The 72089-nt window shown below is 43.7% G+C and overlaps 2 protein-coding genes across 2 annotated transcripts; both read left to right on the top strand.

Moving 5' to 3' along the window:
* The first annotated feature begins 26337 nt into the window (after nt 1–26337).
* Nucleotides 26338–28732, top strand: LOC124555855. The gene is made up of 4 exons (XM_047129920.1): nt 26338–26910; nt 26998–27279; nt 27354–28283; nt 28385–28732. Exons 1-4 carry the CDS (start codon nt 26338–26340, stop codon nt 28730–28732), a joined length of 2133 nt encoding a protein of 710 aa, XP_046985876.1.
* Nucleotides 28733–29865: 1133 nt separating this feature from the next.
* LOC124555854 (flocculation protein FLO11-like) lies at nt 29866–67742 on the top strand. Its single transcript, XM_047129919.1, has 5 exons — nt 29866–30131; nt 30415–30660; nt 54673–55369; nt 55472–56884; nt 67548–67742. Exons 1-5 carry the CDS (start codon nt 29866–29868, stop codon nt 67740–67742), a joined length of 2817 nt encoding a protein of 938 aa, XP_046985875.1.
* The last annotated feature ends 4347 nt before the right edge of the window (nt 67743–72089 follow it).

The raw sequence follows: 72089 nt of genomic DNA, 5'->3' as shown, positions 1-72089 counted from the left end.
TTGAACCAAATATAGAAATTAAAATTTTACAGTTTAGGTGAGTTTTTAACTCACGACCCTCCATGCAACAGTCTAGTATCATAACCACTACACTACAGTGACTGTGCTACTCAGGTTTTTCTGTGACAATATATTCATTCATCTGATTTCACACACACAATACAATCATTACATCATTCCCTACATGAATAATAATATCACAGTAAAACGTTCTTTTTCATTGCCACAGCTTGATGTGAGGGTATACTGTTCATGTGGTTTAACAATGTCCATCTGTTTATACTTTGTATGATTGACTGAGAGCATTGTAGAACCCAAGCTTGTACTTACTCTGCATCTTTAATCATTTACACTTAGAATCCTGTGAAATGGGGAACATCATTACAAGTCTCTATGCTTTAAGAGAAAGGACATCTGTTTTTACTTTCATGGTTATTTGTCGAGTGTGATATGATTTTGAAAGTCTAATCACAAACCAGTTTTCAGAGTATCAAATGTTTTACAGAAATGGTGTTTGTAAATCAGGTGATTCCATTTCATCATCATAATGAGGCTCATTTATCAATATCTTAATAAAAGTTTTAATAAATAGAGAGGAGGATTCATTTCAGATGTCTGTGAACTCATGTATAGGAGGAGGATATTGAGGTGGAGCAGGTGGGGCAATTAACAAAGAAGAGTTGTTTAAAAAACATGCTTCCTGATGTAAAAAGTCAAGCATGCAGAAGGGGAGGAGGAAATGGAATGAAACTTTAAGGGTTGAGAGGGCACAGGCTGTTATTTCACTTATTACGATATTAAGTCAAATTTATGAATGACTTGGCAGTATGAGCCCACTTAGAAGTACAATGTTACACCCACTCTGGCCTAGATATGTGCACTGATGTTGTTGAGAAGGGTGTCATAAAGCCATCATATCATATCCTGAGGCAAGCTGGCCCACAATTACTGTAACTGCTCCTTGATATCCTGGGAAGTGGCACTAATGCGGGAATGGATGTTCAAGTTGGTCCCACACATGGTGTATGATGGAGAAATCTGTGGATCTTGTTGACCATCATGAGAGAACCTCAACATCATGTAGACAGTTCTAAAACACATCTGCCATGTGTGGATGAGCACTGACTTGCTGAAAAATGGCACCAATGATACTGTCGCATGAGGTAACGTGAGGATGCAAGATATCTGTGGCATACTGTTGTGCCATCATAATTCCCTCGGTCACTTCCATCTGTGGCCTGAAGTCATAATACATGATGTCTCCACACACCAGGATCCCAGAAGTAACATTTCCGTGCATCTCCAAAAACATCGGTACAATAAGACCTCTCCCCTTGTTCCCATTGTACCCACCAGCGGCGATCATCCAGGCTAGTGCACAACCATGATTCAACACTGAACACAATGCAAAGCTGCTCCCAGTAGTCCATACTTACTGGTCAAAGCTTCACTCCAAATGCAGCTCTCAGTATTGTGTTACCACCAGCCTACATATGGGAAAGTAATTTATTTGTTTGGCTGCTGCTAGTATCCAACCAATAGTATGAAATGACACAGAATGTTGCCAGTAGTCCATTACTACTTCTCAGATGGGAAGCACAGTTCTGAAGAGGTTATGATGATGCTGTTGCACAATATAGTGAAGCTTCATTGTCGTAGTGAGAACCATGATGATTAGTATGCTTAACATGATGTTCCCATGCAGTCCAACAAGTGACCATTGTCACATCTGAATGCCCCACAAATATGACAAATCTGGATATTGCACAATTTGAACTGCCAGATAAATATAGACCCACATTGAGGCCCCTTTCAAACTCTGTTAGGCGCAGAGAACACTGTTTCATACGACTACACAACATCTCCATATTCTTCAGTGATCTCTCAGTATCTGATGTTATTCATACTCCTTATATTCCCTACCAGACATGGTAACAGTGGTAAACATGAACAAGGCTAATTCACTGCAGTGGTCATTGTACCTGTCACAGAGAGTTGCAATTCTAATCAGTTACAGAGCCACCACATGTATGCACCTGTATGAAGTTACACTATCAACCAACCATATATCCTGGGTGCTTAACTTTTTTGTCAGGCAATATATTTTACATCTGATTTAATGCACACAAAACGTTTATTACTTTCACTTACACCGCACACTGTGCAAAAGGTGCAAAGTTATCAGAAGTGGAACACTTCTGTATTAAACATTGTGAAGACTCAAATTCATTAGAAAATTTAACATTAGTGAAAATACATTCTTATTCCTCTGGATAAAATTAGTAAATACATAGTAATGCAGAATATAGTATTGTTGGAAATCAATTTGATTTTGCTAATTAGGTAAATATATAATCATTTAAGTACCTTTTTTCTGTCTGAAGAAGATAATGTATGCAACTCTTCAATTTCATATGGTAAATAAGTACTTTCTGGTAAGCCTAGTACTCTCCTTTTCCTTTTCTTCACACACAAATCACTTAAACCAACATCTTGAAAAGTGTGTAGCATCCCCACAACTCAGTGATACCTCAAATGTGATACAGCATAGTGTATATGCCACACTGAGAACAGGGGCTTTGACTTAATTCATAGCGGGACAATAGGCTGGAACATAAAACCATGTTTGATCTTCTTTCACAGTTAATAGTACACATGTACGCAGGTAGATGTTAACATCACCATATAATACACAAGGAAGAAACATCTTTGGTGTTATTTGACAGATATAAACAGAAAGTATCTGTACCAAGTATAAAATATACTTTCATAGGTCACTGCTTAGGACTGTTACTTTTTGGTGTGAAGGGCAGAGATTCAGCTCCTCATTACAACCACACAGTATTCCACTGTAGGAAAAGTTTCAAATGAAGTCTGTCCAGCTGCAGGACAAAATAAGAAGTTTGCTGAGAAAATAAGAAGCTATGTTTTCAGGTAAACTACTGTTGTGCCACAAAGTAAAAGGTATGCACGGGCTGGCAGCCACACAACACACTGTTATTTTTATTAAATAGAATAATTTTAGTGAATACTGTCAGCAACCCAGAGGAAATCAGGAACTATGGGTCATAGAAAAGAAATTGCAGTTACATCATGTTTCAGATGAATGATTCATTTGAAACACAAATGAGGTCAGCCATAGGTGATACACACATAAAAAAGATAGCAAATAGCATTTACTTCCATTCCATAGTTTTGTCATTATTTTGTGATAACTCATCAAGCCAAGCTAAAGTTTTCTGAGTACAAAAGTGACAAATACAAATTATTTGTGGTGTTCACTCAATAATGTTCTGAAGAGTCATGTTCAAGTAATGGGGGCACTAATTAATGGTTCTCAAAATATCTTTCCTTAGTTAATTTTGTCATAAATAATGTATATCTTTTTGAAATTGACAGTTCACAGAATCACTACTAAAAATAAGAATAACCTCCATAAAGATATGCAGTAGTTGACTTTGGTTCATAAAATGATTGTTATCCTAGAGCACACATTTTTAATAACTTTTCAGCAGCCATAAAAACTTTAGCTACTGATAATGTTCCCTTTGAGAAGTCTAAAAGATTTTCTTGTCTCCACCTCTTCACACTGCACTGATGAATTTCTTAGTATGAACAATTGATTTACGTATTATTAATAAATATCAAATAACCTGAGCATTAAATAAAAATTGACTCCTAAATGTCTTCAGTGTAGGAATGAAATAAATTTAAGTAAGTGTAGCAAACTATTTTTTTTCTTAATGATGTGTGGCTAGGAATTATCAATTGGACCTTGGTGTATTATACATTTCCATGTTTTTTAAAGAGTGTGTAATTAGCTATTGAAAGTAAACATGCCTTCGCTGTTTTGATTTATTCTGCACTCGTGGGGACCATTTCACTTATGGTCTACATCAGGAACAATAGCATTTTTTTAAAACATGTAATATGTTTTTTTGGTTATGTAACATGTTCGACATACTTTAGGAATTCATCACAGTGTAGCTATGGAAAAAAGTATAGCCAATCAAATCGGACCTAAAGCAGATATTCTACATGTCACGGCAATCAATGGAAAGCACAAGTGTTTAAAACAATCTGATTATTATACTTACACAGAGCATTTCTAACTCCAATAATTTAATATGGGTTTTTTATGTGGTCAAGAGATGTAACACTGTAATCACTTTCCCTGAAGAGGTTTTGAGATTCTCAAGAATTTGGTTACTTCTGTCTTCAGACACTCTTGTCAGAGGTCTAGCGTCTGTTAATTAAAATCCATCACTTAATTTGACCCATAATGTTTTACAGATTTTGACAGGAAAATTCTGTGTAAAAGCTGTAGGAAGATTCTATGGTACAGTTATTTCAAACTCTGGTTACTGATGCAGAAGTCTTACTTTGATTCATGGTACTTACACTTGATTTTTGTTTGTTTATGGTAAAGTTTCAAAAAGAATTAACTCAGCCACAAGATCCAATATAGGAATCCTTTGGAGAAAATATGAATGAAAATATGCTTGATAGCCACAGAAGTGACATAAAATCAAAATATTTCCACCACTCAGGATGCTGACAGTAATTCATTTTTTGTAGGATTTCATAATTCATTTTTGTAGGATTTCTCTGCCTTAAAGTTTGTTGTATTTTTGTTGGTTCAAATTTTACCTCCATGTAATACCTATGGTGTCTATAAATGCTGCTATCTGTGGTTTTGAAGTCAACTATTTGTAATTCTGTGTTCTCCAAGCAGTGAATAATGAATCAAGTTGTTCTGTAATTATGTATAGTGCCTGTATTATCAAACCACATCCCAACAGTTTATAGGCCCAAGTTACATGATTGGCAAAATGACAGTTCTCGAATACATGAAAAATTAACAGTAGAAACATGCCACTACATAGAATGGGTAGTGGCAGACAGAGAAACAAGACATAGTCAATTTTATGTGTCAGTCCCACCAAGCTGAAGGAAGTAAAGAACTGCGCTACATCACATCGGGCATGGCTTAAACTTGAATCAGTCTATGCATCCAAAGGACCTACTTTCATAGAAATACTGCTCAAATGGCTCATTCTTCATGAAATGTAGCCTAGATATTATGTATGACAACATTTTACTGATTTCTTGGACACTGTTGAAAAGTTAGGAGTGGATGTTAACATAAATGGTGCTTTATTGTTGATAATGCAACTGTATACCTTGCAGACAGCTGACAATTTTAGATGTGCTGTTGAATCCTGTTACAATAGATGTCAGCCCTCTAAAAGTAAAAATCTTTGGAAGTACATGAGGATTCAGAAATGCAGTGAAATGTGACTGCCACAATGTTTGTTAAACTGGATAAAAGTTTTTTGAACAAGCTAAGTAGGTTTAAAGCTTCCATCCAGTCACTTGTTGACAAGTCTGTTATGGCAGTTGAAGGTAGCAAAATAAAAGCTGAAATATTGAATTTCACGTCCAAGAAATTGTTCACACATCAGAATCATTTATGCAAGAGAATGATACAAACATACTGTTGCTTGAGCACAGAACAGACTCCTGTATGGATGACATAGTAATAAGCATTCCTGTCAGAGAGAAACAACTGAAGGAGTTAAAAACAAATATGTTGCCAGAGCCTGATGGAATCCGAATTCAGTTTTATAAAGAGTACTTACAGCATTGGCCCCTTACTTAGCTTACATTTATGACTAATCTCTCCCCCAGTATGCAGTCTCAAGTGACTGGAAAAAAGTGTAGGTTACTTCTGTGTATAACAAGGGCAAAAGAACAGACTCACAGAATTATCCCTAACATCAGTTTGCTGCAGAATCCTTGAACACATCCTCCGTTTGAATATAATAAATCTTGTTGAGACTCAGAAGCTTATGTCCATGTTTTAGAGAGCATCACCTGTGCAAAACTCAGCTTGCCCATTTCTCACATGATGTACTGTGAACTATGTATGAAAGGCACCATGCAAATCCCATAGTTCTAGATTTAAGAAAATGTTTGAGATGGTGCCCCACTGCAGGATATTAGAGAAGCTACGAGCATATGGAATAGGTTCACAGATATGTGAGTGGCTCAAAGACTTCTTAAGAAACTGAACCCAGTTTGTTGTCCTTGATAGCAAATGTTCATCACAGACAAGGGTACCATCAGGAGTGCCCCAAGGACATGTGATAGGACCACTGTTATTCTCTACAAAAATAAATGGTTTGGCAGATTTGCAGACAGAGCAGGCAGCAGTTTGCTGTGGTGTACTGGAAGGTGTCATCACTGAGTGACCGAAGAGGGTTCCAAGATGCCTTAGGCAAAACTTCTAGTTTGAGTGATGAATGTGGGAAGGAAAGATGCAAGTATGGGGTGCAGGGTCTCAGGGGGGGGGGGGGGGGGGGGGGAAGGAGGAAAATCCGCTCTGGGAGAAGGAGGGGAGAGGAAAAGGGGGTCCTGGGGGGGGGGGGGGGGGGGGAACAAGGCCAGGTTATAGTTGGAAGGAAGAATAGATGTCACTGCGAAGTTCGTCATCTGGGAGGGGGAGGCGTTGGAAATTGCCCTGATGAAGGAGATGCAGGGTGTGGCAGTGGAGAGAGGGAGGGATACAGCGATAGAGGCGCGGCAATGGGCGGGGGGTGGAGAGGAAGGAGGAAACCAGAGGGTAGGGGGGATCAAGCCTGCGGACAATGTAAAGGATGTGGAGATGTTGGAGGAACAGGAGGAGGTGGGGGAAGGGGATCAGTTCATACAGGAGCCGTGTGGGGGAAGGAAGGCAGATACGGAAGGCAAGGCGGAGCACATGGTGTTCAAGGATTTGGAAGGCCTTGTAAAAACGGGTGGGGGCGGAGATCCAGGCAACGCTGGCGTAACAGATGATAGGACGAATGAGGGATTTGTAGATGTGGAGGATGGTAGAAGGATGCAATCCCCATGTCCAGCCCGACAGGAGTTTCAGAAGGCGGAGGCGGGAATGGGCTTTCTGCTGGACGGTCTGGAGATGAGGGGTCCAGGTAAGGTGTCAGTCGAGGGTGAGGTCAAGGTATTTCAGTGTGAGGGTGAGCTGGATGGGACGACCATAAAGGGTGAGGTAGAACTAATGGAGGTGAAAGGAGCGAGTGATGCGGCCTATGATGATTACGTGGGTTTTGGAGGGGTTGAGACGGAGGAACCACTGGTTACACCAAGTGGTGAACTAGTTAAGGTGGGTTTGGAGGGTACATTGGGACCGTTGAAGGGTAGGATAGAGAGCCAGGAAGGCGGTGTCATCAGCATACTGGAGAAGGTGGACTGGTGGGCTTGGGCATATCAGCCATATACAAGAGATACAGGAGAGGGGAGAGGACAGAACTCTGGGGGACGCCAGCCGTGGGATAAAAGATACGGCAGTTGGTGTTGTGGAGGGTGACATAGGAAGGACGGTGCGAGAGGAAGGAAGCGACCAGACGGACAAAATTGATAGGCAGGGCGTAGGTTTGGAGTTTAAAGAGGAGACCGGCATGCCATACACGGTCATAGGCATTTTGGAGGTCAAGGGAAACTAAAATGGCGGAGCGACGGGAGTTGAGCTGGAGGGACAGAAGGTGAATGAGGTTGAGGAGTTGGTCTTTAGCAGAGAAGGAGGGTCGGAAGCCACACTGGGTAAGGGGGAGGAAACTAATTTCTTTTATTGTCATACTAAAATTTGCTTCTTTTGCCATAGCACATTTGAGATAATATTTTGGCGCACGTGCTACTTGTTGTGTAGACTACTACAAAATTCTGAAACAGTGGTTTATTAATTTTAAGTGACGAATGGTGGAAAAGTAAGGTCAATAGCTTATGAGAAAGCACATCCTCTGTAAGGTCTTCAGTAATGTTGATCCAAAATCCACAGTATTTCTCGTTTCATCAGCAATCGATGGCCCTTATAAATAATTACGTACTTCCATCGAAAAGGTCTGTAGTAAGTGGAATAACATGCTAAATCTGAAATTTAGTATTACCATATGAAAAAATAGTCTCCTCTCAGCGTGCTATCTTTTGCAAAAAGATCATTTTGATACCTCAAACAGCTTATGAATTATGAGGAATGTTCTGGATATTTCGTTCTGGCTTTATCGCTGGCTTGCGTGATCGCAAATGGGTGTGTTATATCAGATCAATTTTGTCGAGGTTGGTAATGATCAAGACCTCTACCCAAGTCTATAGAAAGATTTAGTATGTTAGTTAAATTTCCGACGCAATAAAATATAATGTAATATGCACCAAAGGCAAAATCATAGAAACCCCTGATTTTCGTTGCAAACTTTTTTCGAAATTTACGCAGTGTATTACGTAAGCGCAAATATCACGATAACTATGACCATTGACGAAATGCTGGACACGGCATAGTGGATCTGACATGTAAAGGTATAAGTAACGCAAAAAGATTTTTTTTTACTGAATAATTTCTATAAAATCGTTTAAGAAAGATTGCATGGCGTGCGCACACCGGCCGACATTTCCTCACTGCACATCGGCCACAGTACTCTTTGCGGGCTGTCCGTGCTGCCATCTCGTTTAGCAGTGGAGAAACACCACCTAAGTGTGACTCGTGTTGGCGGCTATCAACTCAACTCTGTGCACGTACACGTTTGCTACACTATTGAAATTCCACATAACGCATCACATTGAACACACAATACTCAGTGAAACATGAATTTAATTGATTAAACTAAGATATGTATCGTCCATGGGAATAAAAAGCCAAGTGATTTCATTGCAGTAGTTACACGCTCGTTTTGTATCGCTATTTTTGTAGTGTATGAATAGCCGTCTGAAGGGCGTGGGACGGTATGTAAGCACAGCAAATGCTATTTCAGCTTTAATGTAGTATATAGTAAGACTAGTAGAGTGTGGGTTAGCGATTATCACTCATGTAATCAAATGCTCTGTTATCTTGATCGTCAGTATCGTGCATCAATGGGTCGATGTATCCCCAATCTCTTAAATCGAAACACAGACGCTTCGGCCTTACACTGTTTCTTTTAGATAACACTGTATCTGGTTATGAAAGTCAAAAATAGGTTTACGGTTCCCTGGACCCCTCGACGCTTGTGTCAACAATTTCTGATATTATTTTTTAGTATCACCGTTACTAGAAAGTGTCTGGCAGGTATGCGGATGCTACCAGTATATAAAAAAGGGTTATAGCTGCACACCAGCACTGGCGAAATGGAACTGCTGAGTTCCTGCCTGTAAGGTTAGAGAGTTCAGTCTTCAAATTGGGAAAAAGTGGACTCGTTCAGAGCACAGATAAAATTTCGTCCCAACAAACCAGATGATAGAATGCATGAATTAAAATTCTTCCTGGGGTTTAAATTTGTGTTAACGCAACAAGCATAAAAATAACATTTCTACGTATTGTTGAGAATCATAACATAAATAATTACCTCAGAAGTCCAGCATGTTACGGGTTCGTGTTTGGAATATGATTTCTAACCTCTTCGTTACGTTTACAGGTGTCCTAACAACATTTTCAGCAACACGATACAGGGAAAAATCTGTGTCCGTAGTAGCAAAACTGAAGACAAATTACTCTCTTCTTTTAGAGGGCGTAGACTGCCCTCGTTTGATAAAAAGTTTGCATGAATCTTTAGTTAATCCAGTTCACCAATAAATCTTGTTGAAGCCGCAACGCCCCCTCCGCCGTCCATAACGATCTCTTAAGAAACTCCTAATTTTTCCAAATGATTAATTTAGTAAATACAGTTTATTGAACTAAACAAACAACAATACCCTATAGAAAATAAATTACAGGTGTCATTAAACAGTGTTACATTTCGAAATTGAAATCGTAAAACAGAATTGGTTTTTATGCAGCCAATATGTTAACGTCTACTTTCCGTAATTTTATTTCAGTACTAACTTTCATGATATATTTTTAGTCTGTTTTCCACAAGACACCGTTTTCAATTGTCATTATGCCCGCCGTCTTTGCACTATTGAAGATCGATGACGAATTTACAGGAGTTTTGGTTCTGAATAAATTCACTACCTTCTAGCGTTCGTAACTGAGGTATAAATAAATTTTTAACACTTTCACATTTGGGAACTCTGATTTTTAATACATGTCTTGATATGACCACGAAGCTGGAATTTTTTCTCCACTTTTAACAATTTCCCAGATGAAATACTTAAAATGTACCACTTCATCTTCAAAATTCACTTCAAAGTCCGCAGAACAGTTTTCAAGGAATCTATTTGTTGCTATGGGCACCTACCTTAAATTCGGCAACAGACTTCACTCAGAACTCAGCGAAAAACCCATACAGGAAAGAGCTTTCTTTTAAGCGTTTATACAATGAGGAAATTCTCAGCGTAACTTGACTATTGGTACGTAAATATCAGTCATGATCATCTCTCTTCCACGAACCACAGTTTCCTCCGTGTTACCATCATCGTGTATTTCGGTGTCATTTTTCCACTTTGTGATGTTACGAAGTTTTGTAACGATTTCAGAAATTCCACAGCCATTTGAAGCTCAACTGCTCTATTTTGTAAGACACTGTTAACGCCATTCATCTGGTCTGGTACTGCGTTTCGTAAAGATGTGGTCTCGTGAACTGTTGGAGGCTTGTGATTCCCACCTTCAGCAACGTTCTCCAAAGGCTTCAGAAACTGGGTAGGGTTTTGAGATAGCATATTTGCTGCGTCAGCTCTTAAACACCGTCTAGTCTTATATGGCGTTTTTAAAACAAATGCAGCTCCTTGCCAACAGATGTTCAAGCACAGAATAACTCAAACCTTCGGTTCAAATTGGAGCAGATTATAGTGGGACCACAACCGATTATTTTGATGTATCGGACAAATTTTCGAATTGTAATTTTTGTGTGTAAGGGACACACGCAGCGTACATCGCGTAACAACGACGTAGCTCATACTAACTGTTCAAAGTGAAGATCACCAGTCTCAATGTACATATGGCATGGCGCATGCTCTCAAAGATTCCTTGTGTCTGTTTCACCAGGAGACAGGCAGTTTGCGCCGTAGCAAGTAAGTCTTCATCCGTCAAGGGAGTGTGCTGTTTATCACCCACTGCCTTTTCGTATATAACAGATGCCCCGAATCTGTGCGAGAGTGCGGCAGAACTGAATTGCGTCGCTCTGAACAATTAGTATGAGCTACTTTCTTACGCGGTGTATGTACACAGTACATTAATTATGCATTTCCGACCATCGATCCTCTATCTCAATATAATCCGTTGTGGACACACTCTGACCTGTTTCAATTTGACCAAAAAGGAGTAAGAGATCCTGTATCTATCTCCACCGATTGGATAAATCTGAGAAAAATGGTACATTGCTTGCACCAGCAAGAACAATGAGGCTGCTCCAGTGCATCCTTCTACAGTAAATACTCCAACCTAACTTAGTGTAATATTCATTGTTTTTGTTTCGAACACATGCATATCACACTCCTTTTTCTTACATGAACATTGTTGTCTGATCCAGAATGAAATTTTCACTCTGCAGCGCTGTGTGCGCTAGTACGACAGTTCTAGCTGATTAGAGATGTGTGCCAGACCGAGATTCGAAATCGAGACCCTTCCGTTTTGTGGGTAAGTGCTCTACCACAGAGCTATCAATGCACGACTCACGACCCGTCCTTACAGCTTTACTTCCGCCAGTAACTCGTCTCCTTCATTCCAAATTTCACAGAATCTCTCTTGCGAAACTTCTGGAAGAGAGGATATTCTGTGAACTTTGGAAGGTAGTCTACGAGTTAGTGGCGGAATTAAAGATCTGAAGACGGGTCGTGGGTCATGCTTGGTTAGATCTATCGATAGAGCACTTGCCCACGAATGGCAAAGGTCCCGACGTCGAGTTTCGGTCCATCACACAGTTTTGATTTACCAGAAAGTTTCGTTGTTATTTGATAATCTTACCTAGGCCTAGATTTCTTGTAATGCTGAGGGAAACGTGGTCCACAAATAAAACTGATGTACGTGGTAGATTTCAAATCTTAAAAATGCAGCACTATCCTTCAACAAAAAGACAGAATAATTTTTTTATCAACAAAATCCGTTAAGTGTGGAGGAACAGTCGTTGACATGAATCTTTTAGTCGAAATGCTAAATTATTGCTAGTGAGGCAAAATGTTTGTGCCAGTACATAAAGTTAATAGGGGTACCAGAGTCCTGAGGCCGCTACCTGCTACGTGTAGTGGCTCACAGGCAGGGCAATAGCGATAAACATACTCCTCGCATTACACAATGCCTCTTCAAAATAATCGTCAGTTACTCCAGCCTGCATTTTCACCAGAACTGTCCCCAATAGATTGATTGTAACGCGACGGTATCATTATTTCATTGTGACAAGATGCGGACGCGACAGCTGCGGTTTATTTTTTTATTTATTTATTTATTGTTCCGTGGGACCAAATTAAGGGAAGTCTCCATGGTCATGGAACGAGTCAATACATGAAATTATAACACGATATTAGAAACAGATAAAATGAAATATAAAAAAACAGTCAGGCAACAAGTCTTAAGTTTAAATAAAGAAAATCAACACTGTAACACTGGAATTTGCTTATTTTTTTAGCTCTTCCAGGAGCTCCTCGACAGAATAGAAGGAGTGAGCCATGAGGAAACTCTTCAGTTTAGACTTAAAAGCTTTTGGGCTACTGCTAAGATTTTTGAGTTCTTGTGGTAGCTTATTGAAAATGGATGCAGCAGAATACTGCACTCCTTTCTGCACAAGAGTCAAGGAAGTACATTCCACATGCAGATTGGATTTCTGCCTAGTATTAACTGAGTGAAAGCTGCTAACTCTTGGGAATAGGCTAATATTGCTAACAACAAGCGACATTAAAGAAAATGTATACTGTGAGGGCAATGTCAGAATTTCCAGGCTATTGAATAGGGGTCGACAAGAGGTTCTCTAACTTACACGACATATAGCTCGAACAGCCCGTTTTTGAGCCAAAAATACCCTTTTTGAATCAGAAGAATTACCCCAAAAAATAATACCATACGACATAAGCGTATGAAAATATGCTAAGTAGACTACTTTTCGTGTTGGAGTGTCACTTATTTCAGATACTGTTCTAATGGTAAATAAAGCAGCATTTAGTTTCTGAACAAGATCCTGGACATGGGCTTTCCGCAACAGCTTGCTATCTATCCGAACGCCTAGGAACTTGAACTGTTCCGTCTCGCTTATAATATGCCCATTCTGTCTGATCAAAATATCGGTTCTTGTTGAACTGTGAGTTAGAAACTGTAAAAACTGAGTCTTACTGTGATTTAGCATCAAATTATTTTCCACAAGCCACGAACTTATTTCATGAACTACATTATTTGATACTGTTTCAATATTACACACAAGATCCTTCACTATCAAGCTGGTGTCATCAGCAAACAGAAATATTTTTGAATCACCTGTAATACTAGAAGGCGTATCGTTTATACAAATAAGAAACAGCAGTGGCCCCAGCACCGACTCTTGGGGAACGCCCCACTTAACAGTGCCCCATTGGGACTGAACATCACTACCATTCTCAATATTGCGGAGAATTACCTTCTGCTTTCTGTTCTTAAAGTAAGAGGCGAACCAATTTTAAGGTACTCCCCTTACTCCATAATGGTCCAACTTCTGCAGTAATATTTTGTGGTCAACACAGTCAAAAACCTTCGTTAAATCAATGAAAACACCTAGCGTTCGCAACCTTTTATTTAATCCGTCCAAAACCTCACAGGCTCGAATCCTGCCTCTGGCATGGATGTGTGTGATGTCCTTAGGTTAGTTAGGTTTAAGTAGTTCTGAGTTCTAGGGGACTGATGACCTCAGATGTTAAGTCCCACAGTGCTCAGAGCCATTTGACAAGATGTGGAAGAAGTGTTCACTACAATCTATCGACATGCCACCTTACATCCCAATGGTCGGCTCTGTGTCCATTGTAAAATAACAGCGTTGTTGTTGGATGAGACTATAAAAAATACTGAAAGAAATTTCGAAGACGCCATGTCAATAAATGTGTACTTACCTGCTGTTAAGTAAGTTACAACCATAAAGCGTATATCCATGAAAAATACGAACTCATACCACAAACTATTCTTCCTTTATAGAGAATCGAGTGATCGAAATGCTTTTGGCGTAGATGCTTCCAATCCTTTTCAATGCTCGGATGAGAGATACTAATCTGAAATGTAATTATTATTCAAGAATAATGCAGTGGTCTCGAGAAATTATTTTGTGACATCAGATACCATGAAAGTTACCTATCAGATCGCCCCACGTTGGCGCCGAAAATGTAGTGAACTGTGAATTCTTCTCTCTGCTGTCGGACATGAAATGACGTGTAGATGACTAATGAGATTTGCCTACACCAGGAGCCAACAATTGCATGATATCAATAATGAAATGAAATCAAACACAAATGTTTCGTAGTTAAGGAGTTCATGTATGAATGTAAAAGATTGCTTATATGACCAAAACATGAAAGAAATGTATTTATTTTCGTGAAGTTTACACAAACGAAAATGGCAAATGGCACTGAGCACTATGGGACTTAACATCTGAGGTCATCAGTCACCTAGAACTTAGAACTACTTAAACCTAACTAACCTAAGGACATCACACACATCCATGCCCGAGGCAGGATTCGAACCTGCGACCGTAGCGGTCTCGCGGTTCCACACTGTAGCGCCTAGAGCCGCTCGGTCACAACGGCCGGTCACAATCCAAAACAAAATTGTACATCTCAGGGCCGATTTGACCAGTTATTAAGGACACGACCCAGTTATTAAGGACACGACCCAGTTATTAAGGAGGAGAGGACGAAATCGTCTAACGATTATTCTTTATCGTTCGTAGTGTACTGCTGTCGGCGGCTGGCCTTGCGTAGGTTCGGTGCGTCGCCTCGGGCTGTTTCGGCGCGAATCGGCTGCCCTCATGAGCAATCGCGGCGAGCCCCAGGTACGATCTGCACGTTGTCGGTCGCGTGGCCGAAGCTGTGCTATCACGGTATCGAAAGGCGGATTTTGGACGATGGTGGAGGAGCGCCCATCTCCTCTCGCTTCTGCGGTGTCTCCACGACTCCCCCTTACTCTTCTCCTCCATCTCTCAGCCCAATTCCTTTTCGAAATATTCTTCCTTTCGGCGTTTTCATTGGAGGCCAAAATTTTCAATGCAGGCCAATGACAGATCACAGTTTCATAACCACGTCTCTCCATGTGGGGTGAAAATTTCCGCTCTGGCGTGGGCTGGCGTGCCTCGTGAATCGGCATCTTTCTCACGATTTCACATTCTTATGATATTTTCGGGCATTCAGAGGCTGTTGTGAGAGCAGCTACACAAAACTTCTTTCTAACCACTCTCTCTGCGTGAGGCCTGGACAAACTCATGTTTGGGCTCCGTCTCAAAATCTGCCAGCGTCCGTGATTAACAAGGAATGTCCTTACTCCCGAGAAAAACATCTTAAGAAAACTAACTTCTTTCACACGGCTCCCTGGCCCAAATCCCCGCCCTTTGTGTATGCTCCTGCCTGTGGCCGTAAGGTGCTGGAACTGCCGGCACATTCCTGCTTTCTAAGGCAGGTAAAGTGACTGCCGCCGGGGCAGAACAACTCACATGCTTTCACGCGTACATTCTTGGCGTTCCGTCCTGATGGCTGCAAGTGTCCATCAGTTGTCAGACACAAAGGAAGTAGGTTACAGTACACTTGTTCTCCCACTGCTTGAATGCTGCTCACCGGTGTGGGATCAGTACCAGATAGGGTTGATAGAAGAGAGAGAGAGAGAGAGAGAGAGAGAGAGAGAGAGAGAGAGAGAGAGAGAGAGAGAAGATACAACGGAGAGCAGCGCGATTCGTTACAGGATCATTTAGCAATCGCGAAAGCGTTACGGAGATGATAGATAGACTCCAGTGGAACACTCTGCAGGAGAGACGCTCAGTAGCTCGGTACTCAAGGTACCGTCCGCCACACACCGTCAGGTGGCTTGCGGAGTATAGATGTTGATGTACCGGGTAATCAAAAAGTCAGTATAAATTTGAAAACTGAATAAATCACGGAATAATGTAGATAGAGAGGTACAAATTGACACACATGCTTGGAATGACATTTTTATTAGAACCAAAAAATACAGATCAAAAAAATACAGATCAAAAAATGTCCGACAGATGGCGCTTCATCTGATCAGAATAGCCATAATTAGCATAACAAAGTCGGATAAAGTAAAGCAAAGATGATGCTCTTTAGCCGGCCGGTGTGGCCTTGCGGTTCTAGGCGCTACAGTCTGGAACCGAGCGACCGCTACGGTCGCAGGTTCGAATCCTGCCTCGGGCATGGATGTGTGTGATGTCGTTAGGTTAGTTAGGTTTAATTAGTTCTAAGTTCTAGGCGACTGATGATCTCAGAAGTTAAGTCGCATAATGCTCAGAGCCATTTGTACCATTTGAAGCCAAACATGTGTGTCCATTTTTACCCCTCTATCTACATTATTCCGTGGTTTATTAAGTTTTCAAATTCATACTGACTTTTTGATCACCCGGTATGTGTATGCAGAATAAATACGTATTCAAGACGAGTGTAAAGCAAAAATAAACCGCTCACAATAACACTCATCACATCTCAGATAAGAATACTATACGTGTGCACCACCCTTGGAGATTGGCCTTTCGGAGAGTGACCTCAGGTCAGTTTTGCGGCAGAAGGTACTTCGCACCTGAGGTGAAGAATGGCGCACCCTTCCTTCACCCAACAAACTTCGGGCCATCAATGCGGCTACCGATGCGTGGCGCTCCTCCTTGCGGTTCTTTCGCAAGGACTCTGTTGTCCTCTGCCGGCTGCGCATTGGCCACACATGGATGAAAAACAGCTATTTATTGCACCGTGAGGACCCACCTTTATGTCGCTTTGACGGTGGCCCACATCTTGTTGGACTGCCCACTTTCAACTCCGCTCAGGCAGACGTTTGCGCTGCCTGATACGCTTCCTGCACTTTTATCAGATGACGTTGCGGTGGCAGATTTAGTTTTGAGTTTTATTCGTGCAGGGAGGTTTTATGGCTTGATCTAAGTGTTTGTCCTTTTTCTTGTGTTGAGTCTGGCCTTTGGCCTACGATTTTTGACTGGAGTTTTTAGAGCATTTCTTGGTGGCTGGCTTTTCCTTTTTTTTTTTTTTTTTTTTTGTTTCTTTGGTCGGCCAACCACTGTCACACTCGGTGTGATTGTAATTCCTTTTGTCTGGTCTCTGTCTGTCTCTTTCTGGTCCTCTGTCGTCTCTTGTCATCTCCATCGTTTGTTTTTATTCCCTGTGGGTGTTTCAGGTTCATGGAGAAAGGGACCGATCGTCCTAATAGTCTAATCCCTTCAATCCCACAAATCAACCAACCAAAGTGAAGACATGTGAAACAGAAGTGCACTGTACACAGCAATAATGTTTACGAAAGACTTGTTTGTCAGAAATGCCAACATGGAAAATAAACAACACAGAATTAAGGAAAGTGACAAAAGTTGACCTTAAGTGGTATTGTATAAAATCTGTTGTAAAATTGTGTAAAATCTATTGTACAAAATCGATACAGAATGGATGTTATTTCAAACGTCTGGTCACACAAAACAATAAATTTTTCAATGACACACTTTATTGGACTAATAATGATATGCTAGATAGGATGGGACAGGCAACCCCTTCACGTTTTCGTCAACAGTGCACATGGTTTCTTACCTTATATGACGCGCAAAAATAACATTTGTACCTTTCCTTCTTCCACAGAACCCACAATCAGTATTTACTAGGTCAGCTATGCGAGCCACGTTCGTGGCAAATGGTTGAAATGGCTCTGAGCATTGTGGGACTTAACATCTGTGGTCATCAGTCCCCTAGAACTTAGAACTACTTAAACCTAACCAACCTAAGGACATCACACACATCCATGCCCGAGGCAGGATTCGAACCTGCGACCGTAGCGGTCACGTGGTTCCAGACTGAAGCGCCTTTAACCGCACGGCCACACCGGCCGGCTAGCCGCGTTCGTGTACCTAACTTTCTATACCCTTATCTTAAGCAAGCAGGTTTTTTTTTATACTAAATTCGATAGTGTCAACTGCACAAGCCGTTCCGACGCCTAGAATGTGAATCTAAAAACAAATCTTTTGTGCACCTTACTTTGTATACTCGCGATATTTCAACCAACCTTTAAATTGTAACATGCAAAGTAACTTTAACATGCTTCAATCAACGTTTCATGCACTACATTGCAATGGTAAAATATCTGCCCTGCCAACTGTAAGGTACCTTTGCTATGCCTCTGTATACTGCAACAGAGGTCTCATCAGATAAAATTTCTACACCACGATGATGACGCGCTACACACGCGAAATTTAACCGACCGGAAGAAGATGCTGTGATATGCAAGTGATTAGCTTATCAGAGCATTCACACAAGGCTGGCTCCGGTAGTGCCCCTACAACAACCGATTTCTCATACACAAACAACAGTTGACCGGCGTTGCCTGGTGAAACGTTGTTGTGATGCCTCGTGTAAGGAGGAGAAATGCGTACCATCACGTTTCCGACTTTGATGAAGGTGGGATTGTAGCATATCGCGATTGCGGTTTATCGTATCGAAACATTGCTGCTCGCGTTGGTCGAGATCCAATGACTGTTAGCAGAATATGGAATCGGTGGGTTCAGGAGGGTAATACGGAACGCCGTGATGGATCCCAACGGCCTGCAGCATGGTCTATCAGTTTGGAGACCATGGCTGCAGCTACCCTTGACGCTGCATCATAGACAGGAGCCAAGGTGATGGTCTACTCAACGACGAACCTGGGGGCACGAATGGCAAAACGTCATTTTTTCAGATGAATCCAGGTTCTGTTTACAGCATCATGGCCGCATCCGGGTTTGGCGACATCGCGGTGAACGCACATTGGAAGCGTGTATTCGTCATCGCCATACTGGCGTATCACCCGGCGTGATGGTAATGGGGTGCCATTAGTTACACGTCTCGGTCACCTCTGTTCGCATTGACGGCACTTTGAACGGTGGACGTTACATTTCAGATGTGTTACGACCCGTGGCTCTACCGTTCATTCGATGCCTGCGAAACCATACATTTCAGCAGGATAATGCACGACCGCATGTTGCAGGTCCTGTATGGGCATTTCTGGATACAGAAAATGTTCGACTGCTGCCCTGGCCAGCACATTCTCAAGATCTCTCGGCAATGGAAAACGTCTGGTCGTCACAATACGCCAGTCACTACTCTTGATGAACTGTGGTATCGTGTTGAAGCTGCATGGGCAGCTGTAGTTGTACACGCCATCCAAGCTCTGTTTGACTGAATGCCCAGGCGTATCAAGTCCGTAATTATGGCCAGAGGTGGTTGTTCTGGGTACTGATTTCTCATGATCTATGCACCCAAGTTGCGTGAAAATGTAATCACATGTCAGTTCTAGTATTATATATTTGCCCAATGAATACCCGTTTATCATCTGCATTTCTTCTTGGTGTAGCAATTTTAATGGCCAGTAGTGTACAATAGAACATGGATCCATCAAACTGCAATACAATTAAATATATAGAACAAACAAAGAAAAACTGAAAGACATGGAGACGGCAATGTACATGTGAGCTACGTGACACTCCCGTGCTACTGGAAGTATCATGCTGTCGAATGCGGGCGGGTCCTCTCCGTTATGTGCTGCGCGTCGCGATGGCGCTCGGAACCAAGGCACACACACATGCTACCGTCATATCGTCTCTCCACATTCAAACCAAGTGTCCCACGCTTCAGGTGCACATAAAATGACTGTCTATGGCAAGGACAATAAGTACTAATTACTACAACAGAAAATCTATTCACAAGATACAGCGTGCTGTTAAAAGACATCTACAATTTTCTATACCACTACTGCCGTACAGTACTCTATTGAGTCATATATGCTCTCAGGCTGCACGCTGAAAATCTCAACCTAGAGCACGCGATCATAAATTGGATAGGCATTGGCTGCTACTAACGATGGTCCCTCGGACAGGTGGAAGAGCTTTTCTATTCTTTTCTTTTCGGCATCCAACGGCCTATGCATTCTTACGAGGACTCGGTTCCCGATCTCTTAAGTCTTCGTCCCTTATCCCTGATCCCCTTAGATTCTTTTCGTCGCCCTCTCCATCGTGAACTCTCTACTCGATTCACTCGTTGCTGGTGTGACTCTGGCTCTCCTCCCGTCGGCTGTTTGGCAGTCTTGTCAACCACAGACGTACTCGGTTTCTGGAGCTTCAGGTCTATTAATCTGTATCCTGTACTGCAATGCACGGCTTTGTTGAAGTACCCCTCTATTTCCGCTAGGTGTTGTGCCCAGGCATTGTGTGTATCAGGAACCAATGTTCTAAAGAACACTCCCAGCTGGCGGATGTATCGTTCTGCAGAGTTGGATTGAGGGTTTCTGATTGAGTAGAATGTCACCTTGATCTCTTCCTTTTCTAATCCTGCCTTCCATCTCGGAGATGTGAAAGTAGCAGCATGGTCTGAGAAGACTTTCTTGGGCCTCCCACATGTGCGCACATAATCTCCTGTCAAAATTTTTACACAACTTTTCGTTGTGGTGCGGTTTGTAGCGTAAACCTTAAACGTGCTTAATAAATGCGTCCACAACAACGAAAATAAACTGCCATCCGGACTGTCCCTTCGACAGAGGGCCGTAATGATCAACGCACTCCACGTCACTCGGTGCTTCTACATCTACATTTATACTTCGCAAGCCACCCAACGGTGCCAACGTGCCACTGTCATTACCTCCCTTTTCTGTTCCAGTCGCGTATGGTTCGCGGGAAGAACGACTGCCGGAAAGCCTCCGTTTGCGCTCGAATATCTCTAATTTTACATTCGTGATCTCCTCGGGAGGTACAAGTAGGGGGAAGCAATTTATTCGATATCTCATCCAGAAACGCACCCTCTCGAAACCTGGACAGCAAGCTACACCGCGATGCAGAGCGCCTCTCTTGCAGAGTTTGCCACTTGAGTTTGCTGAACATCACGCTAACCAAATAGCCATGTGACGAAACGCGCCGCTCTTCTTTGGATCTTCTCTATCTCCTCCGACAACTCGATCTCGTATGGATCCCACACTGATGAGCAATACTCAAGTATAGGTCGAACGAGTGTATTGTAAGCCACCTCCTTTGTTGATGGACTACATTTTCTAAGGACTCTCCCAACGAATCTCAGCCTGGCACCCGCCTTACCAACAATTAATTTTATATGAGCATTCCACTTCAAATCGTTCCGCACGCATACTCCCAGATATTTTATAGAAGTAACTGCTACCAGTGTCTGTTCCGCCATCATATGATCATACAGTAAAGGATCCTTCTTTCTATGTATTCGCAATACATTACATTTGTCTATGTTAAGGGACAGTTGCCACTCCCTGCACCAAGTGCCTATCCGCTGCAGATCTTCCTGCATTTCGGTGCAATTTTCTAATGCTGCTCACTCTCCGTGTGACCAACTAAACAACGTGGAGTGATTCTCGACACAGTTCAGTTCATAGAATCAAAATCACACCCGAACCGCCTTCTTAATCGAAGCGCAGCGCCAGGCGCCTACGAGAATACGTGCCGGTGGAAACACAGCAGACAAAATTCGAAGGGTGGATATTGTCAAGCTATCAAAGAGTTCATGCTTCTCACACGTCCACTTGGTAACAAGGAAGGACGGTTCTTATAGACTTTGCGGTGACTATTTTTCGCTAACACATTCACGATACTCGATCGGTACCTAGCTCTTTGGCCGGCACAACCAACTTTTAGCGTCTTAGATTGCCAAAAGGCGTATTTAACAGATTCCAACGGCAAGTGAAAATGTGCCAAAAAATGGCTTCAAATGGCTTTGAGAACTATGGGACTTAACATCTGAGGTCATCAGTCCCCTAGACTTAGAACTACTTAAACCTAACTAACCTAAGGACATCCCCCACATCCATGCCCGAGGCAGTATTCGAACCTGCGACCGTAGCAGCAGCGCGATTACGGACTGAAGCGCCTAGAACCGCAAGGCCACTCCGGCCAGCCCAAAAATGTGCCCAGAACTGCCATAACAACAACGTTCCGATTATATGAATTTCTCTGGATGCCGTACAGTTTCAAAGGCGCTGCCTAAACTTCGCTGCATTTTATAGACAAGATACTACCACAATTCCCTTTCTGCTTTTCGTATCTCGACGACGTCTCTGTCTTCTCGTTACGCCCCTAAAACATGACATACATCGTAACCGTATTTTCGACACACTAGGAAAGCACCGTTTTGTGATAACGACAAATGTCATCTGACAGAAAGAGGTTATGTTTCTTGCTTACTTCGTCAAACAGGCCGGACTTTGCCCGATAGTCGAAAGGACTGAACTATTACGCTCACTCCTGCGTCGAAGCAGCTATGAGCAACCGGGAAGATTCGTTGGAGCTATTAAGTTATACAGAAGGCATTTACCCCAAACTGCAGCGATACAAGTTCCGCTTACGGACGCACTACTGAGGAAAAGTCAAACACGACAAGAACGCTCTTACATGGACGAAAGAGATGCAAAGAGCATCGGCAATATCAAACGGTGTCTGCAACAAGCCGTCATCTTCGATCAATCTATCGAGGACTCCCCTTTAGCTACCACAGCTGATACCAGTGAAACTCTTGTGGGTGATCCTGAAACAATTGGTAAACGGACAACAGCAATATTTACGATTTTTTCCGCAAAAACTTACTCTTGCACAATGCAAACGGTTTGCATTTATGCGGGAGTCTTTGGTCATTTACAAGGCCGTGGGGCACTTCAAAGCGGAGATGGAGGACAGGCTGTTTACAATTTATACCGACTACCGCCCACTCGTGGATGCCACAAGAAATCCGATTAATGATTGCCCTCCTAGACCCTATCGCCACCTCGATTATCTCAGCCAATTTTCCATCGACGTTCAGCACATGAACGGTGCTAAAAACTTACAACGAACCACCGCAGTGCGAAGTCGCAAGTCCAATCTTTAGTAAGGCCCATATGAAAGTGTTGTGTTAACAATTGTGACAGGAAAAATAGTAGCTACTAATATCTCACTCTGTGCGTCAGGAGGGCGACAAAAGATGAGAATCCGGGAGATGCTGAGATACATCTTCTATGGGATATATGTATTATACTCTACAAAATGGGTGCGAGTCGTCATACAAGAAATGTTCGAAACAAATCATGAACATTGAATGAAAAATGTCGGGCCACAGTGATCACAAAGGTTCGCACCATCAAGATCGAAGGCGAACTCCTTGGGAGTTACGTACTATGCAGGACTTTCAACTAGGTATCCACTCTTAAAGAAAGCATGGGATGGGATGGGATGAGATTGTTTCTCATCTAAAACTTTTCAGGCCGATTCCCCCGTGTCCTGTTGAAACCTCCCCTTAGAAAGACTTTGAATTACTATGCTGGTAAACCCCTTACGTTATTTGATTTTCAAACAGCTGAGCAAAACTGAACGTACTCAGACATTTCTCTCTTTACTTATTCTGATCATCACTAAACTGACAATATTTTTAGCGCAACGAAACCTGACTTGCAAAAATCCCTGCAAAAGATTGGCCCTGACTAACAATAACCTATACCTTACATGAATGACTTACCTCACAAAAATCTTCGTTACTCAAACTACTGCAATACAGCATGCGCCAATACTGCCAGCTGAATAAAAGATTCTAACTACTGAAGGCACTAACTACTGATAGGCATAGTTAGCAAATGAAAGATTTTGATAGAGAATTAACAATGTATTTACCGTAATAGTGTTCAAAAGTAATATATATATATATATATATATATATATATATATATATATATATATATATATATATGCTGCTCACTCTCCGTGTGACCAACTAAACAACGTGGAGTGATTCTCGACACAGTTCAGTTCATAGAATCAAAATCACACCCGAACCGCCTTCTTAATCGAAGCGCAGCGCCAGGCGCCTACGAGAATACGTGCCGGTGGAAACACAATATATATATATATATATATATATATATATATATGTATCAGTTCATGACATCCAGTCTTACAAAGTTACTCTCTCTGATGGAGACACGTCCAGATAATCCGCTCTCAATACTCTGCCATCTCTCTCCCCACATCCACCACCGCTGGCGGCTCACCTCCAACTGCGTAACGTTACGCGCTGTTAACAGCCAACTGCCCAACACTACAATAGCGACTATTTCAAGAATGCAAACCAGCCACAGATTGCACACAGCACAGTCAGTGATTTTCATACAGAGCGCTACATGACGTTACCAACATAAAAACCTAAACAGCCTACTTACATAGCTCCCGTGCTCCTCACAAAAAAAAATATTAAAAATTGTTTTGGGCAGTGGCCAATACAGAGTTGAAAATTTTTTTTATAATTACAACAACAGAGATATCCAATGCACACACTTATTGATGCAATGTTGGTCAAAAGCAAAAATTGTTCTCATAGAGACAGTCTTTCTCGGCCTTTTGGCTAAGATCAAAGTGTAGTCGCGCTTATTTTCCTGTTTCAGGTCCGCGACCTGAACAATGGAGCTGGTGGTGACGCTGCCGGCGGAGGTCTTCCGCTGCCGGATCTGCTTTGTCACCAAGGCTGCAGGAAGGCCAACTTTTGGCGAGTACAAGGACCACTCGGCCCTTCTCCGCCACTACAGGAGGCTGCACGACCCGGAAACGGTCCCCATTTTCGAATGTCAATTTTGCGGCCGACGCGACCCGCGGCTGAAGACGCTGCGTCTGCACCAGCGGCTCTGCAATGCAGAATCCGCAACCCCCGGCGCTACCAGTCAGGGGAGAGTGAGTATGGGACACGATGCCGTGTCTGGCTCTCTGGGGCACCCAGAGAGGTCGGCCGGCGGGAGGTCACAGGCGAGGGCCCCCTTCGTCCTTAATTAGTGCTGGGCGAAAGCCACATGCGAAAGCGGCCCGGGAAGCTAGTACCACAGGCCGCCTAGCCTTAGATAATAGAGTGGGGCTATGCCCACAGCCCAGTCCGGTCCCCGAAGCTAGTAGGACAGACCGGCTGGACTTAAGATTAACTTACGCGGCGGTCCTGACCCGCAGCAGCGTGGTGGGCTCACAGGCTGCCTTGCCCTCGCCCTGTGTGAGTGTGCAGACGTCTGCGACATCCAGGACGGCAGTGGTTGCTGCCCCCGCGTCGTGCGAGCCGTTGTGTGCGCACGCCGCGGTAGTCTGCCATCCCCCTGTCGATACGCTCCGCGACGTCAACCGTGTCGCCACGAGTGCCGAGCGCAAGTTCGGGAGGTGAAGGCAGCACGCTGCCGACGCCTGCCGCCGAACGCGTCGCTCCGGCCAGAGGCGCAGTGTCCGGCAAAGGACGCGGCTCGCCGCTGCTCGCGCCGGCCACCGCGTCCAGTGGCGTACGCTGGCCACGTCGTGCGGCTGCCGTAGGCGCCTCCCGCCCGCCATCTGTCGGGAGCGTGGGTACCGGCCTGGGACTGCCGCCCGCATTCGCTACGCCGCCAACAGGTAGCTCTGCGATGCCGACGGACAGTGGCAGGCAGGCTGTCTCGCTCGCCGCGACCGGTGGTGTTGTCACTCACGGCGCAGCCGCGCCGCTTGTTGACGCACCAAAGGCCGCGCGCTCGGCGGATGCACCGGACGGTGTGGTGCTTGTGCGGTCGCAGACGTACACGCGTCGCGGCTCCTCTGCCCTGCCGGCGAATGCGTCGAGTGGCGCCATTCACTCCGTCTCCGCTCTGGCAGGGAGTGTTATTAATAAAAAAGTTTCTCTTACAGACAATGAGTGGCACGTAGTCACCCCACGGAGGGACAGACGCCGTGCTGCAGGACGCAGACCACCGCCTCTGGACCGACGGCGCATTATACCGCCCAGTCCGCGTAGCAGCGGTCCGGCGCGAGTCGACGCGCCTGAGCGACCGGCGCGAGCTACACCTCGTGTTTCTCGCGCCGGCGGCAAGGCGCTGGCGACGCTGGGCCATCTGTTGGCGGCGCGGCGAACACCAGCCGCGGTGCGCCCGACCCGAGCGCCAGGCCGGCGCAAGCTACACCGGCCCCCGCTGCTACCGCTGCGCCACCTGTCAACGGCGCGGCGACTGAAAGCAGCACTGCGCGACCCACGCCAGATGGCAGCACGGCACCACCACCGACGCAGACGACGGAGCGGCGCGACGTGAACGGAGGGACTGCAGCTGCATCTCCGAGACCTGGCAGCAAGAAGAGGAGATGCAGACACCGTAACAACCGTCCCAGTCCCAACCTTCCGCCGCAAAACTCCTGTCCAAGCTTTGCTTGGCTTGATCTGGCGAACGCTTTCGGCTCGGTGCCTCACGCTCACCTCCTTGGAGTACTGAGCGGGATGGGACTACCAGAGCAATTGCATCAGCTAATTGCCGATATGTACAATGGTTGCTCCACCCGCGTCCGTACATCTGACGGACTAAAGGAGGAGATTGAGATCCAGGCGGGGGTCAAGCAGGGCTGTCCACTGTCGCCCATCGTCTTTCACCTCGCGCTCGAGCCGGTACTTCGCGCCGCAACCTCGCTCAGAAATGAGTGTGGTATTCCGCTTAGCGGCGTCAGTGTGAGCGCACTGGCGTATGCGGACGATATCGTGCTTCTGGCGCGGGATTCAGAGGCGATGCAGACGCTCCTCAATGTTGTGGGTGAGGCGGCGACGTTGGCCGGGCTTACCTTCAAGCCGTCGAAGTGTGCCACGCTTCACATCCGCCGTCGGCAGACACTAGGCTCGGTATTCGCCCTGGAAGGGGGAGAACCAGCCGTGCTCTGTGCGGGTGACGCCTACCTCCATCTTGGCGTTCCCACCGGGTACAAAGTCTCGCAGACGCCAACGGATGCGATGGCGGCAGTTCGACGTGACTTGCAGCACCTGGACGCTTCCCTGCTGGCTCCCTGGCAGAAGATTGACGCTGTGCGTGTCTTCCTCCCCCCTAGGCTTGACTTTGCACTCGACAAGGCAGTGAAAGCGGCTGTCAAATCATGGCTCTTCCTTCCACAGCGTGCGTCCACTGAACAGCTGTACCTCGCGCTGGGAGAGGGAGGATGCGGCCTGACGCCGCTCGCGGACGCTGCGGACATCTCGACGATCGTCCACGGCTTCCGCATGCTGCACTGCGACGACGCCACCGCCCGCGACATCGCCTGGGCCACTCTATCTACGGCCGCGCGCCGCCGACTGGGGAGGGAGCCGAGTCGACCCGACTTGGCCACCTACCTTAGCGGCAGCACTGAGGGTGACCTCGCACGTGACGGAGGCGGCATCCAGTCACTGTGGACACGCGTCAGGAACGCCACAAGGCGCCTAGCGCCGCGTGGCGTCACCTGGCGCTGGAGTGAACTGCTCTCTGAGTGCAGGTGGAGGTCAACGGCCGACCCGCCATCGCTGACGACGCGGAACACGGCGGCATCGGAGGGGTGACGCAGCCGGCCACGGAGGGGGCGGCGCCTGGGACTACACGACACCTCGAAGATGGCGGCGATGGACCGCAGCACGATGATGACAGCGTGGGACGCACCGCCAACATTGGCGTCGAGCATGTCCGGGTGGGAGAGGGCGCCAAACGTCTCCTCTCGCGGACGCTCCGCGAGTGTCTGAGGCAGCGCCTGCGCAACATCCTACTCAGGAAACCGGACCAGGGGAAGGTGTTCGAGTGCACCAGGGAGTCCACAGCGTCCAACCACTTCATTGCGGGAGGCAAATACACGCGCTTCGCAGACTGGCGCTTCATACATCGCACCAGGCTCGGAGTCGTGCCTCTCAACGGCTGCCGCCGTTTTGATGGGCGGGCAAACAACAACAAAGCCTGCCGACGCTGTGGCCACAACAACGAGACGCTCCCACACGTGATCAACGCGTGTATGGTGCACTCAGCAGCCCTGCAGTATCGCCACAACGCGGTCCTCAACCGCCTCGCGACAGCAGTCGCTGGGCGGCCAAGGAGAGGAAACACTGCTGTTCCTGACGTCAGGATCAACCAAGCCGTCATAGGGGACAGCAGTGGGCTGCGTCCGGACCTCGTAATAACTGACGAGGCCGCGAAGACTGTGACCATCGTCGATGTGACGATCCCCTTCGAGAATAGGCGGATTGCGCTCGACAACGCTCGGCAACTGAAGAAGATAAAGTACGCCGACGTTGCGCGCGGATTAGCCGCTCGCGGCTATTCCGTCACTGTCGACGCCCTGGTTGTCGGCAGTCTGGGGGCGTGGGACCGCCAGAACGATGCAGTGCTTCGGCACCTAGGCATCGCTAGCCGCTACTGCCAACTGATGCGGCGGCTGATGGTGTCTGACACCATCAAGTGGTCCCGCGACATTTACGTGGAACACATTACTGCCTACCGCCAGTATGTGTCCCCCTAGACTGTGGCATGCTCTGACGTCAGGCTGCGAGACCCTCGAGACTGCAGTCGTCGGAGAACTTCGAGGTCGGTGCCTTCGTGACGTCGGTGTCGAGATTCTCCTCCACGACGCGGGACCTGCGGCGCTACACCATCTTCGCGCTGCACCGCAGCAGTGCCGAGTCAGTAGCGGTGGTGCGGTGCTGCCTGGTGGCCCTCCCTCCGTGGTGTCCGCCGAATATGGCCCCCACCCCGGTTGGCGCGGTGCTAGGCGGCGCCAAACGTGTGCCTACTGCCCGGCAGTTTCCAGCCAGCGTGGGAAGCAACGCCCTCCTGCCACGACACCCCAGTGACGTCTGCCGCAAGGCGGACAGAGGGGAGAAGTCCGGCTGAGTGTGACCCGCCTGCGTGCGTGGCGCACCAGCCGCTGGCAGCCGTGCATGTGCAGTGTGCTGTCAGGGCATGGAGAAGAATGGAAAAATAAAATAGCCCCTAAATTAGGTCCAACCTACCCTGGTCTGACATAAGTAAGGCCGCGCCTATCGCTGGAATACTCTTAAGGATGACATACTTAAGTACCCGCGCCTAACGCGGTCTCTCAATGTTTAAGTAGTGGGCTTAACCCACGAACTAGAATAGTAATACAATACTTAAGTACGGTTAGAACCGTTTGTCTAAATTTTATCTAAACTTACTAAATCTGTAAAACTCGCATTGTATAGAGTCATGAATATTCTTTTCCTAAATTTATACTTCGTGAAAATGTAACTAAGAATTATCTCGATAAATAAAAATCTGTTCTTATCAGCTTAATGCTGGCAAGGTTGGATAAAAAACACACTGATATGCGATGTATTTTCTTTAGTCACTGGTCTTCCAGCACCCAAATATGACGAAGCTGCAGCAGCAGGCTCCGGAACGTGGCCGGCCTTGCTGTGAGGGTAGCAACTGCCGGTGTTACTACCGGACCTGCCCTGCATTGAAGTCTTCCTCCCTCTTTATCTCCCGATTATGACTGAGGGTTGCGAGATGCTCAGGCCCCATCTGGCCCTTCCTCGATCGAGGTTCAGCGATCTGCAGGGAGGCAGATGCAGACCGGTCTCCTGTGTGTCCAGCCTTTGCTGTCGACACCGGCGGCAGAGTTGGTAGCGACGTATGAGCCTTCCACTCTGCTCGTCTTCCTTTTTTTCCCCCGGCCAGCTACGTCTGGGTCTCCACTGGGGATAAACACAAGATTATGACTCTCTCCATCTTGGCCAGAACCCAAGATCTTATATTTCCGAGATAATTCTTAGTTACGTCGGCCCGAAGTGTGATGCTCCGGTGTCCGGCAGCCGCCGTAGAGCTACACCTTCGCGGCTATTTTCTCCTTACCGACTGTGAACCTCTCCTACGTTCCTTCCCAAGTATTACCTCAATGACTAAAAAATCTGTTCTTATAAACTTAATATGGGCTAAAATGGACCGATTTCTGCACCGAGAAGCGGTCGCGTTTATTTTTTTGTTTCAGGTCCGCGACCTGAACGATGGAGCTGGTGGTGACGCTGCCGACGGAGGTCTTCCGCTGCCGGATTTGCTTCGTCACCAAGGCTGCCGGCAGGCCAACCTTTGGCGAGTATAAGGACCACTCGGCCCTTCTCCTCCAATACAGAAGGCTGCACGACCCGGAAAAGACTCCCGTTTTCGAGTGCGAGTTTTGCGGCCGACGCGACCCGCGGCTGAAGATGAAAGCGGCCATCAGCGGATCTGCAATGCAGCATCCGCTACCCCTGGCGATGCCGGTCGGGGGAGAGTGAGTATGGGACACGATGCTGTGTCCGGTACTCTGGGGCCCCCAGAGAGGTCGGCCGGCGGGAGGTCACAGGCGAGGGCCCCCGAAGCTAGGAGGACAGGCCCTTCGTCCTTAGTGCTGGGCGAAATCCCCAGGCGACAGCGGCCCGGGATGTTAGTACCACAGGCCGCCTAGCCTTAGATAATAGAGAGGGGCTAAGGCCACAGACCAGTCCGGTCCCCGAAGCTAGTAGGACAGACCAGCTGGACTTAGGATTAACCTACGCGGCGGTCCTGACCCGCAGCAGCGTGGTGGGCTCACAGGCTGCCTTGCCCTCGCCTTGTGTGAGTGTGCAGACGTCTGCGACATCCAGGACGGCAGTGGTTGCTGCCCCCGCGTCGTGCGAGCCGTTGTGTGCGCACGCCGCGGTATCTGCCATCCCCCTGTCGATACGCTCTGCGACGTCAGCCGCGTCGCCACGAGTGCCGAGCGCAGTTCGGGAGATGAAGGCAGCACGCTGCCGACGCCTGCCACCGAACGCGTCGCTCCGGTCAGAGGTGCAGAGTCTGGTAAAAGCCACTGTACCCAGTGGCGTGCCCTGGCCACGTCGTTCGGCTGCTGCAGGCTAGAGAGCCTGTATAGGGAGAGAGTGGCCATAGGTGAAGTTGCCCGTGATTGGTTGATTAGCTTTGGTGCCATTTTCTGCCAAACGTCTCTCGCGCTTCCTATGTTAGCTTTTGAGTTGAATTGAAGTTCAGAGGACTTTTGGAAACGATTAAAAGGTATTTGAATTATTGAGAGACTTGTTATGCGTTGCGCATGCACGTTCGATTTAGTTTATCGTTTTAGAACGTAATTAGCGTCTGCGATCTCAAATACGAGTTGAAATAATGAAGCTATTTGTGATGAAGTCGGTAGGCCTACATGTTTGAAGTAAACACGTTAGTAATTGTACAGTATTGTTTTTGACATCTGTAATTCATTCTGCAGACGTTCGTAAACGATGCCAGGAAGGAATGAGTAACTCTTGTAATAAAGTCCAAGTACAACTTTATTAATGGTATATATTAACCAAAATATTCAGTTACGCCTATAAAAAGTTTGGTTCTTCACTTTGGCCAGAAAACTCTGATTTTAAGGTATCAGTTTTTTAAAATATTTTCAGTCACGCAAAACAGGTAGGCCTATTACAATTTACTGCGTTTTTAAGCTGTTATTTCTTTAACAGTTCGTGCATACTGGTAGCATCATAAGCTTTTCTGAACCCAATATCTGACAGTCCTTGCTGGAAACGGAAAGGTCCTGTAATAATTGTGCCATGCTCACTCGACTTTATAGCGTGAAACTTTATTTCGTCCAGAATCAGAACACTAGGCATTATTTTGGTTTTCTTGTGAAACTCCAAATGGTTTCCAATGTTTCATTATTGCATAAAGCATGCTATTTTCTCTGATGGATCATAATAGTGTCACTATAGACACTACCACCCAGGAATATATGTCTACAGCATAACTAAAGTGATGTGAGTGTAGGTCCATCAGCCGGAGGGAGTATGTAAGGGGCAACTCCAGCATGTAGACACACACTACGAATACTGAAATGGTCACAACAGCAGCATGCAAGCATGCCAGATCGGATAGCCTCTGCCATTCCCTCCCCATGGCACCTCATTTGACTACAGTCTACTCACTTTGACCAATCATACATGGGCAAGCCATGAATGTTCGTGCTGGGCTCGAGCAAGTATGTGTGAGTGAAATGCCCTATTTGCAGACGTCTAGTGGGAGGGACAAGGAATGTCCTTGCCCTGAAGTCCTGTGACACATCACGGCTTCCACTTCAGCACTCTTAAAGACAGTCCATTATGTGCTCAGGTGGAAGCTGCTGACTGTGCTCCAGGATGTCAACTGTCAGAAGATTAGGCCCTGGTCATCCATCATGGATCAACCAAGGCTGCAGCAGATGCTGAATAGCTGGCTAGTATACTGTGGAAATGTAAAACACCTGATAAGTATGGGGATGACAGTTTTTAGATCATCTTTGATTACCTGCAGTATAAGAGGGCTGGCCGCCCACCAGTGCTCTTACCCACAAAGATCCAGTAGACAGAAATGGCAGATCACAGCTGTGGCATGAAGCAGGTTATAGGCTGGCCATCATCAATCAGCTTGTCATAGTTTCATTGAAACCCAATAGACTCTCATTCCCTTTGGTTCTAGTGACACAGGCAGAATGTCAGCATGAGTGATGTGTCTTTGAGCTCCAAAAGCAGTGTTATTAAAAGGGCCAAGCCTTTCTGCCTCTATCTGAGATTGTGTGGCAATGCTCACCTTTCACCCTATTACATTGGCAATTTGCTTTGTTAACATTCCAATTGGCACACTGGTGTACAGCTAACCTTCTCTGTTCTGAGATTACTTGGTAAAACTTCTAAAACCTTTAAACAGATGCAATAAAATTATTCTGCAGTGCAACATTATGCAATTGCTTAGAACAGTGCAGGTGGATGAACTCTTGGAATGTGAGGATAACCAATGAATCGGCTAGCCTGCCCATTCCCCATTAAATCCCATCAAGCACATCAGAGATGAATGAGGGAGGTGTATTGCAGCACATACACATGTGCTAGTGGCCATCCACTTACTGTCAACTGCACAGGATGGACAATGGAATGATCTACCACAAGGACGCCATTCACGGTAATCATATACCCCATTAAGAACTGTGTCCTACCTTTTGTAATTTAGGGGACAATATAACCTCATATCAAAAGGATAGGCTAATAGGAATATTTGGGCAAGATTTGGTATAAACGGCAGCGTGAGTTAGACAAAATTTTTCTAAATGGGCAAAATGATATTTTGTGCCACTGATCTTACCCCTACTCTGCCCCTGCCCTACATTCTTGCACTAGTGTCAGATTTCACTACAAATTTTATATGCTCTATACCACTGTATAGGCCTTTGTGGCCAGTGTCAGTTAATGCAAGTATAATCTGGGTAAGGTACCACATCATATTCTACAGTAACTATCACTTGATAAAACTGACAGTTTGATATAGTTCCCATGCTCTTCTTCTGGGACTATTAGTGTATTTTGCTGTCAAGAATCCATTATATTTTGTTGTCAAGAGTCCATTACATTTTGTCATGACTCCTCTACAGAACTTGACATTGTTACAACTTTAACATCATTGATATTATTGCTCTCATGTGATGGAATGAGTGGGAAACTTATTGTAATTGGTTTCCTGTTGTGGAGGGAGTGGGGATCTGCTGCTTATAATGTGCCATGAGTGGTAGGGATGTGCACTGTAGTTTTCTTCTTGTGGGTACACGGGTCATATAGTGGCTGTAGTTCATTGGAATTCTCACATCTCAAGTTGTTTGTGCAGCCTTTTGAACTCTGATGGCTGCCAGCCAGGATGCTGCAAGCCTACCATCATCCTCTATGTTCATATTGTTAGGATATTTTAATACTTCAGTGAACACTCTGATTCTGTGTTTCACCAACCCTGACTGTCAAGAACACAGTTTTTGTTGAATTTTATTTTCTTGCTGCAATCTTTCTGGTGTTCAGCCACTGCAGATTTGTTGTGCTGCCCAAGCTGAGTGTAACACTTGTGCTCCTGAATGTATAGAGCTACTGGTCTGCTGATGTAGACTTCTCTACATTCTTGGTCCACATTGATCCCTGATGGATCCTAACACAGCCTGTCTTCTACAGCACTCACATGGTCCAGGATGTGTTAGGCTTTAAAATTGTGTCATAATAATTTCATTCCATCATAATGATATGTAATGAACCCTGAACAACATAATGCACCATTAGATTGATTAGAATGTAACTGTAACTTTGATCAAGTAGTCATTATTTTACAACATGACCTAGCACCATACCCAGAAAAGCTGTATAATAAACGATACATTCTGTACACAAATACTGCACTTGGACACAACAGGTGTTCCTCTCAGTGGCCATGATAGTGGATTGACATAAACTTGTGACTCAATCTTTCTATCAATACCAGACTCATCCCCAAATGTAACCAGAAACTTTAGAGAAGACCTCATTCCCCTAGTATGACTATTCCCAATCAGTGTCATCACTGGAGGAGCTTTTAATCATCCAACTATCAGTTGGAAAAAATACCATTTTGTAAGAGGTGGACATGAAAAGACATTCTGCAAAACATTACTAAATCCCTACTCTGAAAACTGCCTAAGACAGATAGTTGGGGAGCCAACCAATGATGTAAAAATACGAGTTCTGATAGCAACAGATAGACCAGACCTCTTTGAGGATGTCCATACTGAAACCAGTAATAGTGACCAAAAGATGTTGTAGCGACATTGATTATTAAAGTATGAAGGGTAGCTGATACAAGTAGGAAGATTTCCATCCTAAGGAAGTTAAAGAGTCAGCTGTGTCACATCACAGGAGAAGTGAAATCATTTCCCTCTGGGGAGCATGTAGGAGAACTGAGGCTCAAGTTTAAAAGAATTCTCATGTATGTAGAACAACAGTTTGTGGTGGAAGTGTCCTCCAGCATATAAAGTCATTGGTAACGAATTACCAGCATCTTCATAATAAGTATGGAGACACAGCTTAGCATCAGTTGTGGACTAGGACTTGATGTGGGACATCTGTGGCTACAAGTGCACTGGCCAGGCATAGCTTTGCAATTCAGGGCAGGGTACTCTTGTGGATGCAGAAGCCCTCCTTGATTCTTGCTGTTGAAGACAACCCTCCAGTAGTGGTGATGGCCTCTGTGAGTGGTGGCATACAGCAGCAGTTTGCCTGCATAAGTGCAGGAAGTAGGGTGGCAGCACCACACTAGACATGAGTAGCTGCCCTCCAAGACAGAAGTCCAGCTATGGCTGAAGTGAACCTGAGTGGTCCACCAGATGGAAATCTCCAAGTCCACAGGTATGGAAAAATAGTACTGGAACATGGCTCCACGATGATGGAGCCCAAGTGTCATGGTGGCAGCTTGCAATACCATGTCACCCCATTGCTTGACATGGACCTCCTATCACGTAGGTGATACCAGACTGTGGGTACCTCTATTGAAAATCTTGGGTATTTATACAGCTTCAATGCACACATGTTGTGCTGAGGCACTGCTTACGAGTATGTATATCAAAATATGGTGATTGCCAGTAGGTGCATCAATGTGCTAGCTGCTGCTGCAAGCACTGGTCCTTGGGCTGAAATGTAGAAACCAAATGGTGGTATTTACTGTGTCTGATGTGATGGTGTTTCGTGTTGCATCCTGCCTACTTGTCGAAGATGAGGTGCCTAGGAAACTTGCTTTCTCGGATCGCTAGACAATTCAAGCAAATCAAATTAGAGTTTTATTACAAAATATAAATGACAATACTTAACTATGAGAAGTACATGATATGTCACAAGCAAAGGGCAACAGACAAAATAGGAAATCTCTTGAGGATAGACTATGCTACATAGAAGTAGTGAAATGACTATTCTTGATACTATTCTTGGACTTGCTGCTGTAGAACTGGCAGAACTGGTAGCCTTCAACTGGCTGTGGTAAGTCAGGTGCAGCGCTTATGTTCTCTTCATAGAGTTCACAGCCATCTCTTTGTCATTCTAGAGAGGGGTTGGTCTGCGTGCAATTGGCTGATACCTTCTTTACAGCCTTCTCTGCTCCAATGCTCCCGACAAGTGTGCCAGTGCTTGACTTTACACAGGAACATTCCTCCCCCACAAAGTGACAGACTGTTGTCATATAAGGAGCTTGACAATGAGAGGAGAGGCGGGATCATGGATGCTGTGCTGGACTGGAAGCCGTAGCTGCAGGGGATGTCAGGCTTCTGGTCGTACCCTGCCATCCGGCCTTTGCTCTGGCAGAAATGTCCCCTGGAAAGTGACCAGAAGGGTACGTGTCCACCTCCTGAGGCCCATAACCTGATGTAGAAGGTGTCGGCTGGTTCAGTGTGGGTGTGTCCAGCTCCATCGGTAGGACCGAGAGTAGGCAAAGGAGGTGAAGGCTCCATCTCTGTGGGGTCATCCCACAGTGTTGTGATGTCACCCTCAGGTGGCTGATGTGGCTGCACTGTCCTCAATACCAATGAATCTCGGGGAAGAGAGACAGAAGGATCACCCTGCACATGACAGTAGAGAATTTGATTGTGATGTTACTGCTGCAATCCATCTGCGCCTGAAATGAGATACATGCATGTGCCAAGTCAACGAAGGACCTTGCCTTAATCTCACCATCTGCTGCCACTAAAAACCCTGTAAAACACAATATCATGTGGTGCAAAGTGATACTTGTTGCCTTCCTTTGGTGATGGATGCTGAGAAGAGTGCAGCAGTGTCTGATGGCAGTGGCTGTGAATCAATTCCACCAGCAATGGTCCATCTTGTGGATGCAAATAATAGGAGGCAAGAAACAGTTGCAATGCTTGATTCCTGGTGTGTGTTGTGCAAAGTTTGGCCATCTGCTGCTTGAATGTTCTGACGAACAGTTCCACCTCACCGTTTCACTGTGGATGGAACAGTGCACTAGTTAGCCATTGTGTTCAAAGAATGTTTCAAATTCATTTGATGTTAACTAAGGTCTGTTGTCTGACACTATGACTTCAGGCAAACTGTTGAGACAAAAAATAGAGGACAACACCTAAATTGTGCTATGTGATGTTGTTGAATTCATTGGTAGAGCAAAAGGAAATTTGCTATAAGAGTCTACCACAGTCAACCAACGAGTATTCTAAAAAGGCCCTGCAAAGTCTACGTGTGCATGTTGCTGTAGTGATTGCCATTTAGGCCAAGCAGAGAATTTTTTTGGTGGATCAGACTGATTTGCCACACATGGATGACACTGTCACATCATCTAGTGTTCATACCCTGACATTTGACAATGGGAATTAGTGAAGTTTGGTGGCAGGAGGAATAAGACTTTTGGTCAGGTGAATACAGGGTTATAAATACAAAATCAAATAGGGCTAATGCAAGAGTAGGTTTGATAATGAATAAAAAAATAGGAGTGTGGGAAATATACTACAAACAGCATAGTGAACGCATTATTGTGGCCAAGATATACATGAAGCCCATGCCTACTACAGTAGTACAAGTTTATATGCCAACTAGCTCTGCAGATGATGAAGAAATTGATGAAATGTATGATGAGATAAAAGAAATTATTCAGGTAGTGAAGGGAGACGAAAATTTAATAGTCATGGGTGACTGGAATTCAAGAGTAGGAAAAGGAAGAGAAGGAAACATAGCAGGTGAATATGGATTGGGGGTAACAAATAGAGGAACCCATCTGGTAGAATTTTGCACAGAACATAACTTAATCATAGCTAACACTTGGTTCAAGAATCATAAAAGAAGGTTGTATGCATGGAAGAATCCTGGAGATCCTAGAAGGTATCAGATAGATTATACACTACTGGCCATTAAAATTGCTACACCACGGAGATGACGTGCTACAGAAGCGAAATTTAACTGACAGGAAGAAGATGCTATGATACGTAAATGATTAGCTTTTCAGTGTGTTCACACAAGGTTGGCGCCGCTAGCAACACCTACAAAGTGCTGACATGAGGAAAGTTTCCAACCGATTTCTCATATACGAACAGCAGCTGACTGGTGTTGCCTGGTGAAATGTTGTTGTGATACCTCGTGTAAGGAGGAGAAATGTGTACCATCACATTTCCGACTTTGATAAAGGTCGGATTGTAGCCCATTGCTATTGCAGTTTATCGTATCACGACATTGCTGCTCGTGTTGGTTGAGATCCAACAACTGTTAGCCGTTAGCAGAATATGGAATCAGTGGGTTCGGGAGGATAATATGGAATGCCGTGCTATATCCCAATGGCCTCATATCACTAACAGTCGAGACGACAGGCGTGTTATCTGCATGGCTGTAACGGATCGTGCAGCCACGTCTCGATCCCTGAGTCAACAGATGAGGACGTTTGCAAGACAACAACCATCTGCACGAACAGTTCAACGACATTTGCAGCAGCATGGACTATCAGCTCGGAGACCATGGCTGCAGTTACCCTTGGCGCTGCATCACAGACAGGAGCGCCTGCGATGGTGTACTGAATGACAAACCTGGGTGCACGAATGGCAAAATGTCAATTTTTCGGATGAATCCAGGTTCTGTTTACAGCATCATGATGATCACATCCATGTTTGGCGACATCATGGTGAATGCACATTGGAAGCGTGTATTCGTCATTGTCATACTGCCATATCACACAGCGTGATGGTATGGGGTGCCATTGGTTACACGACTCGGGCACCTCTTGTTCGCATCGATGGCACTTTGAACAGTGGATATTAAATTTCAGATGTGTTATGACCCGTGGCTCTACCCTTCATTCGATCCCTGCAAAACCCTACATTTCTGCAGGATAATGCACGACCGCACATTTCAGGTCCTGTACAGGCCTTTCTGGATACAGAAAATGTCCGACTGCTGCCCTGGCCAGCACGTTCTCCAGATATCTCACCAATAGAAAACATCTGGTCATTGGTGGCCGAGCAGCTGGCTCGTCACAATATGCCAGTCACTACACTTGATGAACTGTGGTATCGTGTTGAAGCTGTATGGGGAGCTGTACCTGGACACGCCATCCAAGCTCTGTTTGACTCTATGCCCAGGCATATCAAGGCCGTTATTACGGCCAGAGGTGGTTGTTCTGGGTACTGATTTCTTAGGATCTATACACCCAAATTGCGTGAAAATGTAATCACATGTCAGTTCTAGTATAATATATTTGTCCAATGAATATCCGTTTATCATCTGCATTTCTTCTTGGTGCAGCAATTTTAATGGCCAGTAGTGTATAATGGTAAGACAGAGATTTAGGAACCAGGTTTTAAATTGTAAGGCATTTCCAGGGGCAGATGTGGACTCTGACCACAATCTATTGGTTATGAACTGTAGATTAAAACTAAAGAAACTGCAAAAAGGTGGGAATTGAAGGAGATGGGACCTGGATAAACTGAAAGAACCAGAGCTTGTAGAGAGCTTCAGGGAGAGCATAAGGGAACAATTGACAGGAATGGGGGAAAGAAATATAGTAGAAGAAGAATCGGTAGCTCTGAGGGATGAAGTAGTGACGGCATCAGATGATCAAGTAGGTAAAAAGATGAGGGCTGGTAGAAATCCTTGAGTAACAGAAGAAATATTGAATTTAATTGATGAAAGGAGAAAATATAAAAATGCAGTAAATGAAGCAGGCAAAAAGGAATATGAACATCTCAAAAATGAGATCGATAGGAAGTGCAAAATGTCTAAGCAGGGATGGCTAGAGGATAAATATAAGGATATAGAGGCTTATCTCACTAGGGGTAAGATAGATACTGCTTACAGGAAAATTAAAGAGACCTTTGGAGAAAAGTGAACCACTTGTATGAATATCAAGAGCTCAGATGGAAACCCATTTCTAAGCAAAGAAGTGAAGGCAGAAAGGTGGAAGGAGTATATAGAGGGTCTATACAAGGGCAATGTACTTGAGGACAATAATATGGAAATGGATGAGGATGTAGATGAAGATGAAATGGGAGATACGATACTGCATGAAGAGTTTGACAGAGCACTGAAAGACCTGAGTCGAAACAAGGCCCCGGGCGTAGACAACATTGCATTAGAATACTGACGGCCTTGGGAGGGCCAGTCCTGACAAAACTCTACCATCTGGTGAGCAAGATGTATGAGACAGGCGAAATTCCCTCAGACTTCAAGAAGAATATTGTAAATCTGTCAGAGATGCAAAGGACTTGGAAGAGGAGTTGAACGGAATGGATAGTGTCTTGAAAGGAGGATATAAGATGAACATCAAGAAAAGCAAAATGAGGATAATGGAATGTAGTCAAATTAAGTGGGGTGATCTGAGGGAATTAGATAAGGAAATGAGACACTTAAAGTAGTAAAGGAGTTTTGCTATTTGGGGAGCAAAATAACTGATGATGGTCGAAGTAGAAAAGATATAAAATGTAGACTGGCAATGGCATGGAAAACATTTCTGAAGAAGAGAAATTTGTTAACATCGAGTATAGATTTAAGTGTCAGGAAGTCGTTTCTGAAAGTATTTGTGTGAAGTGTAGCCATGTATGGAAGTGAAACATGGACCATAAATAATTGGGACAAGAAGAGAATAGAAGCTTTCTAAATGTGGTGCTACAGAAGAATGCTGAAGATTAGATGGGTAGATCACGTAACTAATGAGGATGTATTGAATAGAATTGAGGAGAAGAGGAGTTTGTGGCACAACTTGACAAGAAGAAGGGACCAGTTGGTAGGACATGTTCTGAGGTATCAAGGGATCGCAAATTTAGCATTGGAGGGCAGCGTGGAGGGTAAAAATCATAGAGGGAGACCAAGAGATGAATACGCTAAGCAGATTCAGAAGGATGTAGGATGCAGTAAGTACTAGGAGATGAAGAAGCTTGCACAGGATAGGATAGCATGGAGAGCTGCATCAAACTAGTCTCAGGACTGAAGACCACAACAACAAAAACAACAACAACAACACAACCCTGACAAGTACTGTGCTGACGCGCTAACCGTTTTTTACGAACAATCCCCCAGTGTCCCTGGTGAAGTAACTATAACACATCTTTTTGCAAAGCTTTGAGGATCAACTCATGTGACTGTCCACCTTTCTGTTTAGTTAGGCTATTCTGATATGCAAAGTATCAGCACACTACAGAATTCTTTATGCTATGCAAAGATTGAGACCAAGATGTGCAAATGTAGTTTAGCAAAATTTTCCAATCAGTTTCCGTGGTCTGTGCACCATTGTTCAGAGGAAAGTACTGAAACAATTGACAATCCTGAGCATTGATGTGACAACAAGACGCAGAAGTAGTGTCAGTCTGTATCAGGACCAATTGGAAGATGTGAAAGTGTGTCCGCATTACCATGTTGAGTTGTCAGACGATACAACATCTCATACTGATACTAAGACAACAACAAAGCCCATATTTGCAATTTTTGGGCAGTTCGAGAGAGCTAGCTTCATCGGATGAAACAAGCATTGCAATGGCTTGTGATCCATTACTAAGTAGAATTTTTTCCATACAAATAGTGGTGGAATTTGGTAACACTATACACCATATACAATACCCAATGCTTTTTTCTCTATTTGTGAATAATTACACAGAGCTTTGCACAACACTTTAGCGTGAAAGCAATAGGCCTGTCTTCATCATCAAATCTGTGTGAAAGCGCTGCACTGGTTCCATAGGAAGAAACATCAACTTGCAAAACAACTGGCTTATCAGGATCAAAGTGAACCAAGCATTGTTAACTTAGCAATGCAGCTTTAAGTCATTGAAAAGTTTCTTGGCACTCATCTGTCCAAACAAAGGGGACATTCTCTCAACACAAGCAATGCAATGGAGCTGCAATGTGTGCAGCATATGGTATGAACTGAATATAATAGTTAATTTTCCCTAAGACTGACTACAATTCTGTAATATTGTGAGGACTGGCATATCACGGCTGGCTAACAAATGTGGCTTAAGGGGATATACACCTTGACTGTTTGACATGACCAAGATACTGCAACTTTTGTTTAAAAAAATTACAATTGTTCCGTGTACACTTTAGTCCTGCATCAGATACGACATGAAACAAAGCACACAGTTTTGCAGTGTGTTCTTCAGGTGTACAACCCGCTATGACAATATCGTCCAAATTGTTTGTACAGTTCGGTACTTGAGCAGTCAGCTGTTCTAAATGCTGTTGGAAAATGTTAGGTGCAGAAGTACTGCCAAAAGACAGACACAAATATTTAAAGAACCCCAAATGAGTGAGTACAACACAAACTTTTTGAGATTCTTCATCTAGTGGGAATTGGAGATATGTGTTGCACAAATCAGTTTTAGAAAAGTAGCAGGCAGTGCCTAATCTGGCAATGAGATCCTCTGGGCATGGCAATGGATAAGTATCTGTCACAGGTTGTGGGTTGACTGTAGACTTAGTCAATACAACCTGAAGGTTTGGGGAGCAAAGCCAGTGGACTTGCCCACTGACTAGTTTGTATGGGTGCAATAGCTCTGCTAACTTGCATTTCTTTAAGTTCAGTAGTGACTTTGTCCTGTAATGCAATGGGAAGAGTTCTGGCCTGACAAAATTTTGGCTGAGCATTGTCTTTCACAGTAATATGTGCAACAAAATTGTTAGCCTGCCCTAACTCTTAAGAAAAAAGTTCAGGGCATTCTTTCCGAAATCTAGCTACACTGCCTTTTGTATTGAATGCAGACACTGACAACACATGGTCCTGAATGTGGAAACCAAACAAGTCAAATGAATCAAGGCCAAATATGTTCTTACAATCACATGATTAGAGCACAATGAAAGTTACAGTTTGCGTATGCAAGTGATACATGGCAGCCAAAGTACATTTTCCCAATACGGGAATGGCTTGTCCATTATAAGCTGTTTGGTGTGTGCTAGATTTAGACAGATGTGGGGCGCCTAACAGTTCATATGTGTATGAATCCTCAATGTAACAGAGGCATCCATATCCAACTGAAATTTCACACATTTTCCACTAATATACAAATGAACCAAAAGTTTGTTCGATTGACGTAGCACTGAAGAAACTGTTCACTTGCTAGTTTTGTTAATGTCTGAGGCAGGCTTTGAATACACTGCATTAATTACATTGGCCTTGTGACTAGATTTTTGTGAGTGGACAGAATTCATATGTATGTTTGTTCTGATGCAAACATATGGATTGTACATGTCGTTCCTTGTCACAAGCTTAACACTGTGGTTGTCTGGATGGGCAGTCTTAGCATTTGTACCATGAATAGTACCAAGGGCATGACTTAATTCTGTTCACCTGTGAAGCTGCCTGTATAGAGAACTGTTTGTGGCATGCATGTGCCCAATGGGTTGGTCATGAGCCAGGGGAAACTTGACCTGACAAATTGTTGGCTGCTCAAACTTATTGACTGACATAGCACCTGAATTGTACTGATGTTGCACTATCGACTCTTATGATGGATCAGATTGTTTCTAAATCTGTTCTCTAAGTCTGACGTCAGTTACATTGTACACAATTACATCACACAACATTACATCTGAATATAAAGGACCACAAGCACATTTGAATTTGCATTTCCTCATCATACCCTGAAAATCTGTTACCCACTTGCTATAAGTTTGTTCTGACCACTTCTTGAAATTAAAGAATTGGTGCCTAGCTGCTACCACATTGACTTGTTGGTCACAATAGTTAGTTAGTGAATCTACAATCTGTTCATATGAAAGTTCACTCACAGTCGCATTACGGAGTAGTTTATAGATGAGGTGGAACACTGCACTTACTACTGTGAGCAAAAAATAAAGAACTTTCACAGTACCTGTTATGTTGTGAGCAATTACATGGGTTTCAAACTGCTGCAACCACTTGAGCCATCCCATGTCTTGTTCTTGAAACTGGAAGAAAGGTAGTATGGCACTCAAAGCCACTGTAGGTGTAGTTCGTTCTGTTGGGCATGCAGCACCAGCCAGTATCTGCTGCACTGCATTGAGCAGGATTGATATTTGTTGGCTCTGAAACTGAAGCATCTGCATTAGCTGTGTTGCATCGAACACTTGCAGCTGAGGCACCCTTTAGCAAGGGGTGTGGTAGGCCGGTTGTTCATTGTTAGAGAAACAAATGCAATTAACAGACAAGCCAAGCAAGAAAAATAAGTACAAAAGCAAAGAAAATTTACGCAATGCCCACATGAAAACACTGATTAGCAAAAAATAAAAGGTACTGTTAAAGTAAGTAAACACACCCCTGCAAAGAAAAGCCAATTAAGGTGCCAGCAAAACAGAAAATTCCACAAAAAGAAAACATAGAATCTGTGGTGGCTGTCAGCTCTGGGTTCATTGGAAGACTCATCGCCAATGTTGTATCCTGCCTACTTGTGAAAGATTGGGTGCCTAGGAAACCTGTTTTCTCAGATTGCTAGACAACAATTCAAGCAAATTGTATTAAAGAGTTTCATTACAGAAAATAACTGGATGTGGCTAGTTGCATGCAGCGCTTACATTCTCCTTGCATAGAGTGCGCTGCCTTCACATTGTAGTCCTAGAGAGGGGTCAGTCCATGTGCAATTGGCTGTCATCGTCTTCACAGTGTTCTCTGCTCTAATGTTCCTGACCAGTGTGCCGGCGCTTGGCTTTATGCTGGAAAATTTTGGTCCTCTCTGTGCCTAGTATTTGCAACTGCTGTGGCAGTGCTATTATTACTTAGTAGCACCAAAAAATAGTGATGGCATTACAATATCTCCCTCCTCTGGTAAATTCAGGGACTGGATATTAGCTCCAGGTAGCTATTGGAAACTTAGAATATATGCCAATACTGACAGTGGTATGGGATACATTTTTTTTCAATTTTTTCAGTCTCTACCACAGGTATTGTCAACCCTGTATTAGCCTGCTGGCTTCCATTTGTACCTGGTCTGAAATCTCTTTAAGAGGCTTCTTATCTACTACCATACTAATGTTACCAAACTCTTCTATTTCATTGGGTATCCCTTGTCATTCATTCAACAGTAAATTGGCTTAATATGTTCCTAACATCACAAAAAAATGAATACAAGTGTTCTACTAATCCACATAATCACTGGCTACTCCTTAAAATGTCATACGTGCACACATCTTTCATCGTTACTACACAAAAAATCATTTAAATCATAGTGTCACTAATCTAATAGGTGTTCATTAGTAAAAGAAAAGATTCAGCAACATTATTTATTAATTATCTTTAATCATAGATACACACATTCCTACCATTAATCACAATGAATTTTGTTCGAATTAATGCAGCACTGGATAGATCTTTCAGTATTAGAAATTCTCACTTGATCATATCCTGTGCTTGGCAAGTAACTCAGTCTGCTGATAGCTTTGCCCCTCTTAACAAATTATCCGTAACAAATCATTCTTAACAGTATATGGTCTGATTCCATTAATCTCTTATGTACAACATTTCTGTTGGTTTGGCCGATGGTTTCTTTACTCACTTTGGCACATGATTTGCAACTACATCTCTGTGCCAAAGTCTCCTTTATGTTTTCCTAAGAAACAGTCCCCTACAATCATGCTCATACATAAAACATGTGTTACTATCACACACAATACGCTGATAGGTAGTTCTATTTATTTCCCTCACTGTAGTGCTAATCATGAACTGAATTCTTCTCACAGCACTAGACTCCCTTGTACCCCCACTCACTGGTGCAACTTCCTGGTGCCTTGTGGCACTACATTCTGTGTATGGAGCCTTAGTGAGCCTGCCCATTATTTACATGACTTGTCCCTTAAGGTAGAAGAACTGGAGGCAGCGTCCCATGACTGGAAAAATGTTCCCTCAGGTTCCATCATGTGTCACAGGTGGTCAGTTTGGTGTGATGCTTGTGCTGTATCTTTCACATAGATCACATTCATTTTGCACAATGAACTTACGGCTAACTAGTAAACAGCTCACCATCTGTGTGAGCAGGCTGCACTGTCTGCAACCATGCATGACTGTGACCTGGTGCTTGCACTGTGGTAACATTCTGATCCTCAGGCACACCTTTCTCAAAGTATTATACCACGTCAACCTGAACATTTCTCTTAAAACCCCATTTCCTCCTCCATCTCCTATCTCCTTCCTGCTTCTGAGGAGATAACACAAGTCCAGATGGTAACAAATCTGCATCCTTTGGACATAATGTGTGTGTATACTATTTCATTAGTTACAATTCAGTTAACCTCAACAATAACCTCCTGTGCATCCTCCACAATATCTACAACAAAATTACTGTATATGGTTCTATGCTGCACAACACAAAAATTATCATCATATAAATTTGCCAGTAGGTCTTGCCCAGGCTCTATGGCTTCTAAGCAACACCCATTATCACCCAGTGGGATAGATACTACTGCGATTAAAATCACCCATGTTGCTACCCATGCATTTACTTACTTTAGTTGAGCCACACTTACTCTGTGTGGTACTCCTTGTTGCTTCAGATTCCACATTTCCACAATACCTCATATCTGATGATTCATTATTGCTTTCCTTAATTTCTACACAATTACAGCTCAGTGCCTCAGCTAAACTTATGCTACCAACTTCTTTCTCCTTACTTTCTACTTTCATCTTTATTCTTAATTCCCCCAAAATCCTCACATTTGTTACTTTGAGGCCTATATTTAGTCATCCATCCATAACCCCATTTCTTTTTCTTCTCTGCATACTCTTTGAGTTACTCTTCAGTGAGAAGCTCTCTTCCACTTTCCTTAAACATACACACACTGTCTGCCTGCAATTGAGCTGCTTCAGCTGTCAAAATCCATGACATTTCACACAAGATAGTCCCCTGTAGCATTGTAAATTACATATATAACTCTTTACCTGTTACATGAATAACAAAACAAGACAAACAGAGCAACAAGAAAGACACTTAACCCTTGAGCAGGCACGCCAATTTTCATAACACAAGCAGGCACGCAGCACACATTATACACATGTAGTCAAAAGCTATCAGTATGCTACCAAGGGAAACATGTATGAGCTAAATCACAGTTTCATTTTAGTTTATTTAAACAACAATACAAGAAATGTGTATGACATTGCTCATTTACTATTTGATTAAATGAATAAGAAATATTCATATCATTCTATTGCCACAGCTGACATATCAATCTATTCAAACACTTTTTTAAGCACATACTGAATGCAAACACTCTTTCATTGCAATATAAAACGACAAAGGTTTTATGTATTGAAGAAGTATCAGTTGTCACACAGATCCTTCCATCCAAACCATTAATTGTCTTACGCATTTTCAGGAAATTCCTTACACTTCTCACATGTACTCACTGTTTTTACATTTTTTACAAACAAAGCTATGGCATGAGCTACCTTCTACTGTAGTAGATGTGTTTCTTTCTCATCCACATGTCAGACACTGACTTCTTTTTCTTGGTGGTAGGCTTATCAGTTCTTTCAAGATGTTGATCTTTGTATTCCACGATGAAAGTTGCAATGTCAGCAGGAAGTGAAGGAATATTAGCTCTTTCCACTAGTTGAATCTTCATTAGAGACAGTGCTAAATCTTTCAAGAAAATTCTTTTCTTCATTTTTGGATTTGCCTCATTTGCATGAAAAAATATTTGAGCATTGATTCCTGATATATCCATTACAGCCCTCGCATTTGATCAACTGTGTCGATTTCTCCATTTGTTAAATTGTAATCCAAAACTCTGGTTTACCTGTAACTTCAGCAATGGTTTCCAAATCATGCATAGTTGAAAGTAATATAACTGCCTTCATATTATTCTAAAAACCAAATAAAGGGGAGTGGATAGCCCTACATTTCCCAGGTAAAAATTCTTGTGGGATATCATGTTTGAGAAAAAACAATGTGCTGGTGCATGCTAGTTGCTTTTTCAACAAGAAGTTGGCTAAGGAATAGCTAGTGTACCAATTATCCATTGTAATGTTTCTTCCTGAGCCTTCAGTGTGAGTAACTAGCCTTCCTTCACAGGGAGAATTAGGAACATTGTATAATCCTTTACATTGTTCTTCACAATATACTTCAATATTACTACTGAAGAATGTTTTAGCATGTGCTAGAAGGAAAAAAAACTTTATCCCATACTTTGCTGGATTGTTTGGGATGTACTGAACAAAAGAACAGCAACCCTGGAAAGCTTGCAACTTTTCATCTACTGTCACAAATTTTCCTACACTATAAGCATTCTTGCAGTTACCACAAAGGCATCCAATATTTGCGTTACTGGAGCAAATTTATCAGTTATTCTTCTTTCTTGTCTTGTACTCTTGTTGTCAAAATGGATACATCATAAAAGGAACAGAAATCTTCTGTAGCTCATCACAGCTCTCGTAATCTCCATACGAGTACCATCTGCTGTCCACAGTTCATAGACATTTGTGTTATTGTCTTTCTTAGTCCAGATGAGAGACAGCAATCCCAACAATGCCATTATTTCACACCTTGTAGTTTCCTTAGTGTCCCTTTATCTGGAATATTGTACACATTCTTTCTTAGATTGAATGTATATGTTCATGTATTTTACAATTGCATCAATCATTTCCAGGCTAAGTATTGTTCATAAAGCCTCTGCTTGACTTGTGAACCTACTGGCAACACGTGTAGGCACAGGGAATATTTTCACAATATTCTTTCTTTTTATTTTCGAGGTCACATTGGAACATATTTTATTCCATTTACACATTTTGTCCCTCCCAATAAAAAGGTCGTCAGTGGAGAGTGACTCTTCACAGTCATCATCTGAATCATGGACTTGATCAGAATCTGAATCGTGGTCACTTCATGTGATAAATAGTTTTTGTTGTCTGGTACAGAGTGGAACTCCGGATCCTTGTTGAGTAACCAGTCAAGCTTGTTGTTGGTCAGCTTTGATCTCACCCTGCACAGTGATACACCCGCTTGTTGTGTGTTATCTTTTGATTTGATTAAAAAGGAACAAAATAAAAGTAAGGGAAAAATTATGTACAAGGCCAGGTGCATGGATACTTTGAACACTAAGATGACACACTCGCAGTTTATTTTAAATTACTGTAGCTCATGTGAACCTATAACAACACAACTTTTCATTGTCCTAGCTGAAACAATAATGCAGGAATAGGTAGAGGCTTGCTATTGTAAAACAACACTGGAACAGTGCACAACAATGTTTTTTGCAGTCAGTGCACTTCATACACAAGGTTAAACATACCACTACCCTAGAACCACTTTAAATGCTTACAGAATATTCCTTGCATAATGAGAAATACATCACCCTTTCCAAATGGTACAGACTAATATACATTTCTTTCAATTCTCAGACCCTGGTGTCATAGAAAATCTATTCAATAAGTACAACAATAGAGCAAACAAAACCTAGCTACAAAAAGGACACTGAATTAAAACATTATCATAATACATTTTGACAAAAATTGGCTTCACTTCCTAAATTGCTACTCGTGGCTAACACCTTACATGCCTCTACACAATAAGTGACATATCCATCCCCATAATAAAGCATATTACCATATTGAAATAAGCGACATACCCATCCCTGTGATAAAGCATATTACCACATTAACTGGAAAAAACTAACAGTTATATTTATACATCCACATAGCACAGTCTGCTTTTACCTGACCTACTGAACCTACAAAGACAATTTAACCTCTGGCAAAGGACCCATTGACTTGCCATATCCCTTTCAATTGAGGAAAATGAACCCCACACACAAAAAGGCATTGCACTCACCTCACTACATACTGGCACTGTGAGCTTTAACTGGAGACACTGTTTCTAGTCTAGCTGCAAACATTGATCCTGTGGCTGATCAAACTCTAGAGATGTAGGAAACTGCTTCCTCCTTGTAGCTGACAATTGTCACCAGTTCTGATCCAGTACCTGTCACCAAAATGCAGATGCTAGTGATGGTTCACCTCTACAGGAACAGGGTAAGATGAGGTGTTGGTACAACATCAGGATGTTGAACAGGGTTGGCTCATGAAAATAGCATTAACAATAATACATTTTATTAGCAAACAAGTCACAGTCCTTATAATGCCATTCTGTACTACGCTGATGACAGTGAGGCCAGCTGTCACTGAGGTAGCAAGTGACCAATGGTAGACCTACCATCAGTGGTGGACAAGGATTGCTGATGCAAAACGCCTGTGGCAGCACATGCACTGATCTGGCACTACTCTGCAATTCACTGCAGGCTGCATCTGGAGATGTGGTAGGCTGTCATGGTTCTTGTAGTGGAAGACAGACCCCCAACAGTGGTGGTGCCAGCCTCTGTTGAGTGGTGATGTACAGTGCCAGTCTGCCTGCAGAAGCACAGGCAGCACGGTGGTCGCACCACCCCAGACATGAACTGCTGCACTCAGAGGTAGAAGTCCCGGTGACTCAACAGGTAGGAGGCATAGAATCTACAGATGTGGAATCATTACCAGAAGATGGCTCGTCAGTGATGGAGCCCAAGTCTCACAGTGGCAGCTTACTGTTGGCAGAAACTAAATCTCATATCTGTGCTGTGCCTGCTGATGCAATTGGGAGGTGGGGTTACACTAGTCAAAAAAATGGTTCAAATGGCTCTGAGCACTATGAGACTCAACTTCTGAGGTCATTAGTCCCTAGAACTTAGAACTACTTAAACCTAACAAACCTAAGGACATCACACACATCCATGCCCGAGGCGGGATTCGAACCTGCGACCGTAATGGTCTCGCGGTTCCAGACTGCAGCGCCTAGACCTGCATGGCCACTTCGGCCGGCTACACTAGTCATTACCTGCACCTGAATGGGAGGAAGAAGGATAGATTAGTTGATCTTGCAGAAAATGTAAGGGGGGCCACATGCACACAAGGCAAAATACCTGTGATTACTGGAGTCAGAAGGACACATTTTTTTAGGTTAGGTTAGGTTAGGTTAGTGTGATTACTATACTTGTATCATCAACAAAGAGAACTAACTTTGCCTCTTCATGAATATAGAATGGCAAGTCATTAATATATATTAAGAACAACAAAGGACCCAAGACTGACCCATGAGGAACCCCATTCTTGATAGTTCCCCAGTTTGAGGAATGTGCTGATCTTTGCATATTATGAGAATTGCTTATTTCAACTTTCTGCACTCGTCCAGTTAGGTACGAATTGAACCATTTGTGCACTGTCCCATTTATGCCACAATATTTGAGCTTGTCTAGCAGAATTTCATGATTTACACAATCAAAAGCCTTTGAGAGATCACAAAAAATCCCAATGGGTGGTGTTTGGTTATTCAGATCATTCAAAATTTGATTGGTGAAAGCATATATGGCATTTTCTGTTGAAAAACCTTTCTGGAAACCAAACTGACATTTTGTTAGTACTTCATTTGTACAGATATGTGAAGCTACTCTTGAATACATTACTTTCTCAAAAATTCTGGATAAAGCTGTTATAAGGGAGATTGGACGGTAATTGTTGATGTCAGATCTAGCCCCCATTTTATGCAAAGGTATAACAATATCATATTTCAGTCTATCAGGGAAAATGCCCTGTTCCAGAGAGCTATTACACAGGTGGCTGAGAATCTTACTTATCTGTTGAGAACAAGCTTTTAGTATTTTGCTGGAAATGCCAGCAATTCCATGTGAGTTTTTGCTTTTAAGCAAGTTTATTATTTTCCTAATTTCAGAAGGAGAAGTGGGTGAGATTTCAATTGTATCAAATTGCAAATTCCATTAACAGCCTAGCATCTTCTAATGAACACATTTAGAAAATGATTATTAAAAATATTTTCAACTTCTGACTTTTTGTTCGTAAAGTTTTCATTCAATTTGATGGTAATACTGTCTTCCTGTGCTCTTGGTTGACCTGTTTCTCTTTTAACAATATTCCAAATTGTTTTAATTTTATTATCAGAGTTGCTGATTTCAGTCATGATATACATACTTCTGAATGTTTTAACAACTTTTCTTAATATAACACAGTAGTTTTTATAATGTTTGATAGTTTCTGGGTCACTACTCTGCCTTGCTGTCAGATACATTTCCCTTTTCCGGTTGCAAGATATTTTTATACCCTTAGTAAGCCATGGTTTGTTACAAGGTTTCTTACGAGTATATTTAACTATTTTCTTGGGGAAGCAGTTTTCAAATGCATTTACAAAAATGTCATGAAATAAATTATATTTTAAATTGGCATCAGGTTCACGGTACACCTCATCCCAGTCTAACTGCTGTAGGCTTTCCCTGAAATTTGCAATTGTTAAATCGTTGACTGAACGTACTACTTTGGAGGACTGTTTAGTATTGCTGAATGGAGCTATGTCATATATTGTAACTAGCTGTGCACCATGATCAGAAAGACCATTCTCAACAGGCTGAGCATTTTTCTGGTTAAACTTATCTTGGTCTATAAAGAAGTTATCTATCAGTGAGCTGCTATCCTTTACCACCCGAGTAGGAAAATCAATAACAGGTGTCAAATTGAAAGAACCGAGTTATACTTCAAGGTCATTTTTCCTATTACCCTCTATCAGAGAATCTACATTGAAGTCCCCACAAATAATAATTTGCTTTTCCCTGTCTGACAGATAGCACAACAAGGAGTCCAAATTTTTCAGAAATTTTTCAACATACATTATGCATAAGGATGACAAATATAAGATAGTAAAAGTTAGGGCTCATACGGAGGCAATAGACAGTTGTTTTTCCCTCATTCTGTTTGTGAGTGGAACAGGGAAGGAAATGACTAGTAGTGGTACAGGGCACCCTCTGCCATGCTTTGAGTGACATTGACAAATCAAAACAAAAACAAAACCAGGAAAAATCAGCATTATTTGTCTTGAGACACTATAGTAAGAAGTCTACAGTGAATAAATCAAAATCCATCATTTAATTTGAGCCATAGTAGTTTTACTCTCATGGCCAGCAAGATCCACAGATCTATCCATAATAGAACATGTGGGACCAGAGCAGGCATCAGTTCCCATCCTAATGCCACTATCCAGTATGTCCAGAACCAGTTAGAACAATTCCAACAAGAAGGGAAACAAACAAAATGAGCACTTTTCCAAGAAGAAACTAAGTAAGCAAGTTGTGAGAAATGTCAACAAAACTCATTGCTATTTTGCTGTAAACGAACATGCTCCAAAGTGTTGAGACTCCACTGTGCATACACAGTGGTCACACATCACACACATGCAACAGTCCAAAAGTGTGCACAAATGTGACAGAAATGCAAGAGAATTTAATGCTTGCAGAAACAATGCTGTACAATTAACAGCTACAGGTGGTGTACACATTACAACCACAGCAAGTGGTGTCAACTCTGGACAGTGCAAAACACTTTATATGTGCCAAAACTTGTTACCAGTCTCATTTCAGTAGCAGAAGCTGTGGACAACCACCAGAAAGTGTCATTGGAGAAAACTCATGCAGTTATATGAGATGATAATAGCAAAGTCAAAGTTACTGCAAACAGAGTTGGTAACTTTTTTTTATTTACTAGGAAGATCATTACTGAGCCTAAAGTTATGAAAAATGATACACAAATCTGACATGCTCAGTTAGGCCTCTTGAACTCATGAGATATGATTTTAAAAATAGCTCAAAACTTGTATGTGGTAGGTTTGTAATTCAGTGATGTCAATCTCACTAGAAGCACTGTGTGTCATAAAGGAAAAATGATGTCTACTCCCTTCATTAAATGAGAAAGGAACACAAATGAACTTCAGGAGTTAATAAGACTGGCCATAAAATTAAATCCTTTCAGTCAGAAAACGGTAAGGAGTACTACAGTGAGAGAATAGACTCAATTCTCAGAATAGCAGGAATACAGCAGCACTAACAGTTCCACACACATCACAACAGAAGGGTTTCACCAAAAGAAAAAAACTGTTAGTTGGTTGAAGTGGTTCAATGCATACTGCATGAGTCAGGACTACTACAATTACCTTGTGCCAAAGCCATCAACACAGCAAACTACATCCAGAATTGTTCCTTAGGTGAAGGACTGCATGATGGAACCCCTCATGAAAAGTGGCTGAAGAGAAAACCTGACCTATCTCATACTTGTTCTTATGGTCAAAAGGTTGTCATCCTGGATAAATCTCAAAACAAAGGAAAGTTTGATCCTAAAGGTAAAAAAGGGATTTTTGTAGGCTATTATGACTGCTTGAAAGTCTGTTTTGTGTGGATACTGAGTGATCACAGGATTCACATGTCAAGAGACATGAAGTTCCATTATCATGACATTTTTAACCCAAAAGAACTTATGTGGGCATGAATTTCATTGGAGGAGATTTCAATGGTTATACAAACAATGAATCAGAGCCATCATCAGATCATGAATCATTCTATGACTTAGAAGAAGATGGGCTTCAGTCACTACAGACCATGAGTTCAGTTCCAATCATGTCTTATCATGTAATGAGGACAATAGCTCTCCAAGTGTCGCATCTGCTGAACTGTTTGCACCAGGTGCATATAAATCAGATCTTTCAATTCATGGTAATAACTTCAGTGCAAAGGTAACATCGGTAAGTGTCAATGATGCATTAAGGGATGCAGCTCATCAAGAGTGGTTTGAGGCTATATGCGAGGAAATCTGATCACTGGTGAAAAATTATATCTGTGACATTGTAGACAGGCCAACAAATGAAAGGGTAACTGACTGTGGGGCTGTTTTGAAGAAGAAATACAAAAATTATGGGACCTTGTTAAGAAGATAGGCAAGAAGTGTTGCACAGGGATTCAACCGATGGTCTGAAGTTGAGTAGAAAATTCTCTCCAATTGCAAGACTACTCATGGCTTTATCAGTTAAATTGGACTTGCATGTCACACAACTGGATATTATGACTGTGTTTCTCTACAGTAAAACTGACACAGATATATTCATGGAACAACCAGACTCACTGCTTAAATTCTTACAGAAGATGAAAGATATGGAGAAAGATAATCTGATAATCAAGAAGGCAAGTGACATGCTCCAAACACTGAAATCAAGTGATAAAGTGTGTAAACTCCTCCTCCAGCCCCCTCCTCTCTGTGTCAACCTCCTCCTCCAGCTCCCTCCTCCATGTGTCAACCTCCTCCTCCAGCACCCTCCTCCCTCTGTCAACCTCCTCCTCCAGCACCCTCCTCCCTCTGTCAACCTCCTCCTCCAGCACCCTCCTCCCTCTGTCCGTCTCGTCGTCCTCCTACTGCCCCCTCTTCCCTCTGTCCGTCTCGTCGTCCTCCTACTGCCCCCTCTTCCCTCTGTCCGTCTCGTCGTCCTCCTACTGCCCCCTCTTCCCTCTGTCCGTCTCGTCGTCCTCCTACTGCCCCCTCCTCCCTCTGTCCGTCTGGTTGTCCTCCTACTGCCCCCTCCTTCCTCTGTCCGTCTGGTCGTCCTCCTACTGCCCCCTCCTCCCTCTGTCCGTCTGGTCGTCCTCCTACTGCCCCCTCCTCCCTCTGTCCGTCTGGTCGTCCTCCTACTGCCCCCTCCTCCCTCTGTCCATCTGGTCCTCCTCCTACTGCCCCCTCCTACCTCTGTCCGTCTACTCGTCCTCCTACTGCCCCCTCCTCCCTCTGTCCGTCTACTCGTCCTCCTACTGCCCCCTCCTCCCTCTGTCCGTCTACTCGTCCTCCTACTGCCCCCTTCTCCCTCTGTCCGTCTACTCGTCCTCCTACTGCCCCCTTCTCCCTCTGTCCGTCTACTCGTCCTCCTACTGCCCCCTTCTCCCTCTGTCCGTCTACTCGTCGTCCTACTGAGCCCTCCTCACTCTGTCCGTCTACTCGTCGTCCTACTGAGCCCTCCTCCCTCTGTCCGTCTATACTCGTCATCCTACTGAGCCCTCCTCCCTCTGTCCGCCTATACTCGTCCTCCTACTGCCCCCTCCTCCCTCTGTCCGCCTATACTCGTCCTCCTACTGCCCCCTCCTCCCTCTGTCCGTCTACTCGTCCTCCTACTGCCCCCTCCTCCCTCTGTCCGTCTACTCGTCCTCCTACTGCCCCCTCCTCCCTCTGTCCGTCTACTCGTCCTCCTACTGCCCCCTCCTCCCTCTGTCCGTCTACTCGTCCTACTACTGCCCCCTTCTCCCTCTGTCCGTCTACTCGTCCTCCTACTGCCCCCTCCTCCCTCTGTCCGTCTACTCGTCCTCCTACTGCCCCCTCCTCCCTCAGTCCGTCTACTCGTCGTCCTACTGCCCCCTCCTCCCTCTGTCCGTCTACTCGTCGTCCTACTGCCCCCTCTTCCCTCTGTCCGTCTGCTCGTCGTCCTACTGCCCCCTCTTCCCTCTGTCCGTCTGCTCGTCGTCCTACTGTCCCCTCCTCCCTCTGTCCGTCTGCTCGTCGTCCTACTGCCCCCTCCTCCCTCTGTCCGTCTGCTCGTCGTCCTACTGCCCCCTCCTCCCTCTGTCCGTCTGCTCGTCGTCCTACTGCCCCCTCCTCCCTCTGTCCGTCTGCTCGTCGTCCTACTGCCCCCTCCTCCCGCTGCCCGTCTCCTCGTCGTCCTACTGCCCCCTCCTCCCGCTGCCCGTCTCCTCGTCCTCCTACTGCCCCCTCCTCCCGCTGCCCGTCTCCTCGTCCTCCTACTGCCCCCTCCTCCCGCTGCCCGTCTCCTCGTCCTCCTACTGCCCCCTCCTCCCGCTGCCCGTCTCATCGTCCTCCTACTGCCCCCTCCTCCCGCTGCCCGTCTCCTCGTCCTCCTACTGCCCCCTCCTCCCGCTGCCCGTCTCCTCGTCCTCCTACTGCCCCCTCCTCCCGCTGCCCGTCTCCTCGTCCTCCTACTGCCCCCTCCTCCCGCTGCCCGTCTCCTCGTCCTCCTACTGCCCCCTCCTCCCGCTGCCGTCTCCTCGTCCTCCTACTGCCCCCTCCTCCCGCTGCCCGTCTCCTCGTCCTCCTACTGCCCCCTCCTCCCGCTGCCCGTCTCCTCGTCCTCCTACTGCCCCCTCCTCCCGCTGCCCGTCTCCTCGTCCTCCTACTGCCCCCTCCTCCCGCTGCCCGTCTCCTCGTCCTCCTACTGCCACCTCCTCCCGCTGCCCGTCTCCTCGTCCTCCTACAGCCACCTACTCCCGCTGTCCGTCTCGTCGTCCTCCTACTGCCACCTACTCCCGCTGTCCGTCGCCTCGTCCACCTACTGCTCCTTCCTCCCTCTGTCCGTATCCTCGTCCACCTACTGCCCCCTCCTCCCTCTGTCCGTCTCGTCGTCCTCCTACTGCCCCCTCCTCCTCACTCTGTCCACCTCCTCCTCCTCCTCCTCACTCTGTCCACCTCCTCCTCCTCCTCCTCACTCTGTCCTCCTCCTCCTCCTCCTCCTCACTCTGTCCTCCTCCTCCTCACTCTGTCCTCCTCCTCCTCACTCTGTCCTCCTCCTCCTCACTCTGTCCTCCTCCTCCTCCTCCTCCTCACTCTGTCCTCCTCCTCCTCCTCACTCTGTCCTCCTCCTCACTCTGTCCTCCTCCTCCTCCTCCTCCTCCTCCTCACTCTGTCCTCCTCCTCCTCCTCCTCCTCCTCCTCACTCTGTCCTCCTCCTCCTCCTCCTCCTCCTCCTCACTCTGTCCTCCTCCTCCTCACTCTGTCCTCCTCCTCCTCCTCCTCCTCCTCCTCACTCTGTCCTCCTCCTCCTCCTCCTCCTCCTCCTCACTCTGTCCTCCTCCTCCTCCTCCTCCTCCTCCTCACTCTGTCCTCCTCCTCCTCCTCCTCCTCCTCCTCCTCACTCTGTCCTCCTCCTCCTCCTCCTCCTCACTCTGTCCTCCTCCTCCTCCTCCTCCTCCTCCTCACTCTGTCCTCCTCCTTCTCCTCCTCCTCACTCTGTCCTCCTCATCCTCCCCCCCTTCTCACTCTGTCCTCCTCATCCTCCCCCCCCCTTCTCACTCTGTCCTCCTCATCCTCCCCCCCCTTCTCACTCTGTCCTCCTCATCCTCCCCCCCCCTTCTCACTCTGTCCTCCTCATCCTCCCCCCCTTCTCACTCTGTCCTCCTCATCCTCCCCCCCTTCTCACTCTGTCCTCCTCATCCTCCCCCCCCTTCTCACTCTGTCCTCCTCATCCTCCCCCCCTTCTCACTCTGTCCTCCTCATCCTCCCCCCCCTTCTCACTCTGTCCTCCTCATCCTCCCCCCCCCCTTCTCACTCTGTCCTCCTCATCCTCCCCCCCCCCTTCTCACTCTGTCCTCCTCATCCTCCCCCCCCTTCTCACTCTGTCCTCCTCATCCTCCCCCCCCCTTCTCACTCTGTCCTCCTCATCCTCCCCCCCCTCTCACTCTGTCCTCCTCTCCCTCCCCCCCTCTCACTCTGTCCTCCTCTCCCTCCCCCCTCTCACTCTGTCCTCCTCTCCCTCCCCCCTCCTCTGCTCCCCCCTCCTCTCTCCCTCCTCCTCTCTCCCTCCTCTGCTCCCCCCTCCTCTCTCCCTCCTCTGCTCCCCCCTCCTCTCTCCCTCCTCTGCTCCCCCCTCCTCCCCTCCCTCCTCTGCTCCCCCCTCCCCCCCTCCTCTGCTCCCCCTCCTCTCCCTCCTCTGCTTTCCCACCTTCTCCTCTGCCCCCTCTCCCACCTTCTCCTCTGCCCCCTCTCCCACCTTCTCCTCTGCCCCCTCTCCCTCCTGCCTCCATTTCCCCTCTGCCCTCCCTCCTGCCTCGTTCCTCCCTCTTCCCTGTGCCCTCCCTCCTGCCTCGCTCCTCCCTGTGCCCTCCCTCCTGCCTCCCTCCTCCCTGTGCCCTCCCTCCTGCCTCCCTCCTCCCTGTGCCCTCCCTCCTGCCTCCCTCCTCCCTGTGCCCTCCCTCCTGCCTCCCTCCTCCCTCTTCCCTCTTCCCTGTGCCCTCCCTCCTGCCTCCCTCCTCCCTCTTCCCTCTTCCCTCTGCCCTCCTCCCTCCCTCCGCCATCCTGCCTCCCCCCTTCTCCCACTGGCCACTTTTGAACATTTGTTACCTCTTCTCATCCACACACCCACCCCTCGTGGTAGTAGAAGATCTTACTCAAACAGTATTTTTGAGTAAACAAGAATTCATATACCCAACAAATTTGGTTGAAATTTCATTTGTATCCCTATGAAATGTGGCTACCTCTTAACCCAACAGTGCTTCTTTACAGATAGGAAGTAACCAGTTAACTCCCAGATCTGTAAGCAATTGAGCTACCCTGCATAAAGCAGCTTTCAACTTCTGATTACACATATCATAATGTGTTAAATATTTGTAATTGGATATGTACACAAGATATAGTTTAGAAATGGTTTGAAATTATGTTGAAAGGTTGCAGGAAGTCACTATGTGCTTTTATTATCAAATACTGGATAACTACAGTCTGAGTAATTTGGACTCCATTTTAAGAAGAGTTAGTTTTTCATGTAACTCAGTGTTTATGTTATCATATTTTCTAAATGATGAAGCATACGGTGGTATATGTTTGAAGATCCTTTCAGTGGTATATGTAGATACTGCCTGTGAAATATTTCGTGAATAGTTAATTAGTAAGGAAGTAATATTTTCCATTCTATTTTGGGTAGGTAGAAAACAGTTTATGATTGATAACTCAAATTGGTGGTAACACAGAGATTGGTGGAAGAAATAAATGGTTCCTGAAGTCAAAAATGGTGTAGTTCATGAAGTGAACAGCTAACAGAAAACAAATCCAGAGCATAGCAAAGTTATCTTAACTGTATATGTGTAGTCCAGGAAACAGTCCAAACCAAAAATGTAATTTGAGGCAAGGTCAAAGCTCTGCTGATCAATGGCATGTATATAATGCTTCAGTTAAGTACCAAGACTGAATGGCAAGTTTTGGGAAATGGTATTTACAGGCAGTCTTGCATCAGTGGATGGCTCCACATGGCATGCTTGTTGTTGTGGCGCCTCACGTGGGAGAGATATGCCACTGGAGTATGCAGCCTAAGCATCTCCAACTTATTCTCCATATACTAACCCCCCTATAATCATCACATTGGGCTGGAAATGGCCTGACGTGTGCTAACTTTGTAGAGGAAGGTGAGAGCTCTGATAAAGGTTCCCATCAAAGGCCATCAACAAGACTGGCCAGGTCCAATGCCTGTGCAGGCAGTGATACCACCAACCAGTCTGGGCACAGATTGGTCCTGTCTGCAGGGGAGTGGGTGCCAGCCATGTAGAAGATGGGAACAATAATTTGGCCTCCATTGACACCTGAGTCTGAAGACTTTCCACCTCTGTTGATTATGTGGTGAGGGGGTCACTGGTGTTTGTGGCAGCAGAAAGTGGCCTAGGTGGTGGAAGTGGTTCCATCTCAGTTGGCTATTATTACTGATCCTTCTTGACATCCTATCAACGCCAAACATGAGGTCATAGGTTTTAGCAGAAGCAGGCAGGCTGTTGGACAGGTATGTCCCATGTCCAGTTACGTAGATGTCACCCATTTGCCAGCTGAGGGGAAAGTGGGTGACTCAATATGATGAGAGTTGGTTTTGATGCCTGACTGGATGCTTCTAGCTCATTGCAACCCCAAACATTTGCCACCCCTTTTCACCAGTGACAGTGCCTTGAGATAACCCAGGTTCTGTCTGAAAGTACGGCCCAGACTTGGGAGCTTGTGCAGTAAGGTGGCTGAGTGCACTGCTGGAGAGCCAACTGAGCCAGGTGCAGCAGGTCAAAGAGGGTGCACCAATTCAAAATTTTGGTCAGGATACATCCATTAACAGCAGTGGACCAGTAGCTGATGAGGAAGCTGGTGCATGTGCCCCCAGAGTTGCACATAGGTATTTTGAAGGTCCTGACCATTTGCTCAGCTTCCAAATTGGAATTGGGGTGGAAAGGAATGTTTATCAGACGCTCAATGCCATTGCTTTGATAAAAATCTTAAAATGCAAATGCAGTACACTGAGGTCCATTGTGAGAAACCAGAGTGGAAGGTGCACCATCTACTGCAAATATGATGAATAGGGCACAGGTGGTAACTGCTGTGGTGGTGGTGGTGGTGGTGGTGGTGGTGGTGGTGGTGGTGGTAAACATTCATGCCACATTGGTAGAGTCAGAGAGGACAACGACAAGTCCCAACCATATTCTCCTCATAAACATAAAGCAAAATCAATATGCATTCTTTGTTGGGGCAGTCAGGATGCAGCCGAGGGTGGAGCTGATTGAGTGTGGCTGCAGCTCAATTAGTTCCAGATGGTGTGTTTTATGATGGCGTGAATACTAGGCCAGGACACATTACACTATACTACTGCCTTCATTATACACATTCATCAATGTAGAGATTGGAGGAGCAGAGCATGAGAGGAACTGCCATCTGACATTCAGAAGCATCCATAGCCAACAAAGTGACACTGTCAGTGACATTAAGACCGTGTTGTAATAAAAAAATAAGTGCAACATGCCAGGTTGGTGGCCTTAGATAGGTGGTCTAACCAACCTCATGATACACAGTATCCTGTGCAGTAGTTGATAACAGGTTGTTCACATGCTGTAATTAATTGAGAATTGATGAGGCTGTGTCACTGGTTGGCACCCAAGACAAAACAAAGCACTTCATGCTTTTTAAACTCTGTCTCTGAGTCACGCAGCAATTGAGAAAGTGCTTCAGCATTGTGCTGCATGGTGGAGTGACAATGAATGCATAGGTATAATTGCTCAGGAACAATGCATGCCATTGTAAACACTGTAATTAAGGAAGGCAAGAGTGGCCAAACTGTAAAATTTGGGGCTTGTGAACGATGATGAGGTGAAACTTGGTACTGTGAAGATATATTTGAAACTTTCTGATGCTGTATATGATAACCAACACTTCTTTTACAGTTTGCAACTAATTCATCTGTGCTGCATTTAGAATTTTAAATGTAAACACAATGCCCTGTTCCATGCCATCAGCATATTTATGTGACAGCACTCCTACAGTAACACAATCTAACATATTAGTGGAAAGTGTTAAACATTTGGCAGGATAGAACATTGTTAAACAAGGGGCTGGGCCAAGGTACTTTTCATGTTACATGAAAGTTTTCTGGCATGCCTCTGACCACATGATCTTTTGACAAATGATGAAGCAGGTGGCAAATCTGGGCTATATTGGAAGTAAACTTTGCATAATAATTTACTTTGTCAAAGAACAATTGTAGTTCTTGTGAGGTCCTTTGGAACTGGTAAGATAGTGATGTATCCACATGATCCTGTGTGGACATGAGTCCTCTTTTACTTAATGTAAGCCCTAGGTCCATGAAATCCAGCTCAGACCATGGTCTTGGAGTCATTCAAACTCCTAGGCTGTGCAGGTGCTGCTCCCATGTGTCTCCATTAATTAGCAAGTAACCTAAAGTGTTAACTCAGTTGGGGATACCATGCATGAATCACTCAAGATATCTCTGAAACATCACAGGAGTGGTTACAACTCCAACTGGCAACCTTTTATAACAATATGTACCATAAGCTGTATTAATCACTAAACACTCTTTCTTCTAATCATCTACAGATATCATGAAGTAGACATTAGCAAGGTCTGTCTTTGAAAAATAATGGCCCCCAGCAAATTTTTCTAACAATTTCTCAGGCCTAGATTTGGATACAGATTGAAATTTCCTTGAACATAAACAGTAGGCTTACAATGGTCACAAATTTGAAGTGGTCTATTTAGTTTCTAAACTAAGACCATGGGCATTTCCCACTGGCTGAACAATACTGGAGATATCACTCTCATACTCTACAACCTAGCTAATTCAGATTTAACTTGCTTGTTCATGGCGAAAGTAATAGAAAGAATTCTACAAACTTAGGCACTGTCAATTGCTTTATGCCTACATGGGCATGTTATCCTGTTGCACAAAATAATGTAGTTCAAACAGTTATTTGTATTCCACATATAATGTATCAAGTTCTGTGAATGGTACTGCAGTTGAAACTAGATTTACCTGGTCCTGAATTTGAAAACCAAAGGGCATGAATATGTGCAGGCCAGTTATTTTAGTTGTTGTCCAAGAGTTGACTACTAGCTTGGTTAGTTTCCAAGCTACATTTTAATACTTAGCTTCAGCTATGATCTGGCCCCAAAGTTGGAGTGACGGCCATTACACATCACCACTCTGCACTGAGGTGAATCAGATGTGGGAAGTCAATGAACTGGAATGTGTCCTCATTAATTAGAGACACAACTACACCTGTGTCCAACTGGAGATCCACTATCTCTCCATTAATGTCCAGTTGCAACAAGCACCTCAGCATCCTGTCTGCAACAATTGACATAATGGAAATGGCAGTGATGCCATTGATGCCATGAGCCACAGTTTCAACAAGATTTGATGGCATGAACTTCTCTGTGGCCCTTTGTAAAAATGGAGGTGAGAAACTGTTGTGTGAACCACCACTTGCTTTCGGATACACCAACAGGGAACAAGGAACTTCTGTTTCAGCATTTATGATGAGGGCACTAACTACTGACTCCCATGGGCCAGATGAAAATGTGCTCAGTAAATTGTATAATGACATTGACTAAAATTCATCAGTTGGTCATAGAGCACTACAATGCCTAATATTACCAACGACATTGACACTAGCAGAATTGTGAAACATAGCTTGCCCTGACACATTTACTTCATGATCTTTGGTATGTTTAAACTCATTGTTCAGTTTTGGAACAATAGGCTTTAAGGCCTTTGCACTAACTTATCAGGAGAAAGATGTATAACATCATCACAGAGAGCCACACTGTTTACAAGAAACATCCCACTTGTGTGCTAAGTCTTGCAAGTCAGCAGCCTATACCATGTATGTTTACTTACACAGCTTAACATACTGTTCAAATATTTGAGTCTAGTTGCAACTATGATGGTTTCATGACCATTGTAGTCAGTCAGCAAACCACAAACATCAGAAAAGCTCAAACTACTGGGCTCCAAGAGTGGGCATAGTTTTTGAACCACTTTGTGCGGTTTATTATTAGAAGACAGTAAAACTGCATTCTGATGGTCTGGGTCAGTTACTGGAATTGTCTTGCTGCTGGAGTTTCCACTATTTTCCATGCTGTTGCTGCAGTTGTTTCCACTATTTTCCGTGCTGTTGCTGCAGTTGTTTCCACTATTTTCCATGCTGTTGCTGCAGTTGTTACTGCTGCAGCTGAAACAGCTTCTGCAACAATTTTATAAACTCAGGATCCACACTGCACTGAAATAGTTGCACCGCGAGAAAGTTCTCATACCCACTTTCCTACCCTACTCTGTAAAGGTAGAACACAATTTATGATCACTTGCACTGGCAGTAATACAGAGACCTGTGGAGCAAACAAGGGATTCCTGAGGCCAATGATGGTGGCATTCACAAAGTGAACAGGAAACCAAAACAAGTTCAGAGTGTAGAAAAGTCATCTTAAATACATACCAACAGTCAAGGGAGCAACCCAAATCAAAAATGCACTACAGGTAAGGTCAAAGCTCCACTGATGAATGGCGTGTGCCTAATACTTGTCTGCTAGTGACACTGACTGACAAGCATTGGGCCACTGTATTTACAGGAAGTGACATGTCAGTGGACAGTTCCATGTGACAAGATTGCTGTGATGGCACCTCATGTGGGATCAAGCTGCAGCTGGATTATGTAGCCTGAATAACCCTAACCTCTTCCCCATATTGATTCTTGGGCTTAGCAGTGAATCAAAATCACTGTCAAATACTAAATAGTAAATTAAAATATTGTGTCTGATGCAGCAGTTTTCACTAATCTCAGTGTTTGACAACATGTATCCTGACCCATGTGTCATGCAATGATAAAATTTTGTAAATACATTCAGCAGTATGTGAGGATACTATCTGAAAAATGAGTTGTGAATACAGTCAGCAGTAAAGAGAAATAAGTTAAAATGTCATGCCTGGTGCTGCAGTTTTACTTGCCTGAACACGAAAAATGTAATAACTGATAAAATTTTTTCCTTTCATCATTTTGTGGCATGTCAGTCAGAAAAAGTTTCATAGAGGTTGAAAATTATGTTTAAAGTTTGTTGCAAGCTACCAGCTTCTCTTATTCTGAAATGCTGGATGAATGCAGTCTTGGGTATATCCACACATTGCATTATGCTTCTTTTTCAGCCCCACCATCACCCCAGTGAGAGGTAGGTGCTTATTATTCCCACTGTGCTTCTTTCCAAATAGCAAGTGATACGTATACCACATGTGGTTCAATTTGATTTAGTATTTTAGGAGACATGATGAACATTCATATGCACATACATACATTTTTATAAGGTACAGAGATGTACAAGATTTATGGTTCGATTTTTAAAAATTGTCATCAGTGTGTTACTAATACATCCAGAAACTATTACTGAACTACCATTATTTTTTGCTAACACTTCAGATACTCAGTGCTAAACAAAATTTAACTAAAAGTAAATAATAAGGAAGCAAAATTTAAATGTGTGTTTTTCTAACACATTTTTCTATCTTTAGCAAATGGGAGAGAATTCATATATTTAATTTATTAAAATGGTGATATCATTCATAAAATGGAGTACCTTGTAGTGACTTGCAGAATAGTTATAGATAGATAGATGTATGTATTGTTTGTATGTATTGTTTGTATGTTTGTTTGTATACTTGTTTGTTTGTTTGTTTGTATACTTGTTTGTTTGTTTGTTTGTTTGTATACTTGTTTGTTTGTTTGTATACTTGTTTGTTTGTTTGTATACTTGTTTGTTTGTTTGTATACTTGTTTGTTTGTTTGTATACTTGTTTGTTTGTTTGTTTGTATACTTGTTTGTTTGTTTGTTTGTTTGTTTGTTTGTTTGTATACTTGTTTGTTTGTTTGTATACTTGTTTGTTTGTTTGTTTGTTTGTTTGTTTGTATACTTGTTTGTTTGTTTGTTTGTTTGTTTGTATACTTGTTTGTTTGTTTGTTTGTTTGTTTGTATACTTGTTTGTTTGTTTGTTTGTTTGTATACTTGTTTGTTTGTTTGTTTGTTTGTATACTTGTTCGATAGATCTGTACATGTGAGCAAGTCACTCAGATGTGGAACGTGTCAATGTACATAATAAAATACATAGAATAAAGACATTGTTATAGTATTAATAACAGTGCACAAAAGTCATACTTATTAGCTTAAAAACTAGTCAACATAAATGTGAAGATAGCAGTTTCATATTTAGGGCATTATTGCATCTATTTTAACCTTGAATAGTAATCAAAACTTCCCACTTTGGGTTTAAAAGTGATCCAAAAATGGAAATGATAAAAACAGGAATTTTTACTTTAGGGCAATATTACATTAGTTTAACAGTAAACATTGTCAAAAAATTTAAAACATCTTTCCAATCTGGGTTTTACTTATTTCTCTGAAAGAATTCCTCTAGTGAATAAAGTGAGGTCTCAGTAAATAATTTTTCAAGCTACGTTTAAATACTGATGTACTACTCCTTATACTTTTGATGCTGTTGGGTAGGGAATTGATAATTTTCGTTCCAGCATACTTTACCCCTTTCTGAAGAAGTGTAAAGTTCTTTCACTCACAGTGGAAATCCTCTTTTCTTCTGGTGTTATGTTCATGATGTAGGCAATTCGTTTCATACAGAGTGGGGTTATTTATTATGAAGCACATCAGTGAATATATGTACTGAGATGTTGCTGTCAGTATTTCAAGTCGTTTAAAATGATTTCAACATGAGGTTCGTGGGGGTACACCACAAATGATTCTTATTGCTCTTTTTTGTGCTGTGAGGATTTTCTTTGCGGCAGGTGTATTGCCCCAGAAGATGATGCCATAACACATGACTGAATGAAAATAGCCAAAGTAAGCTGACTTTGAGATGGTAACGTCATTGAAGCGTGACAAAATTCGTAAAGCAAATGTTGCCGACATCAGCCGTTTTAGTGTTCGTAGAACGTGACGTTCCCAGTTCAGTTTACTGTCCACGTATACGCCTAGGAATTTTGATAAGTACACTTGCTTTATCATCTGATCATTCTGTGTGATAAGTATTTCTTTTGGGTTTTTGTGGGTTGTCTGGAACTGGATAAAATTTGTTTTTTTCAGGTTTATTGAAAGGGAGTTAATACTAAACCAACCCAGAACTTCTTCAAGGATATCATTGACCTCGGATTCTAAGTCAGTAGTTGACACATTATCCACCACAATGCTCGTATAATCAGCGAACATTGTAAATTTACACTGCTTATTGATGGATAAAGGCAGGTCATTAACATATATGAGGAACAGCAAGGGCCCAAGCACTGATCCCTGTGGCACTCCATGATGCACAATTAGATGTGAACTAATATTTTCTTAACTACAAGCGTCTCATGTCCAATAATGTCAACAATATTAGGAATAGGATAGATTGCCATCCATCATAAAGATGACCCATTGAGTCAAAGACAGGCAAAATGAAAGGACTGTTACTAATCTAGTTATTGGCCAAAGCCCCCCTGTGTATGTAGTCTTTTAGTTGTGCCTGTCTACAACTTAAAAGGTTATCTTTAAGGTGAGACATAATCTATCCTGTTCCTAATATAGTTGTTATTCCTACCTGAAGTTTCCATTGTTTGAGTATCTCATGTCCCTACATTGTACTTTCGTAACATACATTCTGGTTACAACTGAAAGTGTATTCGGTAATTTTTGACTCAAAGAAATAAAAATAACTGCATAACTTTTGTTGTGCATTGCACAGCACCAGCCACAAATAAATTTAACTAAATCATTTCCACTCAGCCTCATCTGAGAGAACCAAGTTTTTAAATGTTGATGGAGGAACTAAAGCTTCAGTTGTGATTCATTTGGATCCATGACCAAGTAACAACTTGTAAAAATATTTGTGTGTGTGTGTGTGTGTGTGTGTGTGTGTGTGTGTGTGTGTGTGTGTGTGTGTGTGTTGTAGCAGCATTTTGTGTTACATGTGGTCAGTGTGTAGATTAAAATACTACAAAATATTTCTTTAATTACCTTACAACTGAAAAAAGTGTGATAACTGTGCTATGATGTATGATTTCAGGAATCAATAACAGACCTGGAGAACCATATTACTTCAATGCAAAATGAGGTTAAAAGTGCTGAACAAATTGAATTCCCAAAAAGAGCAGAAGTACAGGAACTTGAGGCTTCTGTTGATGCTAAGGAGAGAACAATTAAGGCATACAAAGCAAAGAATCCCAGTATAATTAAAAAAGTAGGCACTTTTCTTAAGTAAATACTACTTGTAATTTTGCAGTCAACATGTAGTGCATAGTGGGGTGATCACTCAGTTGTAGAAATAATTCAAAAGCCAAGATTGTTTAAATACTGTTTACTGGATAATTGGTTTCAACACACTAAAGCTGCCATCATCGGATCTGAATGTAGCTTAACATTTATAAACCATTTGGAAATAACGGTACATGAGGCAGACCAGCCGATATAAAATCATCATCGCAAAAAAATTAAAAAAATCACCTGCTCTAGTGGTCATTCTTTTCCATCAGATACGTAAAACCGAAGTCACAAGATAAAACTATTTGGTACATGACTGCTGCTCGACTAACAACGGTTGGCATCACACTGCTTATCTGATGGAAAAGAATGACCATGAGAGCAGTTGTTTTTTTTTCTTTTTGTGTATATCCAAATGGTTTATAAATGTTAAGCTACATTCAGATCCGATGATGGCAGCTTTAGTGTGTTGAAACCGATTATCCAGTGAACAGTATTCAAGTGATCTGGGCTTTTGAACTATTTGTACTACTTGTAATTGTCATAAATATTTAATTATATGTGCATTTTCAACTTCTTGCAGCGTAATGAAATAGCCCATTAAATTTCAGGACTGGAGACATGCAAATAAAATCTCCTACACTGATATTTCAGCTGTGTATCATCCAGCCATCCTCAGAGTGAGTCACAAGGCTGATGACAAGATGCCAAGTGCAGCCTTATTTGCTCCACCATGGCAGCACTGCGCATGCAGGTCACAGATATTTGCAGGGTTTATTCACTTTGTTAAGAACGCCGCAGTAAACAGAATTTTACATAGGGCTGGTTCTGCTATTGTCAGAGGGAGAATTTGTTTTACTCATCAGAAGTTGGAGAATGTTTATGAACAGCTATATCATCTGCATTTGAAGGTAGCAGCTGTTTTATCTCCTGACTCATGGCACTGAATAGAGGGCATGACATGTGCTAAGTCTCACTTGGTTCACGAAGTGGCTACAAAAAGACATATTGCCAAGTACAGCTGATTGGACCAGCCTTCTCAGGTGGACTCTGTTATTTGGCATCCTGTCATAAATTTGACGGGTAAGAATCTGGACAAAGCTAAGTTACCTGTCTTAAGTAAAGGGCTAAATTTTGCCCCTACTCTAAAGACTTTGCCAATATTGTCTTTCATCAGTGCCGTTGCAAAAGCTGTCAGACCACTATCAGAGGATTCTGCTGAAGAAATCAGATGAGAAACCTGTTGAGTAATTATGAAACATCATCCACAAAGAAGCAATGTTTCCAAGGAAGAAAGATGTGTGTTATGAAAGCTGCATGAGGATGCTGACACAGTCATCCTGCGTGCTGATAAAGGTAATGCTACCAGCCTTTTGCCTCAGGAAGGAAAAGATATGTGGTCTACTTAGTTCAGGTGCATACTGGAAGATTAACAAAGATCCTACTAACAAGGTGACAATAAGGACTGCTGCCTTGCTGAATGCTTCATCACTACCAAAGGAAGCCATAAGAAGTTTAAAAGTGCAAGGTGCAGTACCACCAAGATTTTATGGTCTTTCTAAAGTTCACATGATGGATAAGGATGAGTGTCTAGAGGACTTCTCTATGAGACCTATAACGAGCACTGTTGGTTCACCAACGTATTTTTCTGCCAAATATTTAGTTTCCTTATTGAAACCATCAGTAGAAAATGTAGTCACCACATTTGTACATTTTGATAAGAGCATTTTGGCCTTATTTGAACATGTGCTTTTATCATCTTATTTTCAGTTTAATGGTGAGTTTTATGAGCAGATTGATGGTGATGCTTTGGGAAATCCCCTCTCCCTCCCGGTAGTTAATTTATTCATGGAAGACTTTGAGGACAAGACACTGGACTCAGCAAGTTTTACATCAATGGTCTTCTGGAGGTACGTGGGCGACACATTTGTGGTATGGCCACATGGGGTGGATGAATTACACTGATTTCTTGAGCATTTGAATTCTATCCATGTTAGTATCAAATTTACTATGGAAATAGGAAAAGACGGCTGCCTCCCCTTTTTGGATGTTGTTATTTGCTGTAAAGTTGATGGCACATTAGAACATGCCAAATATTGGAAACCAACACACACAAATCTATACCTACATGCCAGTAGCTGCCATCACCCTTCACAGATCATAGGTGTCCTTAAGACCTAAATGCATAGGGTGCACTGCATATCCGACAAAGATAATTTGCAAGAAAGCTCACCTACCTCAAGAGCATTTTTAAATCGAATGGATTTTCCCCACAACAAATTCATAGAGCATTCAATACAAAATCTAGAATGCAGGTATGTAATGGGGATAAATATAGTAATTCCTTCAGATCTAGTGCATATTTGCCCATGTGAGGATAGGCCGTATTCTTGAGAAACACTGTGTTAGAATGATCTTCCGGCATCTCACAAAGATCGCAGCTTTTCTTGGCTCTGTGAAGGATGATTTACAGCCTTGTAAAGTGGGTGTGTATCAGATTTCTTGCAGAAATTGTGAGAAGTCATACATAGGTCAAACAACACGCACTGTTCATGGGAGATGTGTAGAGCATCAAAGATACACACGCCTATTACATCCAGACAAGTCAGCTGTGGCCAAACATTTTATTGATACAGGGCATTCCATGAATTACAGTGATGCGAAGATTTTAACATTCACCTCCTCCTTTTGGGAATCTGTCTTCAAGGAAACTATGAACATTAGATTAGCTAATAATGTAATAAATAGAGATAATGTAATCCGGCTCTTGGGGTAATTAAACTGCAGAGAAATCATCATGGAGTCACCACTGCCGATCATACATCGATCAGCAAATCAGATGTCTGTACGTCTTCACCACAGGCGGCGCATGTGTAAGCATATTTCTTTGCCAACAACCAGCGTCTGTGAGCCGCATGTGCAGTACCACCACGGTGGAGCATAAAAGGATGTGCTTGGCATCTTGTCATCAGTCTGTGCCTAACTCTGAGGATGGCTGGACAATATGCGGCCAAAATATCAGTGGACAAAATTTTATTTGCACAGCTGCATGCCCGAAATTTAATGGACTATTTAATTATATATCTGTGAAAGCATACACACTTTTTGTTCATTACAGAATTTTCACAAATTTCTAGCAAAGATTTAAAGTTTTTCTGTGACTTATTAGGCTGTAGAGTTAATATTGTCGAACATGGCAGGAAATACTTTGATTTCAGCAATCACTATTTTTTTCTTTGCATACTTTTCAACGGATATTATGCAAAGAGTGACATTGCTTTTGGTGCTATCTTGTAATCATGATTGGCGCAAATCTTTACAGAACCATGCCAACATAGTGTCCTCAAGTTTTCTCTGTACTTCCTCATCCAGGTCTTAACAATGCTACTTCCCAGCTCAACATAAACTTCACAACATGCCTGTCATTTACGTCACTTCACCTATGTACACCCCTTCCCCCTGCTGCACAGTTTTACATGGCAGAATTGGGACTTTCTTTAACTCCATGGGATGTAACACAGTGCCACATGCAACCATAGGGTTAAAATTCTGCAGTCTGGCTGGCATGGCTTCATAATAATGTGATAAACAAAAGGCAGGGACTGCCCTGGTTCAGTCTAGGCTGTTAAAAGGTGATATTGCTGGCCAATTTGAGAGTGGCTTTGGTAGATTTCCCACATTCATCTAGCTGTGTGCTGGCTCTCTGTCACACTTTACTCAACCAACCAAAAACATATTTTGCTCAGTTTTAGTGAACCATGAATATAATGTAAGAAATCCATTAATGTGATCAGATGCAAAAAAATGTTACCAAAGTTGAAGTTTTTAAAGTATATTCCATGTGCTCTACATCAATGAGCATTAATTTAGCACTTACAAGGGGAGGCCGCCAATTGTGAAATTCAGATTCGATTCATACTGCGCATAATAAAAGCTCATGGCCAGAGGTGTAATATGGCAAAGCAACAAGATGCACTTCCCAGCCATTGTCGAGAAAATCGACAGTTAAAAGAAACCGTTGTGGTGAAATACTCTCTACGATTAATAATTTTCTACAGCATCATGGCGCAGCGGTAAGCGCTCGGGTTCGCAATCCGAAGGTCGCCGGATCGAAGGCGGATCGCCTTCCAATTGTACCGCCTCCATTTTTCCGTTTTTTTTTTAACAGGGTGTACCAAAGCTCTCCCGTCCGCACTGATTTTTGACACTGTTATAAGTTGCGCTAGGGACCGCATCTACCTTCTTTCGAAGTTAGCAGGCAACTACACTGTTATGCGGCGGCTCGTTTCGGCCCATTCAACATCTGTCAATGAAGTGTAATGAGCGAGTAACGGAGTTTATATTTCAT

Source organism: Schistocerca americana, chromosome X, assembly GCF_021461395.2.
Source record: "Schistocerca americana isolate TAMUIC-IGC-003095 chromosome X, iqSchAmer2.1, whole genome shotgun sequence".
Lineage (NCBI taxonomy): Eukaryota > Metazoa > Arthropoda > Insecta > Orthoptera > Acrididae > Schistocerca > Schistocerca americana.
Note: the sequence above shows the minus strand (reverse complement) of the source record. Positions and strands in the feature narration are given on the sequence as shown.

Coding starts and splice junctions, on each gene's coding strand:
- LOC124555855 (XM_047129920.1), top strand. CDS start 26,338: ATGGGACTACCAGAGCAATTGCATCAGCTAATTGCCGATATGTACAAT. Junction 26,911..26,997: donor CCTGGCAGAAGATTGACGCT/GTGCGTGTCTTC, acceptor TTCCTTCCACAG/CGTGCGTCCACTGAACAGCT. Junction 27,280..27,353: donor TCCAGTCACTGTGGACACGC/GTCAGGAACGCC, acceptor CTCTGAGTGCAG/GTGGAGGTCAACGGCCGACC.
- LOC124555854 (XM_047129919.1), top strand. CDS start 29,866: ATGGAGCTGGTGGTGACGCTGCCGACGGAGGTCTTCCGCTGCCGGATT. Junction 30,661..54,672: donor CCACCGAACGCGTCGCTCCG/GTCAGAGGTGCA, acceptor CTCCTCCTCCAG/CCCCCTCCTCTCTGTGTCAA. Junction 55,370..55,471: donor GCCCCCTTCTCCCTCTGTCC/GTCTACTCGTCG, acceptor CATCCTACTGAG/CCCTCCTCCCTCTGTCCGCC.